Below are 56,084 nucleotides of genomic sequence, written 5' to 3' on the forward strand. Positions count from 1 at the left end.
GTAAGTCTGGGGGGATCTCTGGGTGGCTCAGCAGTTTGGCGCCTGTCTTCAGCCCAGGGTGTGATCCTGGAGACCCGGGATCGAGTCCCACGTCGGGCTCCCTGCATGGAGCCTGCTTCTTCCTCTGCCTGTGTCTTTGCCTCTCTCTCTCCCTTTCTGTGTCTCTCATGAATAAATAAATAAAATCTTAAAAAAGAAAAAAAAGTAAGTCTGACTGTGTGCCCTCCCACCCCCACTGATTTAGACCCTCTAAAACTTTATTCACCTTTCTCAGAATTAATTGAAATTTCTTCACAGGGCCTCTAATGTCCCTGCCTGGCTCCTCCACCTCTAACATCCACCTTCCTCCTTTGTCCTCTGAGCTCCAAGCCCACTGCTCTACTCCCTGAGTGGTCCATGCTCTAGTCTTTGCACAAGCTGCTTTCTTTGCTTTGTAATCTGCTCTGCCCCCAAGTCTTTGAGACCACATCTTGAAGAGACCTTGGAGCAAGCTTCACTGGCCAACCAGCCCCCCACCCCCAGGCTCCATACCTCCTTGGAGCTTCCTACACTTCTTCTGTCATTATTCTAGTTGTATATAACAGTTTGTGTGATTAATTAGTATCTGTCTCCCCCATCAGACAGTGTGCCCTGTGAGGACAGGCACTGGTTCTATCTTCACCTCCAACAGTGGCCCAAACCAAAGCTTGCACACCGTACGTACTCATTAAATATTTCCGGGGGGCTGGGTGTCCAGCTGACCCCTTATCCATTCTGAGCCTCAGTACTTTCCCCTCTACACCCCCCGGCCCCAAACACACAGACTTTCTCCTGGGAATTGTCAGAGAACCTGGACTCCCACCTTTTCCCTCCTCGGCAGCTGTGGGGTGACGCACGCAGGGGCGGGTGCCCCGCCCCACGGCGGACGCTGATTTGGCCTGGTTGGGCAAGGCCAGGGTTGCCTGGGGGGAGCTTACTCATCCTGGGCTCAGGTAAGAGGGCCCAGGTTGGGAAGCGGCACACCCAGGGGGGACACCGAGGGAGCAGGACCGAGCCATGGCCCCTGCCAGGAAAGCAGGCGCCCAGGCAGTGATCTGGACTCCAGGCTGGCAGCTGCTGCTGCTGCTGCTGCCGCTCCTTCTTGGAGGTGGGTCTGCTGCCAGGAGAGGATAGAGGGGGTAGAGCAAGGGCTCTAGAAGGAGCTGTCTCCTACAGGAAGAGCTGTGGAGACCTGGGAAGGATCATCGGCTCTGCTCAAGGAGGCTGTGGGAGGGATCCCCCACCCTGGGCAGAGAGACTGTCCGGAGGATTCCTGCCCTGGGGGACCGTGGGAAAAGTTTCTCCATCCTGAATGGATGGGGGCTGTGGCAAGGATCCCCCGCCCTGGTCAGAAGGGGCAGTGAGGACGGATCTCTCCCTGAGCTGACCGGACTGTGGAGGAGTTGTCCCATCAGAAGGGCGAACTGTGGGAGAGTGTCTCTCCCATCCATAGCAGGGATCCCTCGTCTTGGATATAAGGGGCTGTGGGAAGGATGCTCCCACTGCAGGCATAGGGGGCTTGAAGCAGAGGGGCACCAGATTTGTGGGGAGGTTTTCCTTACTTCTGTCCTGGAAAGCGGTGGGCAATAGTGTCGTCCCATCCCGGGGAGAGAGGGCGCCGAGAAGGACTGTTCCTCCTTTCCGGAAGGAGGTTCCAGGAGCAATACCTCATTTCTACTCGGCCCTGCATCCCCAGGAACGCAGGCCCTGGAATGCTACAGCTGCGTGCAGAGAGCAGATGACGGATGCTCTCCGCAAAAGACCAAGATCGTGAAGTGCGCGCCGGGCGTGGACGTCTGCACAGAGTCCGTGGGGGCGGTGGAGACCAGTGAGTGGGGCCCTCTGGTCCATTCGTGCCCCTTCATGCTTCTCCAGCCAAGCTCCGCCTCCTTTTGTCCCGCCCCTTCTTCCGAATTTGTCCCCCACCCATTCAACGCCCTCCACGCTTCCTTTTCAGCCTGACTGGGGCCCTTCAACAGCATCACGCCGTTAGGGCTTAGAGGGGTGGGGCTGAGAAGTGCTACCCGAGTTGGGCCAACTGGGAGAGCCCGGATTTGGGACCTGGTCCCCTTCAAGGGCACAGTCTATCCATTTCCGCCCCACCCCTGAGACCTCGCTACCCACCCTGTCCCTTCCAGAATCCTCTATCCAGGTAGGCTCGCGGTGATGCTGACCGCTCTAGGGGTCTCCTAGGTTCCCTAGACGGAGGCTCTACCCCACCGGCCCACGCCTGGGGGAATCTTGCCCCTGGCTGAGGCTAGGCTCCGGGGAGGCCCCACCCCTCTCTGCCCCTGTGCCCTGTCAGTCTCCCAGGTCCTTCTTAGGATGCTTCCGGCGGTTGCGCCCCTCTGTCGCCCGGCCCCGTCCTACTCCACTCTGGGCCCTCCCCGCCTCTTTTTTGTCCAGAGTCTGTCAGCCTGTCCTCTCGGACTCAGCCCTTTGCGGTTCTGCCCCTCTGTCTGTGGCTCTTTCGCCTGCGACCCGCTCTCCTCTGGTGGTGGTGATGGGGGGGGTCCACTCGAGGTCCCGCCGCCGCTCACCCCGCTCCTCCCCCTCCCGCAGTCCACGGGCAGTTCTCGGTGGCAGTGCGGGGCTGCGGCTCGGGTCTCCCGGGCAAGAATGACCGCGGCCTGGACCTTCACGGAATTCTGGCCTTCATCCAGCTGCAGCAATGCTCCCAGGACCGCTGCAACGCCAAACTCAACCTCACGTCGCGAGCGCTCAACCCCGCAGGTCGGTGGGGGCGGGGCCCTAGGCTCGGGGGGCGGGGCCACGCGGCGGCAGGCGGGGCTTGGTCGAGGCCGACCTCGTGGGGCGGGACGCCAGGGGCGGAGCTACGGGGAAGTGGGCGGGGCCTGCGTGGGGGCGGGGCTAGGGGCTGAGCAGAGAGTCCGTCCAGGACTTTGGGCTGACCTGTGCTTCCTGAACCTTCTGGACCGTTTCCCTCCTACCTGCTCCCCTCGCAGGCAATGAGAGTGCGTACCAGCCCAACGGTGCCGAGTGCTACAGCTGCGTGGGGCTGAGCCGCGAGGCGTGCCACGGCACGGCGCCGCCCGTCGTGAGCTGCTACAACGCCAGCGACCACGTCTACAAGGGCTGCTTCGACGGTAACGTCACCCTGACTGCAGGTGAGCGAGTCGAGAGCACGGGGCCGACAGGAGTTGTGGTAGCCTCTCTGAGGCCTCATGGGCGGTGGGTAGCCCTTTACACAAAGACTTCCCCCACCCCAACACCTTCTGGAAACTGTAGGCCTAAGTTCTTGTCTTATCCTAGAGCGTCCTGAATAATGCAGCCCTATCCCCAAATAGCATGGGGCTACGGTTGCTTTTGTCCTAGAGTTTTTTTTTTGGGGGGGAATGCATTTCCATAGAGGCCTGGTAGGTGCAGAATGGGACAATATGCCATAGGAAATGTAAGCCTCCAAGCTTCTAGATGGCAGGAGTCTACTTCGATTCCTTAAAACTCAAGGAGTTAGGGCCCCCCACCTAACCACTTAGGAGAGAGGTAGTGCATCGGCCTGGCCTCTGCCTCAGGGGGGATGTTGAACTGGGGGATGTTCTTCAAACTCCTCTTCAGGTGTATTATGGGAGATGTAGTTCTGAACTCTCAAGACTAAATTTTGGCAGGGGAGGGGGTGGAAGAGAGAGAGAGAGATGGAAAAAATGAGTGGGATGTAGGGAAAGTTTGTTGGCTCTGGTCCTGTGAGAGGTGTCTCCCTGTCCACACTTCCCTTGCAAGGCATTGTGGGACTTGTAGCTCATCCCACACACCTTTCCTCTCAAAAGCGGGAAATGCGGCTCACTATGTGTCAGAGACAGTGGGACAGCGTTTCTTAAAGTGGGGCCTGAATTGAGACTTTTGGGTGAATGGAGGCAGAGCCCTCCTGTCCCTCATTTTGGGGGTTCTTGCCCTTGTCTCGCCCCTGTTTCACTCTGGCTCGGCAACCCTCCAACCACCGACCTACTGTGTCTCCCTCCTGCAGCGAATGTGACTGTATCCTTGCCCGTGCGGGGCTGTGTCCAGGATGAGTTCTGCACCCGGGATGTGGTGACAGGCCCAGGGTTCACACTCAGTGGCTCCTGCTGCCAGGGGTCCCGCTGTAACTCGGACCTCCACAACAAGACCTTTTTCTCCCCGCGAATCCCACCCCTTGTCCTGCTGCCCGCCCCTAAGCCCACCACTCTGGCCCCAACCACCTCTGTCACCACTTCCACCCCAGCCCCAACCACGCGTGTCTCTACCACCAAAGCCACCTCAGCTCCAACCAGCCAGACTTCTCCCCAGGAAGTACATCCTGAGACCTCCGGGAAAGAGGAATCTAGCTTTGCTGGAGGTGCCACTGGCCACCAGGACCGTAGAAATATGGCAGGGATCCCTACCAAAGATGTGGCCCATGGTAAAGCCTCTGCAACTCCCTTCACTGGGTTGACAGCCTTTCTGTTGGCTGTGGCTGCTCGCACCTTATTATGAGTTTTTCCATCTAGAAACCTCCGTCTTGCCCTGTTCCCTGGCCCTGGGTACCTCTCTCTTCCCATTACTTTCCTTTCCCTGACTGGACTGGGCTGGCCCAGCCTCTGTTCTTCCCATCGCCCCCACTATCCCCAGCTTCTGCTGCACTGGTTTGCGGCTTTGGGAAATAAAGTTACCATTGTTTGTATATATCCTGCCAGGGTGTTAATAGCTTTCTGAAGGCAGCAAATGTATCTCCCTCATCTTTGTCTCTCCCTCCCCTCCTCATGGTGCCTAGGACAGAGAAAAGCCAGGGCTGTCCCAGGGAAGATGGGGGAAACAATGATAAACTTCCTCTTCGCTTTTTTATAGCCAGCCTCGAATATGGGGGCAGAACCAACCTGAAATGTAGGGGTTGGAGCAACCTGGAATATAGGGGGGTGGAGCTAACCTGGAATATAGAGGGTGGAGCCAACCTGGTATATAGGGGGCAGAGCCAACCTGGAATATCAGGGGCCAAGGCAGATAGTGGTGCCCTCCTATGCTGGCTGCTGCCCCTGCCCTCCCCCCACCCCCACCCCCACCCCCCACCCCCGCCATCTCTGTGGCAATTGTTTTGGCATCTGAGTTCCTTACTAGACTGTGAGCTCCTCAAGGGCAGGGACCGTGCCTTATACCCCTGTGTGGTCAGCTTCTGGCACATAAAGGTCTCAATAAAAGTTTAATTCCTTTGTACAGTGTTTTGAAGGACTCATTTCTTACCCTAACCTCTGAGGGTGACCACTTAGCTGAACTAAGATGGGACTGCCAAGATCTTTAACAGAGAATCTGAGATCTAGAACCACAGCCCAGGGGGAAGTTGGGGTTTAGCCAGTCTGTGGGCGATCCCACTGGTGAAGGGTTACCCCATGAAACCACTAAGAAGTGACAAGGGTGAATGGGGCTTTTAGTAATGTTTGGGAGCAGAGGGGAGCTTTGTTTTCCTGTTTTGTTTTTTAGGATTTTATTTATTTATTCATGAGAGACAGAGAGAGAGGCAGAGACATAGGCAGAGGGAGAAGCAGGCTCCCTGCAGGAAGCCGGATGTGGGACTCAATCCCAGGACCCTGGAATCAAGACCTGAGCAAAAGGCAGATGCTCAACCACTGAGCCACCCAGGTGCTCTAGAGGAGCTTTGTTTAATGGATCATACACCATGCTTGGCCCCCGCCCACCACCACCTTGTCATCTGTTTGGCTTCTTAAAAATTATTATGTGGGCCTAGCCTCTGCATCCTACTCATCAGGAGATCTCAGTGGTGCTGTTGATCTCTGCTTCATGTTGGGGACTTGGGGCCTAAGCTCCATTTCCATTTCCTCCAATCAGATGAAGGTGTAGAGGCACCGGGATGGAAAAGCCTGGCTTGGGACTGGGGCCTTGGCAGGCTTTGGGATGGCTTGATGGAGGGGGGACCAGATGTGGTCAATAACAAGATCATAATAGTAATATTTCCAGTATCCATATTAATGAGGAAGAGTATGGTGACACAATAGTAAATAATGATTATAGGAACAAAATAGGAAATTAATAAGAAAGTAAGCAACAGTTAATAGTAACTGTAGTTACGGAATGTTAATCATTTTAAAAGTCTTACCACATGCCAGGCCTGTACTGAGGGTGTTTGCATCCAGAGTCTCCTTTAGTTTTCTGTATACATTCTCAGATGGAAAGTTTGGGGAAACCGAGGCTCAGAACAGTAAAATAAGTTACCTACAGCAATTAATCCACATATCAGGTACTGTTTTAAGTGCTATACTTGGATTGACATACCTGATTTATATAACCATCCTATGAGGTAAGTATTCATCATCTGCATTTTACAAGATGAAGAAACCAGACCCAGAGAGGTTGAGAAACTTGCCCCAGGTCACCCAGCTAATAAGCACTGGAACCCAGATTTGAACCCAAGCAGACTGGCTTTACAGGGCTGGACCAAGAGGGCTGTAACTTTTCCTTCAGCTTGACTAAACTTTTGATAGGCTTCTCTCCACTTTTAAACTCCTGACCTCCCTCTCACCCCAGCCCTTCCAGAATCCAGATGGCCTAACCACAGAAGCCCCAGACCTCGCTTTTCTTAGAGCACTCACTTTAGAAAACTTGTCATTATAAATTCTTTCTCTGTGCCTTTGAGATCTATGTAAATGTCTTTAAAAGCCTCCTGCCAGTTTTATAGCCCAGAAACACATCTTTCTCTAGGCCCTGGGAACCATCTCTTTGAAATGTAAACTTCAAAGGAGCTAGCACCCCTGTCTGTCTCACAGTCTTCCTAGAGGAGGTGGTGAGAGCCTCACTTCTGTGGGCACCTTCTTCCAAGTTGTAAAACTACCTCCTGTCGCACAGATACAAGCAAGTTTTCTTTTCTTTTTTTTTTTTTTAAGATTTTATTTATTTATTCATGATAGTCACACAGAGAGAGACAGAGAGGCAGAGACACAGGCAGAGGGAGAAGCAGGCTCCATGCACCGGGAGCCCGACGTGGGACTCGATCCCGGGTCTCCAGGATCGCGCCCTGGGCCAAAGGCAGGCGCCAAACCGCTGCGCCACCCAGGGAGCCCACAGGCAAGTTTTCTTTTCCTTTGGGGAAAGCCAACTAGCAAACAGAGATGACCTAAGATGTCCCCCTCACCCCACCTCTTAAAAACCCAACTGCTGGGATCCCTGGGTTGCGCAGCGGTTTGGCGCCTGCCTTTGGCCCAGGGCGCGATCCTGGAGACCCGGGATCGAATCCCACGTCGGGCTCCCGGTGCATGGAGCCTGCTTGTCTCTCTCTCTCTCTCTGTGACTGTCATAAATAAATAAATTAAAAAAAAAAAACCACCCAACTGCTCGTTGTTTTAGCAGATTTGAGTTCAGACTGAGTGCTGGCCTCTTTACCCTCCCGCAATACCCCCTGAATAAAGTCCTTCTTGCTTGTTTAACGTTGGCAGGTGCAATTTTGTTGGGGTTCTGTTGTTTACCAGGCAGATATCACTTACATCTGAAGTCATTTGCATTTTACCAGAGAAAAATAGTTTTCAGTCTATCAATCTTCTTATCATTTATGAAAATAATTTGCAAAGCTGAGTCTAAACCTTATAAAGTGTGGGCCCTAATCAGTGATATATAGTAGGGCATACAAAGCTACATTCCCCCAGATAATCCTTGAGTGGTTCTAGAAGTTAGACAGTGCTCCAGTAAGATGTTCTAGAAATATATGTGGTTTTGCTTTTGTCTTATTTATGAAGTAAAAATTTTTTTTGATTAAGTAGACTCCACGCCCTGCATGGGGTTTGAATTCATGACATCCAGATCAAAAGTTGCATGCTCTACCAACTGAGCTAGTCAGGTGCTCCTGGTCTTATTTATAAATTTCATTCATTCATTTATCACATATGTATTTTTTTAAGAGATTTTATTTATTTATTTGAGAGAATGAGAGAAGAAGAGAGATAACAGAGGGAGAGGGAGAAGTGGGCCTCCTATTGAGCAAAGAGCCCCACACGGCTCAGTCCCAGGACCCTATAGCACCTGGGTGGCTCAGTTGGTTAAGCGGCTGCCTTCTGCTCAAGTCATGATCTCAAGGGTCCTGGGATCCAGCCAGCAGGCTCCTTGAGCAGCAGGGAGCCTGCTTCTCCCTCTCCCCGCCTGCTTGTGCTCTTTCTCAAATAAGTAAACAAAAAATTTAAAAATTATATGGAACTTCACAAATTTGCATGTGATCCTTGCATAGGGGCCATCCTAATCTTCTCTGTATCATTCCAATTTTAGTGTATGTGCTGCCAAAGTGAGCACTTACTTAAAAATTTTAGATCCGCTTTGCCCAACAGAAATATATCGCAAGACACATTTAAATTACATACATAATTCAAAATTTTCTAGTATCCACATTAAAACAAGTAAAAAGGTATGGTTAATTTTAATCATATATTCTAACCTTATATGCGCAGACATCATTTGAATACATAATCCATATAAAACCATTATCAATGAGATATTTTATGGGTTTTTTGTACTCAGTCTCTGGAATGCTTTGTGTATTTTATGCTTTTATTACATTTCAATTTGCACTAGCTATATTTCAAGTGCTCAGTATCTAAAGCCTTAGAACTTTGCATAAATAGAAGTATACAGTATATACTCATTTGTGTAAGGCTTCTTTCACTCCACATAAAGTGGCATATCATGATTTATTTTTTTATAAAGATTTTATTTATTTATTCATGAGAGACACACAGAGAGAGGCAGAGACATAGGCAGAGGGAGTAGCAGGCTCTCTCTGGGGAGCCTAGTGTAGGATTCGATCCCAGGATCCCAGGATCACGACTTGAACCAAAGGCAGATGCTCAACCACTGAGCCACCCAGGTGCCCCTATTTATTCTTTTATTGACGAACACTCATACTGCTTCCAATTTGGGGCTATTATGAATAAAGCTGCTATGAATATTCTTGTACACTTACCTTTATGGACATAAACTTTCATTGCTCATATGTAAATTCTTAGCAGTAGAACTGCTGTGTCAGAGGACTGGCATGTGTTTGGCTTATTAAGAAACTACCAGACCTCTTCAAAATCAGTTGTACTGTTTTACAGTCCTGCTTGTGAGTAAGGATATTTGTAGCTCCACTTTCTCATCAATATAAGGTGTCATCAGTAGGTCTTTTAAATGTTATCCTTTGTGTAGGTGTGTTGTAGTATCTCATTGTGTTTTTTGCAAGCATATCCCTGAAGACCGATCACGTTGAGAAGTTCCTCCATTGTTTGATGTCCATGGGGGGTAATGGGAGTTGCTTTGTGGGAAGCTGAGAAAGTATGAAATTGGAGCACAGGCAAGGGAATGGACGTGACCATGTAGGCTGACTTCTAGGCAGAATTAAGAGACCAGTGGAGGTTATGAATCATGAATTTAAAGTAAGATTTGCCAGCAGAGTTGTGTGATTTTTCTCCAGCTTTGGTCACTCACATGAGTATGGAAACTGAGTGGTAGAAAGTGGGATATTGCCAGATTGCCTTGTCAAGAGGACAAAGCCAGAGACTTGAGAGTATATGCAGAAGAGAGACTATCATGGTTAAGAGTGGATTTAAGGCTGGAAAGAAGGAAAGTTAGGATCTGAGGGATATGACAGATGGATTTATTCATTCATTCCTTTATTCATTTCATACGTTTTTTTTAAAAAGATTTTATTTATTTATTCATGATAGACATAGAGAGGAGAGAGAGGCAGAGACACAGGCAGAGGGAAAAGCAGGCTCCACGCCAGGAGCCTGACGCGGGACTCGATCCTGGGACTCCAGGATCGCGTCCCAGGCCAAAGGCAGGCGCTAAACCACTGAGCCACCCAGGGACCCCCCCCATTTCATACGTTTTTTAAAATTAAGTAGACTCTACCCCCAACGTGGGGCTTGAACTCATGACCTTGAGATCAAGAGTCACATGCTCCTCCAACTAAGGCATCCAGGTACCCCAGATTTCATAAATTAAAAAAAAAAAGATTTATTTACTTACATGAGAGAGAAAGAGAGAGTGCGCAGGCAGGCAGACGGGGGAGGGGCAGAGAGCAAGACAAGCAGACTCCTCACTGAGTGGGGAGCCTGACAATGCAGGGCTCAATCCCAGGGCCCCGAGATCATGACCTGAGCTGAAATCAAGAGCCAGATACTTAAACTGATTGAGCCACTCAGGGGACCCTTCATACATCTTTACTTAACAGGTACTGTGGGTCAAGCATCATGCTGAGTGGAGGGGATATGGCTGTGAACAAGAAGTCATGGTTTTGGTTTGGGTTAAGACACTCCATGGTTGAGTTTCTACAAGCTTGTATTCTGGGACCGCCAGTGCTTGCATTCAGATCTTGGTCCTGTGGCTACAATATGTAAAGGTGGCAAGTTATTCAATTCCCCTGTGCCTCAGTGTCTTCATCTTTAAAACAGAGGCGACCTACAAAGTAAGAACACAGTCAAAGAACGATGGGGGTGTGTTAAAAATGACACATCTGAAAGAAACTCTCTACGACCGAATCTGGGGCAAGTTGAGCACCAAATTAAATAATGATAGTAAAAGGTTATAACCCATTGAAGAAACAGGAATCCTTGACTATATAGTGATATTAAGGGTGTGAGTAAGTCAGGGATGGCTGGATGGACTGGATGGCTCAGTCAGTTAAGCGCCGGAATTCTTGATTTTGGCCCAGGTAATGATCTCAGGGTCGTGAGATCGAGCTCCACTTCACGCTCTGCTCAGCAAGGAGTGTGCTTCCTCTTCTTTCCCTCTGCTCCTCACCACCCACCCACCCTCGGCACTCACTCTTGTATGCCCCCCCTCAAAATAAATAAGAATCTTTTTAAGAAGGGTGTAAGTCAATAAATGAGAGAAGAGAAAGCTCTTTCTTAGAGTCACAAGTCAACTAATGAATGTAGAGGAATGATGGAATCAGAACATTACCATTTGGGAATCTTCATTAAGAATAATTGATTCAGGGCAGCCCCGATGGCTCAGCGGTTTAGTGCCGCCTTCGGACAGGGCGACGTCCTGGAGACTCGGGATCGAGTTCTGCGTTGGGCTCCCTGCACGGAGCCTGCTTCTCCTTCTGCCTGTGTCTCTGCCTCTCTCTCTCTCTCTGCCTCTCTCTCTATCTCTCTCTCTCTGTGTCTTTCATGAATAAATATGGGTGGCTCAAGGGTTGGGCGGCTGCCTTCGTCTCAGTTTGTGATCTCGGAATCCGGGATCGAGTCCTGCATTGGGCTCCTAAGAGGAGCCTGCTTCTCCCTATGTCTCTGCCTCTCTCTCTCTCTCTCTCTCTCTTTCTCTCTCTCTCTCTCTCTCTCTCTCTCTCTCTCTCATAAATAAATCTTAAAGAATAGTTGATTCAGGGATGTCTGGGTGGCTCAGCAGTTGAGCGTCTGCCTTTGACTCAGGTCATGATCCCTGCATTGGGCTCCCTGTTCTTCTCCTGCTAGTGTGTGTGTGTGTGTGTGTGTGTTGTGCGCGCGCGCACACACACGCACAAGCTCTTGGGTTCTCTGTCAAATAAATAAAATCTTGAAAAAAAAAAAAAAGAATAGGGGATCCCTGGGTGGCTCAGCAGCTGAGCATCTGCCTTTGGCTCTGGGCAAGTCCCCCGTCGGGCTCCCTGCATGGAGCCTGCTTCTGTCTCTGCCTGTATCTCTGCCTCTCTCTCTCTCTCTCTCTCTCTCTCTCTGTCTTTCATGGATAAATAAATAAATAATCTTAAAAAACCAACTGTTCTTTAAAAAAAAAGAATAATTGATTCAGGCAAGAGCTGATAATAGATGCTGTGATATTTGATTTATAATAAGAAATATATGTTTGGTCTTTGACCTGGTTTCTGCACAGAGTTCCTAAAACCTATGGAATTTCCTGAATGATGACAGCAATAAAAGCGTCTTCATAACAAACCCCTTTCCTGGCTCACTTGAGTTCATGTTAATGAGGCGACTTTTGGAAAGCACTAAAGGATTGGGGGGCTGGTTGCCTGGGGAACCAGTCAGGTGATTAGCGGGTTGGAACTCTCCTACCAATCTGACCTCCTGGGAGGGGGGATGGGGTGGGGAATGTAATCAGTCCCCAGTGGCCAATGATTTAATCAATCTTGCAGTGAAAGTCCTGCATAAAAACCCGAAAGGATGGAGTTTGGAGAGCTTCCAGGTCAGTGATTTCCTGGAGATATGGGGGGTAGTGGTGGACTCAGAGAGCATGGAGGCTCCCCCATCCCCCTATGCTCCCCCTATGCATCTCTTCCATCTGTCTGTTCAAGTTATATCTTTATAATAAACTGGTGTTGTAGTAAGTAAAGTGTTTCTCTGAGTCCTGCGAGCTGCTCCAGCAAATTAATTGAACCCAAGGAGAAGGCTGTGGAAATCTCCATCTAGAGCCACACTATAGATGCTGAAATTAGTGGGCTTAAGTTTGAGGAGTAACAGGATATTTATATGGTGACAAATGATCTCCCCCTGAGATACTTAATTTCACAGGAAGGAATATTGACATTAAAAAGAACCTCCCTCGTGGATGGAACTGGAGGGTATTATGCGGAGTGAAATAAGTCAATCGGAGAAGGACAAACATTATATGGTCTCATTCATTTGGGGAATATAAAAAATAGTGAAAGGGAATAAAGGGGAAAGGAGAAAAAATAAGTGGGAAATAACAGAAAGGGAGTTAAAGACTCCTAACTCTGGGAAACGAACAAGGGGTGGTGGGTTGGGGGGTGGGGGTGACTGGGTGGCGGGCACTGAGGTGGGCACTTGACGGGATGAGCACTGGGTATTATTCTGTATGTTGACAAATTGAACACCAATAAAAAATTTATTAAAATAAAAAAATATATTGAATCTAACAATAAAATAATTACAACTTATAAAATAAAAAAATAATAATAATAAAAAATAAATAAAAATAAAAAGAACCCCCCTCTGTCCCCTGCCCCCAGGGCGCCTGGCTGGCTTAGTCCAAGGAGCATATGACTCTTGATCTAAAAGTCCTGAGTTCAAGCCTCATGTTGGGCGTAGACATTACTTATAAATCAAATTGTCTAAAAAGATAAGAAAAGAAAGAAAACACCTGGAAGCACCATTTAAGTGAGTGATCAAATTTAACATCACTAGTAATGGGACAGACACATTTGGGCCTCCTGATATGATGCCCCAAGAAAGGACACAGTGTCACTTCAATGGTATTGGGCAAAACGTCCTGAATCTAACCGTGCGGAGACATCAGACAAGCTCAAAGTGAGGGACATTCTACAAAGCAACTGACCTCTGCTCCTCAAAAATATCCGTGTCATGAAACAAAGGATGCCAGAAGAAAGAGGAATAAAGAGACAGACCACAGAATGCAGTGCATGAGCCCAGAATTTTCTTTTGCTGCAAGAGACATTATTTAAGCAAAATAATAATAATAATAATAATAATAATAAAGTAAAATAAAAATAAATAAATAAATAAAAATCTCGAGGCTCCTGGGTGGCTCAGTGGTTGAGCATCTGCCTTCAATTCAGGTCATGATCCTGGTGTCCTGGGATAGAGTCCCACATGGGGCTCCCAGCATGGAGCCTGCTTCTCCCTCTGCCTGTGTCTCTGCCTCTCTCTGTGTGTGTCTCTCATGAATAAATAAAATCTTAAAAAAAACCTCAAGAAACCCCACAAATTAGATCATTTATATCCAATGTTAATTGCCTGTTATAGATAAATATGACATGCTTATGTAAGAGAAAGTCCTTGTTTTTAGGAAATACACATCGGTGTCTATTTAGAGGTAAAAGGGCAACATGTCTGCTGTTTACTCTCAGACTCTTCAGGAAAAAAATATTTATACAGAAGTAGAGAAAGTGATAAACATGGTAAAATGTTAACTTGGGGAAATGTGGTTGATGGGTGTTGTAGGGATTCTTTTTTTAAAAAAAATATTTTACTTATTTATTTGAGAGTGAGAGCAAGAGCAGGAGAAGGGGCAGAGAGAGAGAGGGAGAAGCAGACTCCCCACTGAGCAGGGAGCCCATTGTGGGGCTAGATCCCAGGACCCTGAGATCATGATCTGAGCCAAAGAAAGGCAGGTGCTTAACCCACCGAGATGCCCTGGTATATAGGAATTCTTTGTGTCTTTTTTATAGTTTTTCTCTAAGTTTGAAATTAAAAATAAAAATTATTTATTTATTTTTAAGATTTTATTTATTTATTCATGAGAGACACAGAGAAAGAGAGAGGAAGAGACACACGCAGAGGGAGAAGCAAGCTCCATGCAGGGAGCCCGACGTGGGACTCGATCCCAGGTGTCCAGGATCATGCCCTGGGCCGAAGGTAGTGCTAACCGCTGAGCCACCAGGGCTGCCCATTATTTTAATTAAAAAAAAAAATTAAGAGGCAACAATATTACTGTCCTAAAGTAAATGATAATAACCTCCCTGCCTCAGAGGGCTGTAGGGATTAAAGTTAAGTTAATACATATAAAGGGTTAGGACAGTACCTGGCATCTAGAAGGTGCTCAGTACATGTTATTTGTCTATGTCTCTGGCACATGACAGAGAGGAGGCGTTTGCCAGGTAAATGCTTGCTCAACTTCTTAAGGCTTCCATTGTTTCTAGGTGCCAGGCACTGAGGTAAGCACTTTACTAGCACCACTGAATGCCCAGAGCAGAATAGAACGAGCATTTAGGTTTTCCAACTTTTATTTAAAAATAAAATCGGAGCATGTGGATGGCTCAGCGGTTGAGTAGCTGCCTTCAGTTCAGGTTGTGATCCCAGGGTCCTGGGATCGAGTTCCGCATCGGGCTCCCCACAGGGAACCTACTTCTCCCTCTGCCTATGTCTCTGCCTCTCTCTGTGTCTCTCATGAATAAATAAATAAAATCTTAGGAAAAAGAAATCTCACCCAGACAAGTTGGAAAGATCATGCAATGCACATTTATTTGCTCTGCACTTAGATTCAATAACTTCCAACACTTTTTCAGGGCCACTTAAGGACGCTCCATTTTACAGATGCAAACACTGAGGTACCATCAAGATTATGTCACTTCCTCAAGGTTTCCCAGAGCCGGGATTTGGACCCGGGAGTCTGACCCCAGAGAGTGCCTCTAGAACAACTAGTTCACCCATTGCACATTGGGGGATACATCTGGGGATGCCCTGCTCTTATGAGGTACTGTTCAATATGGCAGACACTAGCCATGGGTGGGGTATACATTTGAGTCTAAATTCATTAACACGAAATAAAATTTAAAATTCAGTTACTCGGTCCTCTTTCAAGTGCTCAAATTAGCCACATGTGGCCGCTGGATGGAGGGTACAGGTCTCAAAATTTCTGTTATTACTGCACTGGACTCTAGAGGTGAGATAGAAAAGATCTATGATTTCAACCCACATGGCAGTGGTGATGGCAGAGAGCATTGGGGCCTGGTTAGAGAGTACAGCAACAGGCTGGAGAAGTTTAGCCAGCTGGGCATTTCGTCCCCTCACTCTGAAATCTTTTTTTTTTTTTCGTCTTCTTTTTTTTTATTATAAATTTATTTTTCATTGGTGTTCAATTTGCCAACATACAGAATAACACCCAGTGCTCATCCTGTCAAGTGCCCCCCTCAGTGCCCATCACCCAGTCACCCCCACCCCCGCCCACCTCCCCTTCCACCACCCCTTGTTCGTTTCCCAGAGTTAGGAGTCTCTCATGTTCTGTCTCCCTCTCTGATATTTCCCACTCATTTTCTCTCCTTTCCCCTTTATTCCCTTTCACTATTTTTTATATTCCCCAATTGAATGAGACCATATAATGTTTGTCCTTCTCCGATTGACTTTTAAACCTTTCACCTGCCCTCCTGTGCCTGGTTTCGTCTCCACCCTGCCTCTGACCTGTCTATCATTAGCGTGAATTAGTTGTTAGTGTACTGTAATCCTATTTGCTTTGACAATTGTCTGCATGAGCTTTCCAGTGCTTTTATGCTGGAACCAGTGTCTCTCCTGGGCTTGCTTTAGATTAGGTAAATCCATTCACAGGAAGAAGCCGGATGTGAAGTTTGAGATGGGACTGATTCAAGTTCATATTCCTTTATTTATGACCTGTGTGAATCTGGGCAGTGAATTCACTTTGTGAGCCACCATGTCTGGTTTGTAAAAATGGGTGTAATCCCGTGTGCTTCCCAGGGGTAGTGTGAGAAAGATGAAGACTAGGTCTGTAAACCGCCCTTGCTGGGAAGAGTGATTGGTAGCTACTATTATTGGCAGACCCTTTGTTTTCTGTTTTCTCCACTTTTATTTCTTCGAGGCCATACGTACCTTCCATGATGCAGAATGCCAAATACTTCAAAGCAAGATCTGGGGTTTTGACTCAGTGGATTAGAAATCTACAAGGTGAGACTTTAGAGGTACCATCAGGTGTCACAGCCATGACCATATCATGACCATGTTATGACCATGGATTGAAACCCACTTGGGGTTTGTGGGCCAACAGGCTCCTTTTCCTGACTTACACCTTTATGTGAAAAATGTGGCATTGCCTCTTTAGTGAAAAACGAAATGCGGTTGTTAACCAACAGTCTGTTTAGGGGGTGCTCTTGCATTTGTCATTTAATTAAAAACTATCTGGAATATTCTAGTCCCCCCCTTTGAAAATAATAATTGTTGAGCCCTTGCAAAGCAGTCTCTAGTTTCCACCCTGTCTAATAGGACTTCTGATGATGATGGAGATGTCCTGTAGTCTAAGCTGTGCAGCGCGGTAGCCATAAGCACATGCTGAAAAGTGGTGAGGGGTGCCTGGCTGGCTCAGTTGGTTGGAGTGTGTGACTCTTGATCTCGGGCTTGTGAATCTGAGCTGCATGTTGGGTGTAAAGATTACTTTTAAAAACATAATAAAGTTGGAGCACCTGGGTGGCTCAGTGGTTGGGCATCTGTCTTTGGCTAAGGTCGTGATCCCAGGGTACTGGGATTAAGTCCCACATTAGCTTCCCCATGGGGTGCCTTCTTCTCCCTCTGCCTATGTCTCTGCCTCTCTGTGTCTCTCATGAATAAATACCTAAAATCTTTTTAAAAATTCCTAAAAATAAAAGTGGCAAATGTGAGACACCACAGTTTTAATTTTAATTAATTTGAATGAAACAGCCACATATGGCTAGTGGCTACCATATTGGTTGGCAAAACTCTAGATTGACAGCCCAAGATTCCTGATTCAGGGTTTACTGTTGACATTAGGTCTCCCTGGCTGTGCCAGTCTGTGCCTGGGGACAAGTCTGGGCTTTTCAAAATCAGCATGACTATGAATTAGCGATTTAGTTTCTCTGAAACTTGGTTACCCAATCTGTCGAATGGGGGATGATGATGTCCATTCTACAGGGTGTTGTGAGATCGGGCTAAAATTCTAAGCCAGCTCCACCTTTTCCTAGCTGTGTGACCTTGGGCAAATTAGTTTACCTTTCTCCAGCCTCAGATTCATCAACTTTTAATTGGGAACTAAGATTACCTTCCTCATAAGATTGTTGCAAGGATTAAGCAGTATCTGCAGAATCCTTAGAGCAGCACCCAGGGCGTGCTACAACCTATATATATGTTTGTCCTTATTATGACGCACTTGCAAAAAGACTGGACAAAAATTCTAGGTCATGAAGGCAATTTAATCTCCAGCAGTGTTCTGGGGTTTGTTTCTTTACTGTTTCTCTTGGAAGTTATTTTCCTGGGTTATACTAACAATTTATAAAACCGTATTTGATATTCTCTTTTGAAGCAAGGTTATGTTTCGTTTGGTGACATTTTTATTGCAATTTTGCAAATATGTTTCATGCCGACGTTGATGCCAGATGTATTCCTCACCCCCAGTGTACTCAAACAAGTTTTAAAAGCACTGTTTTAATATTATTTAATTGGCAAGATCTCAAGATTACAGAGAAGTTGCAGGTACAACCTGGTACAAAGAAATTGCTTTTCCTAAATCATCCAAGAGTGAGTTGCCAGTATTATCCCCCATCACCTATGAATGTTCACTGTGTGTTTCCTACAAACAAGGACCTTCTCCTGTATAACCAGGTTACAGCCTCACAAATGAATAATATTAGCATCAATAAATCACTGCCACCCAATTCTCAGACTCCATTCAGTTTCACTGGCTGTCCCAGTCATGGCTTCCGTAACAAAGGTTCCAATCTGGACTCTGGCATTGCATAACCTTGCATGTCTCCGTGTCTTCCTTTAGTCTGGAAACATTCTTCATTCTTTCCTTGAACGTGCAAACATGACAGGCCGGTTTGGGGGTGGATATCCATAAATGTGCATTCATCCTGTATCTTCTTATAATCAGAGTCTGGCTAAGCGTCTTTGGCTGGAGTGTCACAGAAGCAATTTCAGGTCCTCCCCCTCAGGATATTTGCTGTGATACTTCAGTAAGGGGTGTCTTCCAGGCTTTTCTACTGTAAAATTACTCTTTTTTCCCCCTTTGTTAATCATGTGTTTTCTGGGAAGATGTTTTGGAGATAAATACCCTATTCCTCATCTAAACTTTTAAAAATGTTTAGAAAGATTTTATTTACTCATGAGAGAAGCAGAGACACAGACAGAGGGAGAAGTAGGCTCCCTCAGGGAGTCCTATGTGGGACTCAATCCTGGATCCTGGGATCACGACCTGAGCCAAAGGCAGGCGCTCGACCGCTGAGCCTTATCAGGATCAGACGTCCTGATAATCTATTGTAACCATTGTTTACTATGATGTTCAAATTGTCCTCAGTTTGACCTGAGAGAGCCCCTTTGAGCTGACTCCCATATCCTTTTGACCTGACCCTCTCATTTTCTGGGCATTTTTTTTTTTTTTTTGCTTCCTGGCACAGTGAGATGTGCCAGACTCATCTTGTACTTTCCTCAATCCAGTCCTGAAAGTAGCCTTCACCCCAAGAAGAAACCCTGCCACATTTCAGGGGAATGAAATTTAGAAATCAGGATTTGGCTGCTCCATGTGGTCACGGACAGGCTCTTGCTGGATGGAGATTGGGAATGTGCACATATACACCTACATATATATGCACATGGACTTACATCTACATTCATTTCTGGATCTCTTTTTACATATTGAAAATCATGAATTTCCCCTGGTATCTTCAATTCTTTCCCAACTCTGCATAGTCCATTCTAGTTTTCACTGTTTGCATAATTATAGCTCATTTCTCCATCAGTGAGAAATCTTTATTGTTTACTTCTTTGCTCAATCCCCTCAAATGTCAACCAGTCTCTTGGGGTTGCCACCTGCCCAGACCCCCTGCCCCTGGTACGGATGCCACCCTGACCCTACTTGGCTCTGACACCCGATTCTGAGCCCTGTGTACCTCCCCCCACCCCCCTCCCTGATCTATCCCCTCTTCCAGACACCATCTACTTGCTTGTGTTCAGGAAGGGAAGGGAAAGGAAAGGGAGACATTAATGTATTTAAAATAGAATAGATTATTATTTTGCTTTTCCAGTTTCTACTTCTAAGCTCCTAGCACTGCTCTTCCTTTCTTCTTTTCTTGTGAAAAATGCCAGATTCTGCATAACTTAAGTGTTCTCTCATTGAACTGGACAGACCTGAGAGACATTTTCAGTACAGTGCTCACCGAAACAGAAGTTGAGGAGAGAAGAGGGAGGATAAGAAAGAACTATGGGAAGAGCAGAAGAATCTAATTCAGATGAAAAACCACAGAGGGAAAATTACATCATCTCATCCCTGCATTTTTCCCAAGGTCGCTGAGGTCCGTGTTTGTGCTTGAGAAATGGATTTCACTATCAGGTAGGACTTGTTGGGGACAAGGTAGATGTGACAGGGGACAGGGTGGGAGGCTCAGTCTGAACTGGCCCTGCTGGTTTCTCTCCTTTCCAGGTTTGAGTTTTTAATGAAGGGCTTATTTAATTTTAATTACATAAGTAGTACGTGAATACCTTCTCACTGTAAAACATTTAAACAACACAGAGAGAGCGAAAAGCCCTTTTTAGAGATGGGTAGTCAACCAGTGGTGGAGGTGGGAATCTGGAGTGCAGTGTGGACATGTTTTTCAAAATAATAAATGCACATCACAGGCAGCCCTGGTGGCCCAGCAGTTTAGTGCCACCTTCAGCCCGGGGTGTGATCCTGGAGACCCAGGATCAAGGCCCATGTCGGTCTCCCTGCGTGGAGCCTGCTTCTCACTCTGCCTGTGTCTCTGCCCCTCTCTCTATGTGTGTGTCTGTCATGAATAAATAAATAAATAAAATCTTTAAAAAAAATGCACATCACTTTGAGTTATCCCCCAGGGGACTTATCTTATGGGCATGGCCTCCTAGGGCTGGCAGGAGGTCTCCCCAAGTGATACTAATTTCAGTAGTGTTTCTAATGGAAGAAAATGGGGAATAACCTAAATGTTCCTTATGAGGGGACTGGTTAAGTTAATTATGCTACATTCAGATAGTTTGAGGTCTATGGGCATTCTTTTTTTTTTTTTTTTCCTATGGGCATTCTTAAAAAAAAACAAGGCACATCCATATGTGTTAATCTGGAGAGATCATGAAGATGATATTGTTTTTTAAAAAATATTTTATTTATTTATTCATGAGAGACAGAGAGAGAGAGAGAGAGAGAGAGAGAGGCAGAGACACAGGCAGAGGGAGAAGCAGGCTCCATGCAGGGAGCCTGATGTGGGACTCAATCCTGGGACTCCAGGATCATGCCCTGAGCCGAAGGCAGACACTATAACTGCTGAGCTACCTAGGCGTCCCTGAAGATGATATTGTTAAGTGGAAAATAAAAGGAAGATGCAGAATAGTGTGCCACATCTGTGTAAAAAAAAATGATCAGGGGATATCTGTGTGGCTCAGTCATTTGAGCATCTGACTCTTAGTTTCAGCTCAGGTCATGATCTTGAGGTCATGGGATCCAGTCCCGTCTTGGGCTCCACACTCAGCGAGGAATCTGCTTCATGTTCTCTCTCCCTACTGCTGCCCCCCTCAAATAAATAAATAAATAAAATCTTTTGAAAAAATGATTTGGCTATGAATGCTCGTATAGCCTAAGATATTTCAGGAAATACCTGCAAGCAGTCGGTACCCTTGCCTCTGGAAGGGGAATTGGATGGCCATGGGATGAGGGTTGGGAAGTGTGCTTTTTTGTCCTTCCTGATACATCCTTTCTGTTCTTCCCATGTGATCTTGGACAAGTCATGGTACTTCTCTGAGCTTCAGTTTTCCCATTCGGAAAGAAAGGGCGATTACATGAGAGATTGGGGTTCTCAGTGCAGAGCTAGGTACCAGATGGACCATTGAAGAAGGCCTTCAACCCAACCCTCCTGGGTCTGGGCCTTCACAGGGACTCAGCTCCAGCTTTCTGCTCCATCCCAGTGGAGCCAGTAGCATTACAGTCCACAGCCTGCAGCCAGATGCTCCGGGGGATTTTCCGGCAGTCTGTGGCAAGTGAGAGGCAGATGATCCAATCCTTTCCCATGCCTCTGGATTCCCACCCACACCCTCCTGCTTGGGTCTGGTGCAAGGTTCTTCAGCATTCTCCAGAATCATCCTTATCCTCTGCGGAGACCTCTGGTGAGCATGGGAGAAGCCCCCATGGGCACTCTCTCACCCAGCCTCATATTGGCCTGTGCAGCAGCCTATCTTGATTCCACATGCAAGGAGCTGCATTTCCTGGGGCCACAGCCCAGTTCCTCCCCCAGTTTGTGACTTGGGGCAAGTCTCTTCATTTTTCTGTGCCTCAGTTTCATCTATAAAACAGAAGCAGTACCTGCTTTATAGGACTGTTGTGAAGATGTAGTAATTAGCTAGTATGTCTGGATCTTCACTGTGCAATAAAGAGGCCACATGTGGCTACTGAGCCCTTGAAATGTGGCTGGTCTGGATGGAGATGCACTGTGAACATAAATGACACACTGCACTTGAAGACTTGGCAGGAAAAATAAAGGAATGTAAAATACTTCATTAATAATGTTTATATGGGTCCCATTCTACCATGATAATATTTTGGACATATTGGATTGAAATGTGATTAATCTTTTTTTTTAAGATTTTATTTATTCATTCATGAGAGACACAGAAAGGTAGAGACATAGGCATAGGGAGAAGCAGGCTCCCCATGGGGAGCCCAATGTGGGACTCGATCCCAGGACCCCAGGATCATGACCTGAGGTGAAGGCAGATGCTCAACCACTGAGCCACCCAGGTACCCTGAAATGTGATTAATCTGACCTGTTTCTTTGCTTTTTCTAATGTGGTTACTAGAAAATTTAGAAGGATACACACGGTTTGCGTTATATTTTTCTCCGCAGATGCTTATGTAGACAAGTGCTGGGCGCGCTAATGAATTTTTGCTCCTATTCTAAGCAGCACTAAAGAGCCCATTTTTGTTCTAACAGCCACCTGATTGGTTTTCCCAGGTTTATTTAGGTATAATTGATGACTAAACCTTGTATGTATTTAGGGTGCAAAAACGCAAAAAATGATGATTTGACACACGTGTTATGTTGTGAAATGTACCACATTCAGCTAATTAACACATCCTCACATAGTTAACCATTTTTAATATGTATAGTGGGAATACTTAAGATTTACGCCCTTCGTGAGGCACACGGCTGGTTAAGTGTCTGACTTTTTAATTTCAGGTCAGGTCATGATCTCAGGGTCATTGGATCAAGCCCAGTATAGGGCCCCATGCTCAGTGGGGATTCTGAGTCTCTTCCTCCGCCTCTGTCCCTTCCCTTGTGTTCATCCATTCTCTCTCTCACTCTCTCTGTAACATAAATAAATAAATCTTTAGATTTATAAAATCTTTATAAAAAAAGATTTATTCTCTTTGGCAAACAAAAAACAGGCTCCTAAATACAGAGAACAAACTGGTGGTTTCCAGAGGGGAGGTTGGTGGGGGGATGGGTGAAATAGGAGATGAGGATGAAGGAGAGCACTTGTCCACATGAGCACTAAGTGTGTATAGAAGTGTTGAATCACTATATTGTACGCCTGAAACTAATACAACACTTTATGCCAATTATACTTCAATTAAAAAAAGAAAAGAGAGGCACCTGGCTGGTTCAATCAGAAGAGCCTATGACTCTTGATGTTGAGGCTGTGAATTTGAGATCCACGTTGCAGTAGAGATTAATTAAATAAATAAAACTTTAAAAAAGGAAAAAGGGATTTTCTCTCTTGGCAGCTTTCAAGTATTCAATACGACATTTAAAAAAATATTTGAGAAAGAGAGAGAAAGCATGGGCTGGGGGAGGAGGGGCAGAGGGAGAAGGAGAAGCAGACTCCCCACTGAGCAAGGAGCCCAACATGGGGCTGGATCCCAGGACCCTGAGATCATGACCTGAGCCAAAAGCAGACACTTAACCGACTAAGCCACCCAAGTGCCCCACAATATGACATTTTTCACTATAGTCACCGTATTGCACATTGGATTCCAGAACTTATTTATTTTATACTGGAAGTTTGTAGCCTTTGACCAACATCTCCCCATTCTCCTGATTGTTAGTCTGATTATTTTTGTGTGTTCGCTGGTTTTCTAGAATAAGAATTTGGGACAGATTGCCAGCAGATACAGAATTCTATGTGATTCCTGAATGTCCCTCAGATCTTCACATCCTTCATTTCTGCCATCTGAGTCCAGGCTGCTTCATTTCTTACCTGTTCCCTGTTGTTCTTGATGCTTCCATGCCCATGTCCTAGGGTGGCCATTGCTCCTGATCATCAGTGGCCAGTCTTTCTCTATTTCTGGGCATGTGGGAGGATCACCCTTTTCCGTGCCTCAAGTAATGTGTGGTTAGTGACTTGTGGTGGCCAAAGAAGCGGTGAGAGGTACTTCTGGGTGGAAGCATTTGAGCGGGTGTATGTGGATCTCCACATTCTCTGCTTTGTCGCTGTCCCCACCAACCTTTCAAATAGCAGAGCTTTGGTCAGCCAGGGCTATTGAGTGAAGATGATATGGAACAGGGTCCTTAGAGATCCATGGCACATGTCACATAAGCAAGGAATAAACCTTGTCTGTTTTGAGCCACTGAATCCGGGGGGCTTGTTTGTTACTGCAGCATAACTTAGCTAGTTCCTGACTAATGTTCCCTCTGCCCTTCACTTGTTCATACTTCTGTTCAAGTGTGAACTTGTCCATAATACTACATGTATTATGGAGTCCACTCCCACTGTCCATAATACTGCCATGACTCCTGAGCACTGTCAGAATGGGGTCTGCATGCTTTATGGTGGTGTAGGAGGCCATACCTGCCCTTTTGCATCATGCTGATGGCTTCCTGCTTACTTCAGCCTCTCCCCTTCTTTACATTTGTACTCCAGTTAAACCGAACTTGCATTCACTGTGAGCATCATGCTCTTCTGCTCCACCTCCTGCCTTTCCGTGTGCCACTCCTTCTGCCCAGGATGCTTTTCCCTTGTCCTCCCCTCTCTCGACCTGGCTGACACCTAGTCCCTCAAGACTTAGCTCAGATGTCCTCTCTAGCAGGAAGCCCTCTCTGACCTCCAGGGGCTCCCATGACCCCTGAGCTTCCCTCATAAATGTTCTGATCACTCTAGATGGTGTCTATCAGAAGAACGAATCTGGCTCTGCCCCTGGACTCTGAGTTCACTGAGGGCGGGGCCAGGCTGTGTTTTTGGCACTGCCCAGCTCAGGGTCAGGCACAGAGAGGAGGGTTTCAATAAACGTTTGTTGATCAACTAATAAATGAGCTCAGATGTTAGGCAGTTCTCAGGATGCGATGACAGGATACCTGAAAAGCAGGAGCACTGTCTTTGCTTCTTTCTTCTTTTCACTTTTCTGCCATCAGGCTTCCTCAGGAGTTGAGGCTTGACAGCTGGCAAAATTAATTCCTGAAGGCTGCAGGGAAAGGGGCTGTGGTTTCTGTGGAAAGTCCTAGAGAAATTACTTTTTTTCTAGGCTGCTCTAACCAATTCCATCCAAATTTCTTTGCTGACTAAACACCCTTCCCAGCATTCTTTTTTAAGTGGGCTTCACGCTTAGCATGGAGCCCAATGGGGGGCTGGAACTCACAACCCCAAGATCAAGACCTGAGCTGAGCTCAAAAGTCAGAAGCTGAACTGACTCGGTCACCCAGGTGCCCCCTACCCAAGCTCGCTCTTTCTTTCTCTCTTTCTCTCTTTTTCTTTCTTTCTTTCTTTCTTTCTTTCTTTCTTTCTTTCTTTCTTTCTTTCTTTCTTTCTCTTTCTTTCTGTTTTATTTATTTATTCATGACCCAGAGAGAGAGAGAGAGAGAGAGAGAGAGAGGCAGAGGGACAGGGAGAGGGGAGGGAGAGGGAGAAGCAGGCTCCATGTAGGGAGCCCGACCTGGGACTCGATCCCATATCTCCAGGATCACACACCCTGGGCTGAAGGCGGTGCTAAACTGCTGGGCCACTGGGGCTACCCTATTTATTTATTTTTTGAAAAAGATTTTATTTAGGGGCACTTGGGTGGTTCAGTGGTTGAGCATTTGCCTTTGGCTCAGGTCATGATCCTAGGGTTCTGGAACTGAGTCCCACCTCCGGCTTTCTGCATGGAGCCTGCTTCTCCCTCTGCCTATGTCTTTACCTCTCTTTCTGTGCTTCTCATGAATAAATAAATAAAATCTTTAAAAAATACAAAGATTTTATTTATTTATTTGAGAGAGAGCACATGAGCAGGGGGAGAAGGAGAAGCAGACTCTGAGCCACTCAGGTGCCCCTCTTAAACATTTTTTTAATTTTTATTTATTTATGATAGTCACACATGGAGAGAGAGAGAGAGAGAGGCAGAGACATAGGCAGAGGGAGAAGCAGGCTCCATGCACCGAGAGCCTGACGTGGGATTCGATCCCGGGTCTCCAGGATCGCACCCTGGGCCAAAGGCAGGCACCAAACCGCTGCGCCACCCAGGGATCCCCCTCTTAAACATTTTTAAAAAATATTATTTTATTTATTTATTTTTAAAAGATTTTATTTATTTATTCATGACAGACAGAGAGGCAGAGGGAGAAGCAGGTTCCTTGCCAGGAGCCTGATGCAGGACTCGATTCCAGGACTCTGATATCATGACCTGAGCCAAAGGCAGACACTCAACCACTGAGCCACCCAGGTATCCATCCCAAGCAATTTTAATGAAAAATTTGAAGCATACAGAGAAGTTCTGGCCACATCGCTTAGATTCCACGGTTAACATTTTACTCTGCTCACTGTAACACATCCACCCTTCCATCCCTCTCTATATCCATCACTCCTCCTTTCTGGTCTGGGGGTGCTGTGCCACCTCGAGCTTTCCCTACTCACCTGCCTCTGCCCTTGTGATAATCGTCTCTTTATTAAGCTCTCCCCAATCACTCAGTTTGAGTTTGCTGTTCCCTGTCGGGAAGCAACAGCTTTAGTGATGCAGTAGCCAGCGTGTACTGAGATACTGAGAACCTCCTCTTCGACACTGTTGCAGGTGCTTTATAGGAAGCCATCTGTTTCATCCCCCTGAAGGCACTGTATAGGGACAGGGGTCTGGACAGGTAATGCCACTGGCTCAGTTTCAGGATCGGTGGCCTGTCTAGGATTTGAACCCAGCAAGCATCTTCCCTGATAAACTCTAAGAACACCTGGGAGGCACTGGTGGTGGTGGCTGAAGGGGCTGTGGTTGGGTTGAAACCAAGCGGGTTGGTTAGCGTTTTGAGAGCGCCCTCTGGCGGCTGCGAGGAGCACTGTCCGCTCCTGGCTTGCGTCTCTGGCTGGCGCAGGGACCCCATTTAAACAAGATTCTGCTCTGCAGCGACGCTCTCCGGTGGACTCTGCGGGGGTGCCAGCAGGTCTTACAGGAAGAGGTGACGTTGGAGCAGTCTTCAACCATAAGTAGCAAAGGCGCGAGAGAACCCGCCTTGTTCTGGGAAGACGGTGCAGCTTTGCGTGGGAGGGAGTCAGCAGATGAGGCTGCGTGGGGGGAAATAGGTCGTGGCCCATTTGGGAAAAAACCTTGGCCTTGGAGTTTTTTTTTTTAAAGATTTTATTTATTTATTCATGAGAGACACAGAAAGAGAGAGAGTCAGAGCCACAGGCAGAGGGAGAGGCAGGCTCCATGCAGGGAGCCTGATGTGGGACTTGATCCCGGGTCTCCAGGGTCACGCCCTGGGCCGAAGGCAGGCGCTAAACCGCTGAGCCACCCAGGCGTCCCTGGCCTTGGAATTTTGTTCTGTAACCCAGTTTGGCTCTTAGGAACCAGCAGATTTTCTTTTTCTTTTTTTAATCTTAAAGATTTTTATTTATTTATTCACAAGAGATGCAGTGAGAGAGAGGCAGAGACATAGGCAGAAGGAGAAGCAGGCTCCCTATGGGGGACTCGATTCCAGGACCTTGAGATCATGGCCTGAACTGAAGGCAGACGCTTAACTGACTGAGCCACCCAGGCACTCTTGGCGTTATTTTTTTAATCTCATAAATAATACATGGACCCAGTCTTGCTGTAGAAATTCAAATACCAACTTAGAGTCAAAAGCAAGTTTCCCTTGTCAAGATACCCCCCCACCCCCACCCCCAACTCTTTCTTCTTAGTTCCAGGAAGGGGCAATCATCCCCTGGGGATTTTTCTCTTGGGGCCCTGGAATGGGGAAACACTGCATTTTGTGGGTAAAAGTGCCAACAGTAAAGTGAAAGCTGACACCTCCTGGATGCTCACCATGACCCAGGCACTGTCCTGAGCGCGTTCCACATATTAACTCATTTAATTATCACAATGATAATGTGCACTCTCCTTGTTCCTCATGATCCCATTGCTGCCTGCTGCTCGGACACCACTATCCTGCCACCCTGCTTCCTGCCTTCTTCCATTCTTCATGCACACTGACGGCAAGCCTGCCTCCTGGCCTTTGCACTGGCTGTGCCCTGTGCTGGAGGGCTCTCCCTCTCCAGCCTTTCTAACTCTCTCTCCCTCTTCTTTCTGTGTCTGCTGGCATGTCACTTCCTCTGAGTGGACTTCCCTGACCACCTTATCAAAAGCAGCCTCTCCTCTCCGCACTCCCAGTCCTCCATCCCTTCACACTGCCTTACTGGTCTTCACAGCTATTCTCTCCACCGGACATTCTGTCAGAGATCTCCTTGGTTTTTAAAGATTTATTTATTCATTCATTCATTCATTCATTCATTCATTATAGACAGAGAGAGAGAGAGAGAGAGAGAGAGAGGCAGAGACACAGGCAGAGGGAGAAGCAGGCTCCACTCAGGGAGCCCGACGTGGGACTCAATCCCGGGACCCCAGGATTGTGCCCTGGGCCCAAGGCAGGCACCAAACTGCTGAGTCACCCAGGGATCCCTGATCTCCTTGGTTTTTAAGCATTTGCTTTGCACCACTTGAGCCTGAGTTCTGTGAGGGCATTGTCTCCTGCTTCTCACAGGAGCAGTAGGAACACTGTAAACATTCAGCTCCTGAGTGATAAAGTAGTTCTGTTGGGTTAGAGTCACTACCATCCCATTTTACAGATGAATCTTTTTTTTTTTTTAAGATTTTACTTATTTATTTGACAGAGAATGAGAGAGTGAGCACAAGCAGGTGGAGCGGCAGGCAGAGGGAGAGGGAGAAGTAGACTCTTCACTGAGCAGAGAGCCTGATGCAGGGCTCCATTCCAGGACCCCAGGATCATGACCTGAGCCAAAGGCAGACACTTAACCAACTGAGCCACCCAGGCAGCCCTGCAGATGAATCTTAAAGTCAACTCAGCTGACAAATGGTGGAAATGGGACCCACATCCAAGCGGCCTGGCTTCAAGATTTTGGCCAGACCAAGGGTCTGCAGGTTTCCCTCAGCAGGCTCTTCTGCTACAATAATGCTGTGTAACAAGCCTTCCCCACGCTCTGTAGCTTTTATTTAAGCTCATGACTTCCCAGGCGGGTAGTTTCAGCAGGGCTGGCTGGTTGGGTCTCCTGGGCTTGACTGTGTTTGCTCGTCTGTCTGGGGGTCAGTTGTTTACTGAGAGCTTGGTCTCTCCTGGGGTGGCTGGGAGGCTTGGTTTCGCTCCAAGTGTCTGTCATCTTCCAATAGGCTAGCCCGGGCTCATCCTCTGAGGTGCAGCGGTACAAGTAGAAACATGCGAGGCCCCTCAAAGGAGACCCAGGCTTGAAACTGGCACTGTTACTTCCACCTCATTCTGTTGGTGGAAGCAAGTCTCACGGCCATGCCAGTCATGTGACTGCGGCCTTACAGGGTGAAGACTCGGGCCAGCAGTGCAATCTGTATGGTTCCCATCAGCTCCGAGTTCTTGGGTTCTGCTCCTGGGCAGGAGAGGTGGGAGGCCCTTTGAGAGAGGACCCTGGGGAGCTCCCGTGCATGCTAGGCTTCTCTGAAGGGAACTGTCAGGGTCACAGTGGATGGGGTTTGTGTGGTGAAAGGGAACAGAGCAGGAGAGGGAGGCTCAGCAGAGAAGCTGTTGTGTTGTCATATCGCATTTGGGTGTGGTTGTCTACAGGAGGCTGGAAGGAAGCTTTGATAGCATCCAGGTTTTCTGGTCGATGAGCCAATGCCTTGACATTATTTAATTGTAATTAGTCACTGCATTGCCTGTTGTTTTTTAATTTTTTAAAAAATTTTTTTTTAAGATTGTGTTTTTTTAAGTCATCTCTGCACCCAACGTGGGGCTCAAACTCACAACCCTGAGATCAAGAGTCACATGCTCTTCTGACTGAGCCAGCTGGGCATTCCCCCTCCCACCTCCTGCACTGGGGTTTTTATTTTTTATTTTATTTTTTATTTTATTTATTTTTTTTGCACTGGGGTTTTTAAATCTAGATTAGTTCACTTGGATCTATCAAATATCATCAATCTAGGTTTTTCTTAATTTTTGCCTTTAGCTCAGTGAAGAATTGGTTTGTAAATAAAGGTGCAGTCAAGGGTTTTATGCATCCCAAGATCTTTTTTTTTAAAGATTTTATTTATGTATTCATGAGACAGACACACACACACAGAGATAGAGGCAGAGACACAGGCAGAGGGAGAAGCAGGCTCCATGCAGGGAGCCCAACGTGGGACTCAATCCCAGGACTCCAGGGTCACACCCTGGGCCGAAGACAGGTGCTAAACCGCTGAGCCACCCAGGGATCCCCCCTTTTTTTTCTTTTTTTTTTCTTGAGTCATCTCTATACCTAACATGAGGCTCAAACCCACAACACCGAGATCAAGTGTTTGTTGCATGCTCCATGACTGAGCCAGGCAGCTCCCCACCCCAAGATCTTTTGAGTTAATTTCAACATCTTTCCTCCTAGTTCTTTTTTTTTTTAAGGTTTTATTTATTTATTCATGAGAGACACACACACACACAGAGGCAGAGACACAGACTGAGGGAGAAGTAGGCTTCACGCAGGGAGCCTGATGTGGGACTCGATGTAGGGATTCCAGGATCACACCCTGAGCCAAAGGCCGATGCTCAACTGCTGAGCCACCCAGACGTCCCTCTGCTAGTTCTTATGTAAACTTTAGGCCTCGCAGACCTGTATCCCTTCCTGATTCTTGCATGTGACAAGAGGAGACCACTTAATTGTCACAGCCAGAATGATGACTGTCTCCAGTTTACAAGTGAGAGAAATTTAGTGGTTTGCACCAGCCAGTTTCCCAGAACTTTTGCTGCTTGGAAAAATAATTGGATCCAGACAGTTCTTGGACTTCCCCGGTACAGTGAGGCTGGCTGGGTTGTCACAAGCAGATTGGAGGCAGCTGTTCTGGCACAGGGGTCTGTGGCCAGCCTGTCTCTGTAGTATGCAGAATGGAGCTGACACTGTTACAGCAGCTCTGCATGTGTGGGTGGTTCCAGGTTCCTGGACTCCTGGAGTGGCCTCCTCAACCTCAGGGTTCCCAGCCGTTGAGAGGCCCAGTCCTGTGATAACCATGAAGCTTTTACAGCTGATCTGGTAAACCTAAACCCAGTCTTCCCCCTTTGGAAGGTATATCATTCCTCATGATGCATTTGGAGTGTTCCTTAATTTCCCTGTGTTTGACCAATCAGTACTCAAGTTCTCTGGTCCTTGGTCTGTGAACAGAGGGGAACAACCAGCACGTTCTGGCCACTCAGGGATGATATTCTGGCCTGGAGCCTGATTCAAGTGTTGGGCTTTTGCAATATTGAAGAATATTGAGTATCCTAACTGCCCCCCACCTCCTCCGCCGTGCCCTTCACTGTGTCCCTAAGGGCTTCCCCAGCGCTGTTCATCAGACCAGAAACAAATGTCCTGGCACCCAGCTTAGAGCTGGAAAGGACATGATCAGCCCCACACTCTGGCACCTCAGCCTGTGGTGCCAATCTCCAGGGAAGGCCAGCCCAGGGGTTAGGAAGCGCTTCCAGACAGGGTCTTGAGGAAAGCTGGCTTCTTGTTTCAGATTTCCCAGCTGTGAGGGGACAAGCTTGCCGTTCCCCGGCTACATCCACGTGTGACTTTCCACGTCTCCTACTCCCATAGTAGAGGCAGACTGCTTGAGTTCAAATGCTCATTCTGCAAGAGGAAACATGCCTTGGCATCTTATTTAGATGTCCTGTGCCTCAGTATCCCTGTGCTCGTAGGCATCCTGAATACAGACCGCACTTACGCACTTACGGGGGGGGGGGGGGGGGGTCAGCGTCTTCCAGGCCTCCTCCCTGCTGTGAGCACAGAGAAGGGCAGATTCAGAGCCCCAGGCAGCTGTGTAGGAAGTGATGAGTGTATTTATTTATCTGTTCTGCTGCTGACAGGCATTTGGGTCACCTCCAGTTTTGGGCAATGAGAAGCAGTGCTGCTGGGAACATTCTTGTAGATAGAGGTCCTTCGGTGGACACACCGTGTACGCAGCCAGAACTGGCAGTGCAGGGTCTGAGGGAATGCACACGTTCAGCTAAAGTTGTTGTGTGTACTTAGCGAATGTTGAACCAGGAGATTGTCTGTCCAAATAAGGACAAGCACAAGCAGGGGTGGGGGGTAGGGGCAGAGGGAGAGGGAGAAGCAAGCTCCTCACTTAGCAGGGAGCCCGAAGTGGGCCTCGATCCCAGGACCTGAGATCATGACCTGAACCAAAGGCAGACGCTTAACCAACTGAGGCACCCAGGCGCCTGCATGTCCTGTTTAAACAATGATGGAAGTTAGGATGTACAACTGATGTGAGAAACAAAGGCAGAAGGAAATGCAGATAAAATTAAATGTCCTAGGGACTCTTGGGTGGCTCAGCAGTTGAGCGTCTGTTTTGGCTCAGGTAGTGATCCCAGGGTTTTGGGATCGAGTCCTGCTTCGGCCTCCCTGCATGGAGCCTGCTTCTCCCTCTGACTGTATCTCTGCCTCTCTGTCTCTCTGTGTCTCTCATGAATAAATAAATAAATAAAATCTTTAAAAAAATTACCTGATAACCTGCAGCCCGTTGACAAATACTTGAGACAAGTGGAGTATAACGTTCCTCCCTGGGGAGCGGGGGTGGAATCTCTCAAACTGTCTCCACCTTAATGTTTTGCCAGAGGGAAAAACAACCTTAGTTTGACAATAGCCAGGCTTCTGAGATTCTGTGATTCTTCTTTAGCCTATGAAAGTCCTTCTGGACTGTCCCTTTGTCTTTACCTCCTCCAACTCCAAAGTGTATAATCAGTTGCTCCTCACAGTCCTGACACAGCAGCTCTTTTAGCCCACAGGTCCTGTCCCTGGGCTAAAAAAAAATCTTTTGGCACCAAAGACATCTCAAGAATTCTTTCTTGGCTGTTGGCTCTGGGCCCCAACAACGCTGCTCCAAAATCACATCCCAGCTGCAGACCCCACCACATTGCCCATTGTGTGGAGTTGCGTGTATTAGATCCCAGCTGCTCCTGTAACAAGTGAGCACACGTTTAGCGGCTTAAACCAACACACGCTTCTTACCTTACAGTCCCTGGAGGTCAGCAATGTGAAATAGGTCTTTATTTTTTTATTTTATTTTTTAATTTTTATTTATTTATTTATGATAGTCACACACATACACACACACACACAGAGAGAGAGAGAGAGAGAGAGGCAGAGACACAGGCAGAGGGAGAAGCAGGCTCCATGCACCGGGAGCCCGACGTGGGATTCGATCCTGGGTCTCCACGATCGGCCCTGGGCCAAAGGCAGAAGCTAAACCGCTGTGCCACCCAGGGATCCCTGAAATAGGTCTTATAGGGTAACATCAAAGGCCATGTTTTGTTGGGGAACAAGAATTCCTGTCCCAGGACGCTTGGGTGGCTCAGTGGTTGAGCGTCTGCCTTGGGCTCAGGTCGTGATCCCAGGATCTTGGGATCGAGCCCTGCATTGTACTCCCTGCAGGGACCCTGCTTCTCCCTCTGCCTATGTCTCTGCCTCTCTCTCTGTGTCTCTCAAGAATAAATAAATAGAATCTTAAAAACATTTCCCCCCTTTCAAGATCCTTCTAGCTGAGCTAAGAATCAAATTGATATGAGACAGGTGGACCGGAGGAACTCGAATTTAACAGGTGTACATATGGGGAATCCACACTGACATAGAAATTCCAGACACTTGGGCAAAATGAGGTCTGTGTGTCCTTCTGGACAAAGGAGAAGCAGGTAGGCAGCTGGGATTCAGGGGAAAGGAATACAGTTTACACAAAGATGAAAAACAAATGTTTGCCGGACCCCTCAGAAACAAGGGGACAAAAAGTGCCCACTTTGATCTGAGTGGCCTTGCTAGGTTCCTCCTTGTGCACCGTACATAGTTCATACTGTAGTTAGTTATCTATGGTGATAGCTCTCTTCTTGGGCCAGGTCTCCTATCTAAAATTATTATTATTATTATTATTATTATTATTATTATTATTATTATTTTTATGATAGTCACACACAGAGAGAGAGAGAGAGGCAGAGACATAGGCAGAGGGAGAAGCAGGCTCCATGCACCGGGAGCCCGATGTGGGATTTGATCCCGGGTCTCCAGGATCGCGCCCTGGGCCAAAGGCAGGCACTAAACTGCTGCACCACCCAGGGATCCCCTAAATTATTTTTAAGTCCATTGAGTTGGGGAGGTGGTTCCAGAGCTTTCCCTGAATCTGCTGCGTTTTGATTCCTTTTTTTTTTTTTTTAGATTTTATTTATTTATTTGAGAATGTGCATGCATGTGTGCGAGCAGGGGGAGGGGCAGAAGAAGAGGGAAAGAGATTCTCAAGCAGTCTCTGTGCTCTTTTTAAAGATTTATTTAGTTGACAGAGAATGAGAGAGAGAAAGCGAGCAAAAGCAGGTGGCGCGGCAGGCAGAGGCAGAGGGAGAAGCAGGCTCCCCTCAGAGCAGGGAGCCTCCTTGCCCTCTCTGGTTCTTGGAGAGCCTCCTGCAGGGGTCCATCCCACAACCCTGAGACCATGACCTGAGCTGAAATCAAGAGTTGGGTGCTCAACTAACTGAGGCACCCAGGTGCTTCTCAGTTGCTTTCTTTTTTTTTTTAATAAAGATTTTATTTATTTATTCATGAGAGACACACAGAGAGAGGTAGAGACATAGGAAGAGGGAGAAGCAGGCTCCTCAGGCCTCAATCCCAGGACCCGGGGGTCATGACCTGAGCCAAAAGCAGATGCTCAACCACTGAGCCACCCAGGTGACCACCACCTTGATTGCTTTTTATTTTTTATTTTATTTTATTTTTTTTTAATTTTTATTTATGATAGTCACACAGAGAGAGAGAGAGAGAGAGAGAGGCAGAGACACAGGCAGAGGGAGAAGCAGGCTCCATGCACTGGGAGCCCGATGTGGGATTCGATCCCGGGTCTCCAGGATCACGCCCTGGGCCAAAGGCAGATGCTTAATGGCTGAGCCACCCAGGTGTCCCAATAGCCAGTCAATTAATAGAGTTCCTTTCCTGTCTCATAAAAATATTTTTTCCTGGTTTTCAAGTCAAGCTCCAAGTGAGGTCCACACATTGCACTTGGTTTTATGTGTTTAAGTCTCTTTTAAGTTATAGCTTCTCTCTCTCTCTCTTTTTCTCTAAACATAATTTTTGACAAAGCCAGGTCATTGTCTTACAGAGTTCCCACAGTTTGTGTTGTGCTGGTTGTATACATGTGGTGTCATTTAACATGTTCCTTTGCCCCATGAATTCCCTTTCACTTGGTAGTTAGAACTGTTGATCTAAGCTTTAAAAAATGATAAACAGTGGGAAGATGAAAGAATAGGAAGCATCAGGAATCTGTCTCTCCGTCTAGACTACAGTTGTATTGGCATAATCTGTCTGATACAACTATTGTGGAACTCTGGAGTCTGTTGAAGGCTTTCAATTTCCAGAGGAAGGCTTGGATGGTAAATTGTAGTAAATTTTGGTTTTTAGCATAGTAGCAGCTACCAATCCACTACCCCCCCACCAGCCACATGACAGGATATCATACATGTGTCCCTGGAGCAACTTGCATGCAGTTGTGGGAGCTAGTGTGGGCAATAAGGACTCTGTTCTCCAACTACTGGGGATCTGTGTTCTGATTGCTGCATCTGATCACAGAGGTGCAAAGAGGTGATCAGTCATAGTTATTGCACCTCCCCCTTTTGTTGCAAGACCCTTTCTCTCCAGCTGAAGTGACTTCCAGGAGATGTGAAGGGCTGGCACCTTTTCTCCTCCCTTCACTTTTGCTTTTTCCTCTTTGGGAGGTAGATTTTAAAGACTAGGATATTAAAAAAAACTACATATATGAGGAATATTAGAAAGTGGGCTGTGCATGCCCAAGGAAAGAAAAGATCTAAGAAGACCTAAAATTTGGGCTCCTAGGTGACTCAGTCAGTTAAGTGTCCAACTCTTAATCTCAGCTCAGGTCTTGATCTCAGGACTGTGAGTTCAAGCCCCATGTGGGACTCCACACCGGGTGTGGAGCCTACCAAAAGACAAAGAAGATGACCTTAAGTATATACCTCTGGCTGATCCTCAGCACAGAGGCGGTCTACAACAATAAAATGTATAAAAAATAAAAACAATAATAACAGGGATGATTGGGTGGCTTAGTGGTTGAACATCTACCTTTGGCTCAGGGTGTGATCCTGGGATCTGAGATTGAGTCTCACATTGGGCTCCCTGGGGAGCCTGCTTCTCTCTCTGCCTATGTCTCTGCCTCTCTCACTCTGTGTCTCTCATGAATAAATAAATAAATCTTAAAAAAACCACAATAATAACAATGAACTTTAGGAAAGGGGAGAATCTGATATCCAGAGTTACCAATTATTAGATTGAAATGTCCAGTATTGAACAAAAAAAATCACAAAATGTACTAAGAAACAGGAAAATGTAGCACTCAAAGAAGAAAAAAATAAGGGCAGCCTGGGTGGCTCAGTGGTTTAGTGCTGCCTTCAGCCCAGGGCGTGATCCTGGAGACCCGAGATTGAGGCCCATGTTGGGCTCCCTGCATGGAGCCTGCTTCTCCCTCTGCCTGTGTCTCTGCCTCTTTCCCTCTCTCTCTGTGTCTTTCATGAATAAATAAATAAAATATTTTAAAAAAGAAGAAAAACAAATAAATCAACAGAAACTGTCTTCAAAAAAAGACCTAATGCAGATATGTTAAACAAAGACTTTAACTATCTTAAAGATGCTCAAGGAATTAAAGGAAGTTGTGAAGGAAGTCAAGAAAACAGTGTGTGGGCAAAATGGAAATATCAATAAAGAGATAGAAAACCCTAAAAAGAAGCCAAAAGGAAATTCTGTAGCTGAAAAGTACAATAACTGAAATGAAAAATTCAGTAGAGGGATTTAAAGACAGATTTGAGCAGGCAGGAGAAAGAATCAGTGAACTTGAGTGTAGGACAATGGAAAATTTCAAGTCTGAGACAGGGAAAATAAAGGTTGAAGAAAAGCAAACAGAACCTAAGAGACCTGTGGGATACCCTCAAGTGAATTTATACTCATGTTATGGGAATCCCAAAAGGAGGAGAGACAGAAAAAGGAGCAGTGAGAATATTTGGAGAAATATTGATGGACATTTGTTTTTTTCCAAGTTGTGGCTGAAAACTTCCCAAATTTGATGGAAGACATGCATATAAATATCCAAGAAGCTCAACAAACTCTAAGTGGACTGAAGGAGAGCCACACTAAGACACATTAAAACCAAACTTTCTGAAACCGAAGACAAAGAGAAAATCTTGACAGCGTCAAGAGAAGCAAATCATCACATACAAAGGATCCTCAATTAGATTACCAGCATATTCTCATCAGAAACTTTGGAGACCAGAAGACAGAGGGCCAATATATTCAAGGTGTTAAAATAAAGAAACTGTCTACCAAGAATCCTATATCCAGAAAATCTATTCTTCAGAAATGAGGGAGAAATTAAGACATTCCCAGATAAACAAAAGCTGAGGGGGTTTGTCACCACCAGACTTGCTATACAAGAAATGCTTGAGGGAGTTTTACAAGGTGAAATGAAAGGATGCTAGACAGTAACTCAAAATCATATGAAGAAATAAAGATCTCAATAAAGGTAAATACATGAGCAATTATTGTTTTTTTAAGATTTTATTTATTTTAGAGAGAGAGGATACATGAGCAGGGATAGTGGCAGAGGTCGGGGAGAGGGACAAACAGACTCAGTGCTGGTCAGGAAGCCTGATGCGGGGCTCAATCTCATGACCATGAGATCATGACCTGAGCCAAAATCAAGAGTCAGTCACTTAACTGACTGAGCCACCCAGGTGCCCCATTATATATGAGCAATTATGAAAGCTATTGTTATTGTAACAGTAGTTTATAACTGCACATTTTACTTTCTACATGATTTAAGAGATTAATAATACATTAAAAACAGTTATTAATGTAAAAGTAAGTATTACTGTAACTTTGGTTTGTAATTCCAAATCTTGATTCTACCTAATTTAAGAGATTAATTTATTTAAGAAATTATTAGTTTATTTTGGGGGGCACACAATGAATAATGATGTAATTTTGTGATATCAACAACCTAAAAGGGTGGGGATGGAGCTGTAAAGGAACCAAGCTTTTGTATGTTATTGAAATTAAGCTGGTATAAATTTAAATCAGAGTGTTAATAGTATGTTAAATGTATTCCCCATGGTAACCATAAAGAAAATAGCTATAGAATATCTACAGAAGGAAATGAGAAAGGAATTAAAACATTTCACTACAAAAATATCAGCTGAATGCAAAAGAAAGGATGGTAATTCAGGAAATGAGAGTAAAAAAGTATAATGTATGTAGAAAATAGCACAGTGACAGAAATATGTCCCTCCTTATCAGTAATTACTTTAAATGTAAATGCTTAAACTCTCCAAGCAAAAGATAGAGATTGGTAGAATGGGTAAAAACATTTGATCCAATTATATGCTATCTATAAGAGACTTACTTGAGATCCAAAGTCACAGCAGGTTAGAAATGAAAGCATAAAAAAGGATACTCCATACAAATAATAACCAAGAGAGAGTGAGGATGGCTATATTAACATCAGACAAAGTAGACATTAAATCAGAAGTTTACAAGAGACAAAGGATGATGTTATTATTAATAAAAGGTTCAATATGGCAAGAAAACATAACAATTATGGCATACTTTGCTTTATTGTGCTTGGTTTATTGCACTTCATAAATGCAGCGTTTTGTTGTTTGTTTTTAACAGATTGAAGGTTTGTGACAACCTTGCATCAAGCAGGTTTATCAGTGTCATACTTCCAACATTTGCTTACTTCCTGGCTCTGTGTCACATTTTGGTAATTCTCACAGTATTTCAGACTTTTTCATTATTATTATATTTGTCATGCGGTTCTGTGATCAGTAATTGCAACTTGCTGAAAGCTCAGATGATTATTAGCAGTTTTTAGCAATAAATTTTTATTTTATTTTAAATGTTTTTTTAAAAGATTTATTTATCTGAGACAAGAGAGAGAGAGAGAGAGCACGAGCTGGAGGGGGGCAGAGGGTCAAGCAGACTCCCCAACAAGTGGGGAGCCCAATGTGAGGCTGAGCCAAAGTCAGATGCTTAACAAACTCAGCCACTGATGCACCCAGCAATAAATAAATTTTAAATTAATGTATTTACATTGATTTTTAAAAGACATGTATTTGGATAACTGCTTTTTGACAAAGATGCAAATAAGTTTAGAGAAAAGGTGATCTTTTCAACAATTAGTGTTGGAACAATTATAGGAGAAAACCACTGTGACCTTGGGGTGGGCAGGGATTTTTTAGAGAAGGTACTGAAGGCATGATCTATAAGAGCAAAAGTTGGTAAATTGGACTTCATCACTAAAAATATTAATGGTGAAAGACACTACTAAGAGAAAAGGATGAGGCAAAGGAAATATTTTCAAATTATGTATCTGATTAAGAACTTGCATCCAGAATGTGTGAAAAATAATCAAAACTCAATAATAAATAAGCACCACAATAAAAAATGGGGAACAGATATGAATAGGCATTTCATATTGCTTAGATCTTTGTTGTTCATCGTGGTAGTGAGTAATTACCTGTAGATATTGAGCACTTTAAATGTGGTAAATCCAAATTAGGATGAGTATAAAATACTGCATTTTCAAGATTTAGTATGATAAGAGAATGTAAAACATCTCATTAATTTTTTTGTATTGATTACATGTAGAAATGGTAATATTTCAGATATGTCCAGTGAAATAAAATAGATCTCTTTTCAATAATCTTGCCATTTCAAGAATATACATAAATATAATACAATCATATAATATATGACCTTTTGAGATTGACTTTTCACTCAGCATAATGCCTTTGAGATCCATCCAAATTGTGTGTATCAATAGTTCCTTTTTTATAACTGAGTTTGTTTAGCATCCACCTATTATAAGATATTCCAGCTATTAAAAATAAAGCTTTTATGATCAATCATGTATAAGATTTGGTTTGGACATAAGTTTGCCTTTCTCTAGGATAAGTGCCTGGCAAATCTTTCAGTTTTTGTTTCATGGATTTAACTATTACTGTGGGAATACATCTTTAATAATTATGTTCTCTTCATGAATTAACTTGTTTTTCATGTGAGATGACCTTCTTTATCATTGATAGTTTTCTCTGGTGTGAAATGCACGTTGCTAATAGTAAAGTAGCACTCCAGCTTTCTTTTTCTTTTCTTGTCTTTTTTTTTTAAAGGTTTTTTTATTTATTCATGAGAGACACACAGAGAGAGGGAGAGAGGCAGAGACACAGGCAGAGGGAGAAGCAGGCCCCATACAGGGAGTCTGACCAAGGACTCGATCCTGGATCTCCAGGATCACACCCTGGGCCAAAGGCAACGCTAAACCGCTGAGCCACCAGGGCTGCCCACCGCTTCAGCTTTCTTATAACGAATAGTAGCATGGACATTTTGAGTTTTACCTTGTTTGGTGCTGAATATTTTTGTCTATCTAGAAGTCTTCTTGAGTCTTGTTCTAGAATTCAGTTTAGCTACTCTGAAACAGTGCAGTGCTTTAGGGTCTTGCTTTTATGACTTGTTAGGCAGGTCTGGAACTTGGCAGGTGCTTGCCTGGGGCTGATTATTTCCACTCCTGAGTCAAGACCTTCCTGAGTCCAGTGGCCTATGAGTTATGAATATTTCAGTTCTGGCTGATGGGAACAGTCATTATTCCATGCCCTATGTGAGTGCCAGGACTTATGTCTAACCCCTTCAGGTTGTTTTTACCCTAGTCCTGGTAGGTTCCTCACACACATGTGATGATCAGCACTTAGCTGCATGATCAAGGAGGGTCCTCTGCAATTCTCTCTCTCTGCTCTTCTCTCCTCTGTGATATTCTGTTCAACCATCTCTAGCTGCCTTGATTTTCTCAGATTCTGAGGTCTGGATTATCCTCAGCTCAGACAGTATGCTAGGGATCGAGTTCTCTCTATCATGGCCTGAAAACTCTCTTAAGATAGAAAGTTGGTGTAATCAACGGGGTTGGCCTTGTTTCCTTTCCCACCTCTCAAGGATCACTGTCCTTCATTACTTGAAGATGATTATTTCATGTATTTTCTCTGATTTTTTGTGTTATTTCATATAGGAGGATAAATCCAGTCTCTGTTACTCCATTTGAGGTAGAAGTAGAAGTGTATCCCTTTGCTTCTATCCTACCTGTATCATTGTATTTTCTGTGAGTTTCTTGTAGACAGGATATACTTGGTTCATGTTTTTAATCTATTCTGATTACTGATCTTTTATTAATTGGTCTCTTACATTAACTTGCTGGTCTCTTATAATAGTTGATCTTTAATAATTGGTCTTCTGTGATTTTCCTAATGGTTGCTTAAGGGAGTATAATATCCATATTTAACCTTTCACAATCTCTTTAGAATAAAAATGTTGCCTCTTTAAATGGAATGTAGAAATTTTATCACCATATAGATTCATTTACCCTCTTCCTTTATGTTATAGCTATTAAGTATGAGAGGCATTTATTTTTTAAAGATTTTATTTCATGAGAGAGAGAGAGAGAGAGAGAGAGAGGCAGAGACATAGGCAGAGGGAGAAACAGGTGCAGGGAGTCTGATGCAGGACTTGATCCCAAGACCCTGGATCATGTCCTGAGCCAAAGGCAGACATTCAACCACTGAGCCAGCCAGGTGCCCCAATGTGAGAGGCATTTAATTGTGATTTCAAGGTTGGTGCAATATTTACAATGGCATTGTGACAATGAGGAGGAGGACAGAAAGAAAAAGCCATTTTAAGGGATGGTGACCCAGGTACTGGATAGTAACAGATAGAGTGGAGAGGAAAGCAGTGGACAAGTACGAAATTATAAATTGATGAAGGGACTTTTTATTTTTTATTCTTATTTATTTATTTTTTTGATGAAGGGACTTTTAAAAAAGGATTTTTTTATTTATTTGAGAGAGAGAGCAAGCACAAGTGGGTGGCAGAGGGAGAAGCAGCCTTTCCACTGGGTGGGGAGCCCGACGCGGGGCTTGATCCCAGGACCCCAGGATCATGACCTGAGCCAAAGGTAGATGCTTAACTCAGGCACCCTGATGAAGGGACTTTGGAAGGGGATTGGTTGATGCTGACAACAAGGAAAAGCAGCATGTGATGGCCTGATTCTGAAGCATGGAGGTTGAATGAGGGTTGGAGGGTAGTGATATTTGATTAGGACCAGAGACTCTGCTTTCTTAGCCTAAAAACACATACTGAGATTATGGTTTTGGTTTAGGATATGGGAGAACATAGAAGACCTTCAATTCTGGGATAACAGCAAAAAATGTCTAGATATTACAAAGTGTCCCACATATTCAATGGAAAGTTAAGGAGAAATGGATACAAGAAAGCCCTGCTGATTACCACAGAAGGGAACCCTTCATAGGTGATAAGCAAAACTGGTAGCTTCCTGAGGCAGATGCTGGCTCTGAGAGCAGAGAAGTGGAGAAAAATATCTGTCACAGACTGGAAATGTTACTGTGTCAAGAAGAAGCAAGTTGATTTATTGGTGACAGTAGGAACAAACAAGATGGATTGGAACCTGGCAGACCACCAAACACAGAGTTAATTTTCTTGGTATAATAATTCTCTCTTCCATCGCTACTCTTGACTGTCTACTCTAAATTTTTTAAAAAACATTTTATTTATTTGAGAGAGAGAGAGAGAGAGCAAGTGAGCGAGAGAGAGCACAAGTGGGGTGAGGGGCAGAGGAAGAAGCAGACTCCCTGCCAAGCAGGGAGCCCAATGTGGGGCTCCCTCCCAGGACTCTGCAATTATGACCTGAGCTGAAGGCAACACTTAACTGACTGAGCCACCTAGGCACCCTTGTCTACTCTAACTTGTCAAGTCCTAGAGTAGGACTGAAAAACAGTTGAACTATTACAGTATTACTGTTTGTCCTTTTTTTTTTTACAGCTTTATTGAAGTATGATTGAAATATAGTACACTGCATATATTTAAAGGCTGCAACTTGGTGATTTTTGACATATATGTATACCATATATGATAGCTTTCCTATCACCACAGTCAAGACTACAAACATATCTACCACTCCAAAAGTTTTTTATACTCCTTTATAGTCCATTCCTCCCCAATTCCATTCCAGATAACCACAGATCTGCTGTGTCACTGTAGCTTTAGTTTTTATCCTCTAAAGTTGTATGTGAACCATACAGTACATACTCCCTTTCCTCCCTATCTTCTTTCATTCTGGATAATCATTTTGAGATTCATCCACGTTGCTGTATGTATCAATAGTCTTTTCCTTTTTCTTCACTGAGTAGTATTCCATTATAAAGATATATTGTTATTTATTCTTTCACTGTTGATGGGTATTTGAGTTGTTGTCAGTTTGGGGCTCTTAAAAATAAGGCTGTTATGAACATTTGTATAAAAATCTTTGTATAGGGGATGCCTGGGTGGCTCAGTGGTGGAGCGTCTGCCTTCAGCTCAGGGTGTGGATCCTGGAGTTCTGGAATTGTGTCCCACATCAGGCTCCCTGCAAGGGGCCTGCTTCTCCCTCTGCCTGTGTCTCTGCCTCTCTCTCTGTGTCTCTCATGAATAAATAAATAAAGTCTTAAAAAAAATCTTTGTATAGACATACACTTTTGGGGTTTTTTTTGAGGCGAGGAATGGTAGTACCTTAGAAAGAAAAGGCTGAATCTTATGATAAGTGTATGTTCAATTCTTTTTTTTAATAAATTAATTTTTTATTGGTGTTCGATTTACCAACATACAGAATAACACCCAGTGCTCATCCCGTCAAGTGTCCCCCTCAGTGCCCGTCACCCATTCACCCCCACCCCCTGCCCTCCTCCCCTTCCACCACCCCTAGTTCGTTTCCCAGAGTTAGGAGTCTTTATGTTCTGTCTCCCTTTCTGATATTTCCCACACATTTCTTCTCCCTTCCCTTATATTCCCTTTCACTATTATTTATATTCCCCAAATGAATGAGAACATACACTGTTTGTCCTTCTCCGATTGACTTACTTCACTCAGCATAATACCCTCCAGTACCATCCACGTTGAAGCAAATGGTGGGTATTTGTCGTTTCTAATGGCTGAGTAATATTCCATTGTATACATAAACCACATCTTCTTTATCCATTCATCTTTCGATGGACACCGAGGCTCCTTCCACAGTTTGGCTATTGTGGACATTGCTGCTAGAAACATCGGGGTGCAGGTGTCCTGGCGTTTCATTGCATCTGAATCTTTGGGGTAAATCCCCAGCAGTGCAATTGCTGGGTCGTAGGGCAGGTCTATTTTTAACTCTTTGAGGAACCTCCACACAGTTTTCCAGAGTGGCTGCACCATTTCACATTCCCACCAACAGAGTAAGAGGGTTCCCTTTTCTCCGCATCCTCTCCAACATTTGTTGTTTCCTGCCTTGTTAATTTTCCCCATTCTCACTGGTGTGAGGTGGTATCTCATTGTGGTTTTGATTTGTATTTCCCTGATGGCAAGTGATGCAGAGCATTTTCTCATGTGCATGTTGGCCATGTCTATGTCTTCCTCTGTGAGATTTCTCTTCATGTCTTTTGCCCATTTCATGATTGGATTGTTTGTTTCTTTGGTGTTGAGTTTAATAAGTTCTTTATAGATTTTGGAAACTAGCCCTTTATCTGATATGTCATTTGCAAATATCTTCTCCCATTCTGTAGGTTGTCTTTTAGTTTTGTTGACTGTATCCTTAGCTGTGCAAAAGCTTCTTATCTTGATGAAGTCCCAATAGTTCATTTTTCCTTTTGTTTCTTTTGCCTTCGTGGATGTATCTTCCAAGAAGTTACTGTGGCCAAGTTCAAAAAGGGTGTTGCCTGTGTTCTCCTCTAGGATTTTGATGGAATCTTGTCTCACATTTAGATCTTTCATCCATTTTGAGTTTATCTTTGTGTATGGTGAAAGAGAGTGGTCTAGTTTCATTCTTCTGCATGTGGATGTCCAATTTTCCCAGCACCATTTATTGAAGAGACTGTCTTTCTTCCAATGGATAGTCTTTCCTCCTTTATCAAATATTAGTTGACCATAAAGTTCAGGGTCCACTTCTGGGTTCTCTATTCTGTTCCATTGATCTATGTGTCTGTTTTTGTGCCAGTACCACACTGTCCTGATGACCACAGCTTTGTAGTACATGTATGTTCAATTCTTTTTTTTTAATTTTTTTATTTATTTATGATAGTCACACAGAATGAGAGAGAGAGGCAGAGACACAGGCAGAGGGAGAAGCAGGCTCCATGCACCGGGAGCCCGACGTGGGATTCGATCCCAGGTCTCCAGGATCGCGCCCTGGGCCAAAGGCAGGCGCTAAACCGCTGCGCCACCCAGGGATCCCTGTATGTTCAATTCTTAAAGAAACTTCCAAAATTGGGAACAAAGCAAAATGTTCCTCTCTCTACTTTTATTCATCATACTAGAAATTCTAACCAGTGCAATAAGAAAAGGAAAAGAAATAAAGGGCCTACATATTGGAAAGGAAAAAAATAAAACTGTCCCTATTTGCAAATGACATGATTGTCTAGCAAAGTTCCATGGAATCTGAAAATATTCCATGGAATCTACAAAAAAAAAATAAAGCTGCTAGAACTAATAAATGAATTTAGCAAGGTTGTAGGATATAGATCAACATGCAAAAATCAATTGCATTTATTCTGTATACTACCAATGAAAAATTGAAAACTGAAATTGTAGGAGTACTATTTATAATAGTTCCAAAAAATGAAATGAATATGAATCTAATAACATATATACAATATCTATATTCTGGAAACTATGAAACTAGGATTCTCATACATTGCTGATGGTAATAAAAATATATACAAGCACTCTGGAAAACAGTTTCTCCATTTTTTGTAAAGTTAAACAAACTCTTGTCTTATGACCCGGCAATCCCACTCCTAAGTATTTATCATGGAGATAAAATTCTATGTTTATCAAAAATCCTATACACAAATGTTTTTTATTTATTTATTTATTTTTATTTTTTATTCATGATAGTCACACAGAAGGGAGAGAGAGAGAGAGGCAGAGACATAGGCAGAGGGAGAAGCAGGCTCCATGCACCGGGAGCCCGACGTGGGATTTGATCCCGGGTCTCCAGGATCGCGCCCTGGGCCAAAGGCAGGCGCCAAACTGCTGCGCCACCCAGGGATCCCTACACAAATGTTTATAGCAGTTTAATTCATTACTACCCCAAACTAAAACAACCCAAACATCTTCAGTGGATTAATGGATAAACTGGAGTATGTCCATACATACGATGGGGTGATATTTGTTGCTAAAAAGGAAAAAACTGTCAATTACACACACAATATGGATGAATCCCGCAGCCTGGGTGGCTCAGCAGTTTAGCTCCTGTCTTTGGCTCAGGGTGTGATCCTAGGGACCTGGGATCGAGTCCCGCCTCAGGCTCCCTGCATGGAGCCTGCTTCTCCCTCTCTGCCTGTGTCTCTGCCTCTCTCTGTGTCTCTCATGAATAAATAAATAAATAGTCTTTAAAAAAATGGATGAATCTCAGAGGCATGAATAGTGAGTGAAAGTAGCTGGTCTCAAAGGTTCCATACTATGTGGTTCCATTTTTATGCCATTTTCAAAAAGGCAAATGTATAGTGATGGAGAACAGATCCAGTCCTGGTTGTCCAGGACTGGAATGAGGGGATGATGGGGTCACAAAGGAATAGAATGAGGGAGTTTTGGGTGAATGAACTTTTGTATTTTGTTTGTGGTATTAACTTATACAAGTGATTTTGTTGCAAAAGAATTTTCTTACCTTTTTTAAAAAAGATTTTATTTATTTATTCATGAGACAGAGAGAGAGAGAGAGAGAGAGAGAGAGAGAGAGCAGAGACACAGGCAGAGGAAGAAGCAGGCTCCATGCAGGGAGCCCGATGTGGGACTCAATCCTGGGTCTCCAGGATCAGGCCCTGGGCTGAAGGCAGCACTAAACTGCTGAGCCACCCGGCTTCTTAATTTTTTTTTTTTTTTAAACATAGTGCTGTGGTTTAATAAGGTTGCACATCCAAAGAATATGTATGCCATTTTGCTTATCCATTCTCTTAGTCATGGATATTTAAGTTACTTCCAACCCTTCACCAGAAATATATAGTGGTATTATACAAATTGTATTCCTAAGGTTCTGCTTATAGAGGAAGAAACAGATTTAGTGTCCAATAAATTATTACTTTAATTAACATTAAATAATAAAACAACCTAAACAACTAGTTTCCTAGCTTCTGATCAAAACTGACCTCCCACTCTGACATCACTGCCCCAAACCTGGATGTGTTCACCTGGCCACTATAACACCATTAAGGAAATAGGGAGAGGAATCTTCAAATTCTTACTTTTTTTTCAGTGTCCATCCTTCCTAAGCTTCTGCCTCTCTTCTTCTCTACCCTATAGGACCCACTGCTTTTCCCCCCTCCATATTAGCACCAAGCTTGAGGTAATTGGCTACAGTTTGTGGTGGTCAGTTTATTTTTATTTTTATTTTTTTTGTGGTGGTCAGTTTAGTTGTTGGAGAGGAGTGTGTATGTGTTTAATGGAAATTTGGTTCACTTCAGCAGGCAGTTCTGGAAGAAACCATAGCATCAGTTTGCTGGCCACATCTTATGGGTACTGTTGTGAAGCTGTTGGAAACAAGGCCTGTGCCCGAGGTGCTGTTACCTTCTCAAGAGAGAAGATACTTTGTGTGGGAAGCAGAAAAGTAATGAAGTAAGGTGAGTCACTGTGCTGGGGCTCTGTGGAGGGAGAACAGTGGATGTCAGAGAAGTCACATCTGCTAGAATTGGTAGTGAGATGTCTAGCGAGGCTTTCCTGGCTGGCGGGTTGGAAGGGGAGATGGAATTTCAGGGGGAGAAGTATATGAGCCAAAGCCCTGAAGCGAGCATTATGTGTGAGGACAGAGGCTAAATCCAGACCAGTGAATGAATAGGTGTATAGCAGGGTTATATTTCATTGTTACTGTTGTCTCCTTTCTCTCCAATTCTTTTTTCAAAAGATTTTATTTATTAATCTCACACACACACACACACACACACACACACACACACACACAGGCAGAGACACAGGCAGAGGGAGAAGCAGCCTCCATGCAGGGAGCCCAATGTGGGACTTGATCCCGGGATCAGGCCCTGGCTGAAGGTGGCGCTAAACCGCTGAGCCACCCAGGCTGCCCTACCACTTCCCTTGCTCCTTGTCCCTCAGTTAGTAGGGACATTACCATAGACATGCAAAGAACCAGAAATATCTTTTTTTTAAATTTTTTTAATTTATTTATGATAGTCAGAGAGAGAGAGAGAGAGAGAGAGAGAGAGAGAGAGAGAGACAGGCAGAGACACAGGCAGAGACACAAGCAGGCTCCATGCACTGGGAGCCCGACGTGGGATTCGATCCCGGGTCTCCAGGATCGTGCCCTGGGCCAAAGGCAGGCGCCAAACCGCTGCGCCACCCAGGGATCCCAGAACCAGAAATATCTTAATGTTCAGCCTTGAAGTTTCAAAGTAGGCTTATGTAAACTGAGGCAGACAATAATTCTGAAAGCCCAACTTTTGATTTGGTAGACCTGGAATTTTCACGTTTCGGTCCAAGAATGAAAGCCTTATGGCATGGTTGTTGCAAAAAATAATAGATTTGAGAAGAACATGTAATAGGGGTCCATGTAAGGTGGATGATAAATCCCAGGGGTTAGGCCCCATCTCTTTCCTAGTACCTAGGGAGGAAGCAGTTCTCTGTGCAATGATCTTTTCTCCAGTTCTTGGAATTTCATCAGCTATCTGGGATGCCTCTACACCCCCAGAGCCCTGAAGCACTGCAGTGGACTTGAAAGCTGTTGGAAGAGGCCCTGAAGTAGCTGAGAGAGGATGGCAGAGTTAAGAGGGTCCACGTTAGATGACCATCAGTGACCAGACAGGGTGGGAGGTTCCCAGTGAACGCTGGCAGGAATGGAAGCCAAGTACCAGGCATCAGTTCCTAAGTACCTAGATACTTACTTCCTTCCCACCAGTCCTGCAGCCAAGCCCTGGGTGAGGAAAGTGGAAAAGAAGGCCCCGGAGTGGCTGAGTTTATTCACACTGGTTAAGTTTCTACCTACCACTGGGTCAGATGAGGGGTTGTTATGAACAAAAGTATTAAAATACTTTTATATTATATATATTTATGTAAATATATTATTAGAAGGTTTGCACACTTGAGTTGGCTGCCTGAGAAATTTGCCTGTGTTGTATCTTTGGCATAGGATACACATAATTTTTAAAGTACCAAAGTAATCCACAGGCCAGATTTTAGAAAATTGTGTCATTCTTCCATTCACTCAGGGAATTCTCCTGTGACTGTCCTCAGTGCCCTCAGAAAGCCATTGTCCTGAGGGAAATATCTTACTTGGTTTTGTTTTTGTTCTTGGTTTTGTTTGCCATAGGTGGCATTTACCAGCCATGGTTCTGAATGCTTATTATTTCAGAAACTTATATGTCCCCTCATTAAATTCAAATTTCATTTGTTTGTGCTTCCTCTTGCAAACTGACATGATGGGGAACTGGGTGCCTAGGGACAAAGATAAAGTATTAGCTGGTGTGAGGCTTTAACCCAAAGAGTTGGTTTAGAACTGGAGGACTTTCTTAAAAACTTGGCTGGACTATATTGTGGCCGGACTCCCCTGTCCTTTGTGGGAGGGGTCAATAGTTTGCCTTAAGTCTCCTTCACCCCTGGTACAGTTGACTACGTCAATTATGCCTCAATAAAACTATTTAAATAAATGTCTGTTCCCTCTTATCCTCTCCCCACCTTTTACTTTTCCCTGTGTGGCTCCTCTATCATTGGAGTCTTATAGTTAGATGGGCTTTATGTGTTCTTTAGTAATAAAATAATCATGAGAAGCCAAAACCAAATCTACTCCTTGAGAGTCCCAGGTCCCACTCCTCATACCCTGCTGTGCTCCAGCTGTCTCCTACGTTCCCTGTGTCCACTGAAGATGTATGAAGTAGGCAGCAGAGAAGGGAAGGGATGATGTCAAGGGGCAAGAGACAGGACATAGGAGATGGAGTTTGTTATAACAGAAGAATGTGGAGCCTGATTTTTCAAATTCCTCAATACTTCCCGGGGAAATGTTAGAACCAAAGCAGCCAACTGTGGCCTGAAGGTTGGGCTCAGAGTGCTCTGGAGGAGGTTTATGCTGATCTCCTGCCCAGTCAGCAAGAGAAGGTGACCAGTTAGAGTGAAAGGGAAACCAGACTCTAGGTCAAAGATTCAAAGTTCTGGTCTTGCTCTGCCCATAGCTATGTCAGTGTGAGACCCTCACTCAAGTTTTCCAGGCCTCTGATTCCCTTTCTGTAACATGTATGGGTTGGAGACGGTGGATTTTAAGGGCCTCTTCAGGACTAAAACTCCACTTCTAGTCTTGGGTTATACACCAAACACAGTAGAAACTTTAATAAAAATATAAGAATACATCCACAAGAACTCTCTGTTCTTCAGCTCTCCACTTTGCTCCTCAATTTGTTTATGACCAGCAGTCAGAAAGGCTCCCAGTTGGAAGACACATCCTATTATCCAGGACCAGAAGCGCCTTCACATTCCAGGAACAATGGACAAGTCACTGTAGTAATAGCAGCAGCACTAGCTCTAATCTCCAAATGTAAACAGGAAGCCAGGCAGCCCGGTTTTCAATCTTTCGGGGTTGAAGTACAGACCGGTATGGACAGACTTCCTCCACCCATATGGGCCCTACTGTAAAGATCCCAGACATCAGTCTGCAGCCAGTTACAGAAGTGCAGCCTTTGACCTCCAAAAGTGAGTTGATGCCTCCTGTGGAACAAGAACGGATGGGGAGATACACAGCTCTTTTAGGAAATCAGAGAGGCAGAAGTCCTGCCTCACTGCTAGAACCCTGAGTGTCAGAACTTCTGGGGATCACTCAGATGCCTGATTTTCCAGCCTCTGAAACCATCAGATGTCCAGCTTACCTCCAGTGATCTGAAGTCTTCCTTGATAGCACTGAACTGTATCATTGGGACAGGGAAGAGAAGGAGCATTTGAACAGGCCCCCAGAGCCACGCAGGTTGGGCAGTAGAGGTGTGCTGACCTGCTGGCAGCTGGAGGGAGGAAGAGAATAACAATTGGGGTATGTTCTACGTCTGGAGTTGTCTCTTCTTGCTTCTTTCTCTTCCCCAAGTCTTTGCTGCTGATACTACCATCACCAAGGCCTATCACTGCCACCCCCCCATGCCTCTCCAGCTGATTCTCTTTGCTATCAGAACCCTCCAACATGACTTCCAAACTGTGTGCTTAGATGTGGAGACAGAGATTAAAAGGACCCAGTTCCTGCCATCGAGATCACTGTCTAGAAGGAGATGGACATGTAGTCATTATAGTACATCTCAGGAGGCACTGTGTCCAAGGTAATGGTAAAGGAATGGAGGGGGGAGTATCTATCTGGAAGAATTTGCCTATTATCTTCACAGCGTGGACATCTGAGTTGAGGTGGAGGGTGAAGAGAGGTTAGGTGAGTGAAAATGGAAGTTGGGTGGGGTGGCACAGGAAACAGCAAGGACAAATGCCTGGAGGTGAGAGCAGCGTGTCAGGTTTCAGGGACTGTGAGACACTGCGGTGTTGGTATTCAGTTGGTAGGCACACACGGGGCTGGACTGTTTTCTTTATGGCCAGCACACATTCTGACCGGCCAGTACCATATCTGTTGTTAACTATTTCAAATACTGGCCCCAGCTGGAACCCAATAAATAGGGAAGGAAGAGAAGGAAGTGAACTGAAAAGGTAGGCAAGGCCAGATTGCTATAGGGCCTGGCCAAATCAGGGAAGCAGGGGCTGCCAGACGGACTATGCCAAACCATCCAGCATGGAAACCTCTAATGACACTTTATTGCTTAATAAACCCAAAGCCCAACTTACACCCCAGGCTTCATTGACATCCTAGTGCTCTGAGCAATGTTTAGACCCCAAGGTAACAATTTGGAAAAAAAAGTCAGGCAAAAGCTCTGAGGCTTTTCTACATATGGCCCCACTGGGCCTGAACCAAGTAAGAACACAGAGCAGGAAGCCCCACGATCTTTTCAGGGGTTTACCTCATTTTTCTCAGTCCCCATGTGTCACCTCCCAACCTACCTTGGGGCTCTTCCTCCCTCCACAGTTGCAGTAAGTTCTCCTTGCTGTTGCACAAGGACTCCTCACAGTAGCTGCTGTAGGAGACTGTGATGATGCCTGGCGGTGGGGAGTGCTGGATGTACGTTATCGCCTGTGTCCCCTCCGAGACGCAGCCCTTAGTGGCCAAAATGGCTGTCTTGGCCCCTGTTTGGAGACAGGAAGGAGAGAAAGTGGATGGTGGGCCTACAGTTTTGGGGGTGTGGGGGTGGGAGGAGGAACAGCACTGGGGAGGACATACTCACTCTTCCTCCCACCCAACCCAACTGCCCTTTCTGGCTTTACCTGATTTAATCATCAAAAGGGATTCCTGGCAGAATGACCCACTGTCACAAGTCTCAACTTTGTCGGTGGTCCAATTAAACGTTCTCTTTGGGTCCTTTACTATGCTCATCGATACGCCCTTGTGACAGTAGAAATCAGGTTCGGCTGGGGAGGAAATGAGACCAAGGTAGGCACTTGCCCCCCTCTGGGGGAGCCACCCCCTGCCCCCAGTCCTTCTTCCCCAGGGGTGCATCCTCTGTGAACCATCTCCTTCCCCTCGTCCCCGAGCCCCGCATCCTTACAGGCCAAGGAGGGGGCCCCGAGGAGGAGGAGGAGGAAGAGCAAACTCTGCACATGACCGGTTCCCATGGCGTCTTTCAGAGCAGCTCGGCTCAGAAGAGCGGCTAAGGATCTGGGGTTTGAAAGAGAAGAGGGGGTCTGTTCGGCCTCACAGAATGAAGCGGCATGGACCTTCTGGCGAGTACTGACACTGCGGGCGCAGCCTGTGCTGCGGAAGGTCAAGGCCGTGGCCTCCGCAGTCGGGGTGAGGGGGCCCTGACTAGCCTGCCCCCTTGAGCACATTAGCACGGTTTACTGTGCCTCAGTTTCTACAGCAACCCTCCGACCCAAACCCCTATTCCCCGGAGACACAGATGTTCAACGGCCACTGCCCTCCAACCTCGGGATCCGGGGTGCAGCCCAGTCACCCCTCCGGCCTCGGACTCAGGCGGCCGGGTTCAAGCCCACGTTCTTCCAAGCCCCGGGATTCTCAGCTCCCCAGAACTCGGGATTCTGAGATCCCAGCCCTGTTCTACCTAGAGATCCAGGGCTTTGGGTTCCAGCCGCCATTTCCCTCAGGACCCGGATTCTACACGCCCCTCCCCCCGACCCCCTCCCCTCTCAGACCCAGGAGTCCTGCCCCCTCTTCTTTCCTCAGGATCCAGGAATCTGGGTCCCCAGTCCTCCCTTTTCTCTTTCAGGGACACAAATTCCACCTGGCGTTCAGATAACCTGACAAGAATCTCGCGGCGCTGAAGGAACGACTTCGAACGCGCCGCTGGTTCCGCTCCGATGCGGCTTCGTCTCTCAAAGACACGGAAGGCGGGACCAACTTTGCCCAGCAGGCCACTCGAAGCCCCATTGGTTGATGTGAAATCATCTGATGAGCTCATTGGATGAACCTGAAGGAACGCCACACCCCATTGGCCCTGGAGAAGCCTGTTCCTGGAAATCTTGGGAGGTACGCATGCGCAGAGTGGCGAAGGAGCAGGGGGCGGGGGAAGGTCGCTGGTGAGTTGGCGGCGCCGGCGCGGCGTGCGTCCCAAAGCGGCCTCCGTGACCATTTTTTCTCATTGGGCCACGGAGTTGGCCTCTCCAGCGCGGTAGGAGGTCACACCCTTGGCCAACCCCCAGTGAACGACCCTCTCTTCCCAAATGGCCTCCCGTGTTTCCAGCCTGGGCCCTGCCTCAGCACCCTCACGGTGGCTGTAGCCACTGGGGGCAGCTTGGCCTCCCCACCTTCACTTGCAGTGGTGCCTGCCCAGCCCCCTCCATGGTCTTCTGGAAGGTTGAATAGAGAACTGCTGCCTTCAGACGTATTTCCAGCGCCCTTGAATGTGTGCGTGCACAGTGACTGGGAGTTGTCGCCCACCCGCGTGGCCAGGGCACCGCCACGGATTTTACTCAGATTTCTTGTCCATGGCTGGAAATTCCATTTCATATATATATATGTCAGCTTTTCAGATAGATCTATCTATATGTAACATGAAGCACAGGGGCACTTTGTGTACTCTCAGACGGTGCTGTTTCTGTGAGTGCTGTGGTGTAAATGAATTTTTTAAAAAGATCTTTATTTATTTATTTGAGAGAGCACAAGTAGGCAGAGTGGCAGGGAGAGGGAGAAGCAGGCTCTCCGCTGAGCAGGGAGCCCAGGGTGGGGCTAGATCCCAGGACCCTGAGATCATGACCTGAGCTGAAGGCAGATGCTTCATCAACTGAGCCACCCAGGCTCACCAAATATTTATTTTTAATAGAGAAAATACCACAATCAGAACTTAAACAAACAAACTAGGGACAGTTAATACAAATATTAAGAGAAAGCAATTTAGCTAGATCAAGAAGAATATTATGGCCTTTTAGAATCTGCCCAAATGTTCTCAAAGATGAATTAATCCAGGACAAAAGAGCTACAATTAGGTTATATTGTAGCCTCTAATTATTTTCATGTTTTAACATTTCCCACACTAAGAATAGGCGTGTGTTTCCTGGAAGGGATGAGAAATAATTAGGTGTCAGATGCCTTTAGATACTGGGACTGCAGAACAGGATGCTTTGGGATCATTAGGAGGCAGGAAAGGATGAAACCCCTTACAAAAGGGCCATGGCCAATACCAGTCTTGCCCCAGCAGCCAGACCAGGGCAGGGCCCACAGACTTCGCTGGAGGACTCTGTTATCATGGTAGCGTCTTGGTAGTATCATGGTAGCCAGAATCATGGCTGATTCTGTCCTCACTGTCTGACTGGCATATTCTGGAAGTTCTGGCAGTTCTTTGAATAACCAAGGGACTGTCTTAATTAATGCCCTTTAACAAGGAACAGGCTTACAGGATAGGCAGGTTTTAGTGCTCACCGTGGTTTCGGTATTGCTTCCAGGAGTAAAGTAAGAGAAAAAGTAGTAAGAAATTCACTTTAAATACTGGGTGCATGATGCCTGACACCCATTTTTCTCATCTCTCAGGAATCTGTGGGTCTGTATTCCCAGCCCCTTCTTCCCTCAGACCCAGGAGTCCAGGCCCCCCAGCCCTCTCCTTTCTCAGACCCAGGAGTCCAGGCCCCCAGCCCCTTCCTCCCTCAGGCCCAGGAGTCCAGGCCCCCAGCCCCCTCCTCCCTCTGACCCAGGGGTCCAGGCTCCCAGGCCCCTCCTCCCTCAGACTCAAGGACTGAAGTCCCAGCCTACTTGTCACCTGGACCCAGAAATCCAAGCCACTACCCACCTCAACTCTCAGCATCCAAACATGAAGTACCCTTTGTGTACTTTGAGAATAGTTACTATTCCTAGAAGTTAAGCTATAAATAAATATTTACTTTTAATAGAGAAAATGCTCAGTCAGAATGGTGTTAGTAAAAGCTCTTAATTTTATGTAAAAATTTATTAAAAACTTTCAATTGGGGACAGTTAATATTAAGTACAATATTAATATTAATAATTATTAATATATTATTAATAAAAACATTAAGGACAGTTAATATTAATATGAAGAGGTAGCTCTGGTCCCAAGGACTCTGTCCCTTAGGCTCTGGGACCCTCCCTCATCCCTTCCCATCTCTGTCTCACACTTGCCCTGCCTCCAGGCCTGACACCAGAGCTGGCTTCTAGCTCCTATAGTGCAGATCACCCGGAATTGGCTCTTGGCCTGTGGATTTGTTTTCTGGGGTGCCATAACTAAGTACCACAGCCTGGGAAGCTTACACAATAGAAAGGTATTATCATCACATTTCTGGAGGCTGGAAGCCCAAAATCAAGGTGTTGGCAGGATTGGTTCTTTCATTTTTTAAAAAAGATTTTATTTACTTATTTGAGATAGAGCGAGAGAGCACAAGCAAGGGAAGTAGCAGAGGGAGAAGGAGAAGCAGATACCCTGCTGAGCAGGGAGCCTGACTTGGGGCTGGATCCCAGGACCCTGAGATTATGACCTGAGCCGAAGGCAGACACTTAACTGACAGACCCACCCAGGTGCCGCTCTATCTCTTCTCTGTAAACAGATTACAGGGTATCCCCACGAACCCACAGGTGCAAGCAGAGAAAGAGGCAGCAGAAGTAGACATCATGAGCATCTGAGCCACCTACTGGGGCATTCACTGGTGCCCTCTGGACCTGCAAGAGCCTGATTCTGTACACAC

General features: G+C 45.6%; 2 protein-coding genes, 1 long non-coding RNA gene and 1 other non-coding gene across 4 annotated transcripts; 2 read left to right on the forward strand and 2 right to left on the reverse strand.

Annotated features, from left to right (window-relative positions):
• Positions 1-967: 967 nt before the first annotated feature.
• On the forward strand, positions 968-5,202 carry LYPD3 (LY6/PLAUR domain containing 3). Its single transcript, XM_055311965.1, has 5 exons — positions 968-1,126; positions 1,715-1,846; positions 2,581-2,751; positions 2,985-3,146; positions 4,001-5,202. The coding sequence occupies exons 1-5, from the start codon at positions 1,036-1,038 to the stop codon at positions 4,486-4,488; spliced, it is 1,044 nt and encodes a 347-aa protein (XP_055167940.1). The 5' UTR covers positions 968-1,035; the 3' UTR covers positions 4,489-5,202.
• A 2,968-nt stretch (positions 5,203-8,170) lies between these two features.
• On the reverse strand, positions 8,171-8,277 carry LOC129501145 (U6 spliceosomal RNA). The gene has a single exon (XR_008662686.1). It is a non-coding gene; the product is annotated as a U6 spliceosomal RNA (small nuclear RNA).
• Positions 8,278-19,490: 11,213 nt separating this feature from the next.
• Positions 19,491-47,419, forward strand: LOC129500997 (uncharacterized). Its single transcript, XR_008662626.1, has 4 exons — positions 19,491-19,731; positions 36,851-37,332; positions 38,481-38,571; positions 47,333-47,419. It is a non-coding gene; the product is annotated as an uncharacterized LOC129500997 (long non-coding RNA).
• A 2,939-nt stretch (positions 47,420-50,358) lies between these two features.
• Positions 50,359-52,766, reverse strand: TEX101 (testis expressed 101). The gene is made up of 5 exons (XM_055311969.1): positions 52,487-52,766; positions 52,206-52,349; positions 51,885-52,067; positions 50,729-50,857; positions 50,359-50,570 (listed from the first exon to the last, which is right to left on the reverse strand). The coding sequence occupies exons 1-5, from the start codon at positions 52,764-52,766 to the stop codon at positions 50,359-50,361; spliced, it is 948 nt and encodes a 315-aa protein (XP_055167944.1).
• Between the last annotated feature and the right edge of the window lie 3,318 nt (positions 52,767-56,084).

This window comes from Nyctereutes procyonoides, unplaced genomic scaffold (assembly GCF_905146905.1).
Source record: "Nyctereutes procyonoides isolate TBG_1078 unplaced genomic scaffold, NYPRO_anot_genome, whole genome shotgun sequence".
Classification (NCBI taxonomy): Eukaryota; Metazoa; Chordata; class Mammalia; order Carnivora; family Canidae; genus Nyctereutes; species Nyctereutes procyonoides.

Coding starts and splice junctions, on each gene's coding strand:
- LYPD3 (XM_055311965.1), top strand. CDS start 1,036: ATGGCCCCTGCCAGGAAAGCAGGCGCCCAGGCAGTGATCTGGACTCCA. Junction 1,127..1,714: donor GCTGCCGCTCCTTCTTGGAG/GTGGGTCTGCTG, acceptor CTGCATCCCCAG/GAACGCAGGCCCTGGAATGC. Junction 2,752..2,984: donor GCGAGCGCTCAACCCCGCAG/GTCGGTGGGGGC, acceptor CTCCCCTCGCAG/GCAATGAGAGTGCGTACCAG.
- TEX101 (XM_055311969.1), bottom strand. CDS start 52,766: ATGTGCTCAAGGGGGCAGGCTAGTCAGGGCCCCCTCACCCCGACTGCG. Junction 52,350..52,486: donor CGGGGCCCCCTCCTTGGCCT/GTAAGGATGCGG, acceptor TTTCCTCCCCAG/CCGAACCTGATTTCTACTGT. Junction 52,068..52,205: donor CCTTTTGATGATTAAATCAG/GTAAAGCCAGAA, acceptor GTCTCCAAACAG/GGGCCAAGACAGCCATTTTG.